This window comes from Rhinoraja longicauda, chromosome 17 (genome assembly GCF_053455715.1).
Source record: "Rhinoraja longicauda isolate Sanriku21f chromosome 17, sRhiLon1.1, whole genome shotgun sequence".
Taxonomy (NCBI): Eukaryota; Metazoa; Chordata; class Chondrichthyes; order Rajiformes; family Arhynchobatidae; genus Rhinoraja; species Rhinoraja longicauda.
The window spans coordinates 44,356,543-44,421,492 of NC_135969.1; the positions used below are offsets into that span (position 1 = coordinate 44,356,543).

Here is a 64,950-nt window from a genome sequence, read left to right on the forward strand (position 1 = left end):
ACTTGGTGTGGCCATGTGATAACTCGGATTCCCCTGTACCTCATGGTACATGTGACAATAAACCCCTCTTGAATCTTGAATGGCGGAGTAGACTCAAATGGCCAAATAGCCTCATTCTACTCCTGGAACGTGTGCACTTGTGAACTTGTCTCCCCTTCCTTTTCTCCACAGAAGCTGCCTGTCCCGCTGAGTTACTCCAGCATTTTGTGCCTGTCCTGTTGTAGTTGAAGCTGGGACTGTCCCAACGTTTAAGAAACGTTTAGCCAGGTACATGGATAGGACAGGTTTGGAGGGATATGAACCAAGTGCGGCCTGGTGGGACATTGTTGGCCGATGTGGGCAAGTTGGGCTGAAGGGCCTTTTTCCACGCTGTATCACTCTATGGCCTCTAATTTTTAATGGATTCCTTTGATGAAACTTTATACTATAAACCCTTGGTATAGCAGACCAGGGTGGGGGAATGGTGTCTGTTATTGCCGATTGCCCACTATAACCAAGTAATCAGTGTATGAATAGTATAAACAAACAATGGTGGTTGCTGGTTAATACACAAAAGGACAGAGTGCTGGAGTAACTCAGCGGGTCAGGCAGCATCTGTGGAGAACATGGATAGGTGACGTTTCACAGAGTGCTGGAGTAACTCAGTGGGTCAGGCAGCATCTCTGGAGGGAAGGAATAGGTGATGTTTCGGGTTGGAACCCTTCTTCGGAATGAAAGACAGAGAAGGCCAGAAGAAAACAGAGCCGGCAACAGGTCATCTGGACAACCAGGGGGGCTATGTGAGGATGCTGTTCATTGACATTAGTTCAGCATTCAACACAATAGTCCCCAGCAGACTGGTTGAGAAGCTGCTGGAACTGGGGCTTAGCACCCCTCTGTGTGCCTGGGTCCTGGACTTTCTCACCGCCAGGCCCCAAGTGGTCAGGATGGGGGAACACACATCTAGCTCCCTCACCCTGAACATAGGATCCCCCAGGGTTGCGTCCTTAGCCCCCTACTGTACTCCCTGTACACACATGACTGTGTGGCCAGGTTCAGCTCAAATTCCATCATCAAGTTTGCTGATGACACTGTGGTGGTGGGCCGGATCTCCAACAACGATGAGAAGGCCTACCGGGAGGAGGTGGCTGATCTGGCACTCTGGTGTCAGAACAATAGCCTCCTCTTGAATGTCACTAAAACGAAGGAGCTGATTGTGGACTTTAGAAGGGCTCAACATCCAAGGACGTACACACCATTGGAGATAAATGGGTCTACTGTGGATAGGGTGAGCAGTTTTAAATACTTGGGAGTCCGCATCACAGAGGATCTGACGTGGGCAACGCACATTGCCGCGCTGGTGGGTAAGACAAAGCAGCGCCTTTACCAACTTAGACAACTGAGGAAATTCAGAGTGTCTCTGAGGATCCTTCATTGCTTCTACTCTGGGGCTGTAGAGAGCATCCTGTCTGGCAACATTACAGTCTGGTTTGGGAACAGCTCTGCCCAGGACAGGAAGGCCCTGCAGAGAGTAGTGCGTTCGGCAGAACGCACCATGGGAACTACACTCGTCCCCCTGCAGGACCTATACATCAGGAGGTGCAGATCCAGAGCAAGCAAGATCACGAGGGACCCCTGCCACCCCAGTAACGGACTGTTCCAGATGCTACTGTCTGGCAAACGCCTCCACTGTCACGCTGTGAAAACGGAGAGGATGAGACGGAGTTTCTTCCCACAGGCCATCAGGACTGTCAACTTTTATAACTTTATTTATATGCTGTAACTGTAATTCTTTTTTGTGCACAATCCGCAGGCATTGCCACTTTCATTTCACTGCACATCGTGTATGTGTATGTGACAAATAAACTTGACTTGACTTGAGGTGACATGAGGAAGGGTGGACATTTTAGGTGGGGATCCTTCTCCAGTCTGATCTAATCAAACTCAAGTCCAACAGGTGGAGGAGCAAAGGGGAAGATACAGAGTGCAGAATATCGTTCTCAGCATTGTAGCGCATCAGTTCCACACCATGATCCCACCTTGTTGGCTGAGCCCCAGCATGTTTCTGGCGATATCTAATGTTTCATCTTGTGGCTGGATGGAGGAGCGGTAAACTAAAGGACAAGAGCTGTGTGGAGGGGGTGGGCTGGACTGGACTGGGCTGACCTGTGCTGTGTGGAGGGGGTGGGAGTTGTGTGGAGGGGGGTGGGCTGGGCTGGGCTGAGCTGAGCTGACCTGTGCTGTGTGGAGGACCTGTGCTGTGTTGGGGGTGGGAGCTGTGTGGAGGGGGTGGGCTGGGCTGGGCTGAGCTGAGCTGACCTGTGCTGTGTTGGGGGTGGGAGCTGTGTGGAGGGGGTGGGCTGGGCTGGGCTGAGCTGAGCTGACCTGTGCTGTGTTGGGGGTGGGAGCTGTGTGGAGGGGGTGGGCTGGGCTGGGCTGAGCTGAGCTGACCTGTGCTGTGTTGGGGGTGGGAGCTGTGTGGAGGGGGTGGGCTGGGCTGGACTGAGCTGAGCTGACCTGTGCTGTGTTGGGGGTGGGAGCTGTGTGGAGGGGGTGGGCTGGGCTGGACTGAGCTGAGCTGACCTGTGCTGTGTTGGGGGTGGGAGCTGTGTGGAGGGGGTGGGCTGGGCTGGGCTGAGCTGAGCTGTGCTGTGTGGAGGACCTGTGCTGTGTTGGGGGTGGGAGCTGTGTGGAGGGGGGTGGGCTGGACTGGGCTGGGCTGAGCTGTGCTGTGTGGAAGACCTGTGCTGTGTTGGGGGTGGGAGCTGTGTGGAGGGGGGTGGGCTGGGCTGGGCTGAGCTGAGCTGACCTGTGCTGTGTGGAGGACCTGTGCTGTGTTGGGGGTGGGAGCTGTGTGGAGGGGGGTGGGCTGGGCTGGGCTGGGCTGAGCTGACCTGTGCTGTGTGGAGGACCTGTGCTGTGTGGAGGGGGTGGGAGCTGTGTGGAGGGGGGTGGGCTGGGCTGGGCTGAGCTGAGCTGAGCTGAGCTGTGTGGAGGACCTGTGCTGTGTTGGGGGTGGGAGCTGTGTGGAGGGGGGTGGGCTGGGCTGGGCTGAGCTGTGCTGTGTGGAAGACCTGTGCTGTGTTGGGGGTGGGAGCTGTGTGGAGGGGGGTGGGCTGGGCTGGGCTGAGCTGAGCTGACCTGTGCTGTGTTGGGGGTGGGAGCTGTGTGGAGGGGGTGGGCTGGAGTGCTGAGCTGTGCTGTGTGGAGTCTCAGTCCCCGCGGGGGAGCGCAGGGCAGGGCAGGGTGAGAGGCGGCGGCGGCGGCGGCGTTGCTGTGGAGCCGGGACCGTCCATGGCGGGCAGTGGAGCGGCGGCCTGTGCCCTGTTGGTGCTGGTGACCGCGGGCGCGGTGTGGGAACGGCGGGCAGTGGGGACCGGGGCCGGACAGCGACGCTCACTGCTCTGCCCCAGCAAGGTAAGCCCCGGGCACACTCACACACACTCACCCCCGGGCACACTCACACACACTCACCCCGGGCACACTCACACACACTCACACCCGGGCACACACACTCACCCCCGGGCACACACACTCACTCACCCCGGGCACACACACTCACTCACCCCGGGCACACTCACACACACTCACCCCCGGGCACACTCACACACACTCACCCCCGGCCACACTCACCCCCTGCCCCTGGACCCAGGCAGGCACATTCCCCGCACCCGACCACACTCTCTCTCTCTCCCCTCACTATCTCCCCCCCTCTCTCACCTTTCCCCCTCTCTCTCCTCCTTCCCCCCTCTCCTCTTTCCCCCCTCTCCTCTTTCCCCCTCTCCTCTTTCCCCCCTCTCCTCTTTCCCCCCTCTCCTCTTTCCCCCCTCTCTCTCTCCCCTTTCCCCCTCTTTCTCTCATTCTTTCTCCCTCCTTCCCCCTCTCTACCTACTCTCCCCCCCCCCCCCTCTCCTCTCTCCCTCTCTCCGGTGCAGGTCAGGGAGCTGGAGGTCGGCTGCCAACACACTGTCTCTGGGCGTTATAGTAGCTGCTATCGTGGGCTGCCGGCGCTGGCTTGTCCGCTCATTGCCAGTGTTTAGGGTCCAAGCTCCAACCCCCAGCCCCCTCTCTGCGCCCACCGCCCCAGCCCCAGCCCCCTCTCTGCGCCCAGCCCCAGCCCCCTCTCTGCGCCCAGTCCCAGCCCCCTCTCTGCGCCCACCGCCCCAGTCCCAGCCCCCTCTCTGCGCCCACCGCCCCAGCCCCAGCCCCCTCTCTGCGCCCACCGCCCCAGCCCCAACCCCCTCTCTGCGCCCACCGCCCCAGCCCCAGCCCCCTCTCTGCGCCCACCGCCCCAGTCCCAGCCCCCTCTCTGCGCCCACCGCCCCAGCCCCCTCTCTGCGCCCACCGCCCCAGTCCCAGCCCCCTCTCTGCGCCCACCGCCCCAGCCCCCTCTCTGCGCCCACCGCCCCAGTCCCAGCCCCCTCTCTGCGCCCACCGCCCCAGCCCCCTCTCTGCGCCCACCGCCCCAGCCCCAGCCCCCTCTCTGCGCCCACCGCCCCAGTCCCAGCCCCCTCTCTGCGCCCACCGCCCCAGCCCCCTCTCTGCGCCCACCGCCCCAGCCCCAGCCCCCTCTCTGCGCCCACCGCCCCAGTCCCAGCCCCCTCTCTGCGCCCACCGCCCCAGCCCCAGCCCCCTCTCTGCGCCCACCGCCCCAGTCCCAGCCCCCTCTCTGCGCCCACCGCCCCAGCCCCAACCCCCTCTCTGCGCCCACCGCCCCAGCCCCCTCTCTGCGCCCACCGCCCCAGCCCCAGCCCCCTCTCTGCGCCCACCGCCCCAGTCCCAGCCCCCTCTCTGCGCCCACCGCCCCAGCCCCAACCCCCTCTCTGCGCCCACCGCCCCAGCCCCCTCTCTGCGCCCACCGCCCCAGCCCCAGCCCCCTCTCTGCGCCCACCGCCCCAGTCCCAGCCCCCTCTCTGCGCCCACCGCCCCAGCCCCCTCTCTGCGCCCACCGCCCCAGTCCCAGCCCCCTCTCTGCGCCCACCGCCCCAGTCCCAGCCCCCTCTCTGCGCCCACCGCCGAATCCCAGGGCTGGTTTTCAACCACCGAGCCTCGTGTATCCAACTCGCCAACAATCAAAACTTTAAAGAGAGCCGAGAGCGTTTAACAAACAGTCCCACACATGAAACACGTGGAACAATAAAACTCTTCTCGCAGCAGCACAACATGTCTGTAAACTGTAGGGGGGGAAACCCTGCTGATGCTGGTTAAAATCAAAGGTAGACACACAATGCTGGAGTAACTCAGCGGGTCAGGAGAGAAGGAATGGGTGAGCTTTCTCTCCTGAGATGCTGAGTTACTCCAGTATTTTGTGTCTACTACCTTCGTGGTGGATGTTGCTGTTATAATGTATTGTGTGTGTGTCCTGTTGGTTTTTTATTGTTGTGATGGCTGGGTGGCAAATGGAGTTCCTCCTACGTTTGCAAAGCATACTCTGCTAATAAAGTCTGATCGTGTTTGTGATCGTGAATGTTTACCATCAGCACTGGGTTGTGTGATGGTGATGTACGGACAAGCCTTGCTGCCAGTTCCTGGGTCAGTGGGTCAGTCAATGGACAATAGGTGCAGGAGGAGGCCATTCGGCCCTTCGAGCCAGCACCGCCATTCAATGTGATCACGGCTGATCATTCTCAATCAGTACCCCGTTCCTGCCTTCTCCCCATACCCCCTGACTCCGCTATCCTTAAGAGCTCTATCCAGCTCTCTCTTGAATGCATTCAGAGAATTGGCCTCCACTGCCTTCTGAGGCAGAGAATTCCACAGATTTACAACTCTCTCATCTCTCATCTCAGTTCTAAATGGCCTACCCCTTATTCTTAAACTGTGGCCCCTTGTTCTGAACTCCCCCAACATTGGGAACATGTTTCCTGCCTCTAACGTGTCCAACCCCTTAATAATCTTATACGTTTCGATAAGATCTCCTCTCATCCTTCTAAATTCCAGTGTATACAAGCATAGTCGCTCCAGTCTTTCAACATATGACAGTCCCGCAATTCCGTAGATTAACCTAGTAAACCTATAAGACAATAACTGCAGATGCTGGTACAAATCGAAGATATTTATTCACAAAATGCTGGAGTAACTCAGCAGATCAGGCAGCATCTCAGGAGAGAAGGAATGGGTGACGTTTCGGGTCGAGACCCTTCTTCAGACCTAGTGAACCTACGCTGCACCCTCTCAATAGCAAGAATATCCTGACTCAGAATTCCACAGATTCACAACTCTCTGACTGAATGAGTTTTTCCTCATCTCAGTTCTAAAGTCAGCAGTAGATTTCCTTCATCACCATTGAGCTACTTAACCTGCCCCGGTGAATCAATCACACGCTGCCTTTTGTTATTGTAATGAACAAAAAACCTCGACCTTTCTCGCCTGCGATTGATCAAAGTGTATTTGCCTCCCTTCGCCAGTTTCATTTCCACGCCACCTCCTGTAGTCTTGAAGGGGGGGATCTCGGGGCAGGGTTTACTTGTGTGTGTGTTTTAACAAGATGCAAACTGCGGGGAGTCTTTATTGAGCCGGTGTAACGATGAGTTTTGAACCGAGCCTCTGGTCGGAAGTGAACCGGCCCATCTGTGAGTGCGTTCAATCCCTTGGCATTTCCTCTCTTTAATTTACCACAGGCCACTTCACACACGGACCCAGCCGGCTGCTTGTAACCTTGCAGCTTGACGCCCACAACACAACCCTTTAATCACGGCCTTTGTTAGGTGGGCTGATTTCATCAGCATTCCTTTGGAAAGAAAATACCACTCCAAATCCTTGCAAAGTTCCTGCAACTTAATCCCACGCTGCAGAATTAAGAAGTGGGATGTTTACTGGTGTTTAATTTTTTGTTGTTGGTTCCAATATCTTTTATTCTGCACTTGTGGCTGCATTGTGTCTGGGGGGGGGGGGGGGGGGGGTTGTGGGGAGAAGGCAGGAGAATGGGGTTGAGTAGGAGAGACCCTCTGAGGAGGCGCTGTAAACTGTTTATGTCTGTTGTTAGCTTTGTGTGTTAGGTTGTTATGTTCTTTTTTTAGTACCTGCACTGATGTACAGCACTTTGGTCAACGTGGGTTGTGTTTAAATGTGGTATATAAATAAAATTGACTTGACTTGACTTCCTTTAAACTCAGAAAACATAGACAATAGGTGCAGGAGGAGGCCATTTGGCCCTTCGAGCCTGTACGCGCCGCCATTCATTGTGATCACGGCTGATCATCCACAATCAGTAACCCGTGCCTGCCTTCACCCCATATCCCTTGATTCCGCTAGCCCCTAGAGCACCATTTACAGAATAGTGAAAGGCTTGGATAGAGTGGATGTGGAGAGAATGTTTCCACTAGTGGGAGAGTCTAGGACCAGAGGTCACAGCCTCAGAATTAAAGGACGTTCCTTTAGGAAGGAGATGAGGAGGAATTTCTTCAGTCAGAGGGCGGTGAATCTGTGGAATTCTTTGCCACAGAAGGCTGTGGAGGCCACAAGTCAGTGGATATTTTTAAGACAGAGATAGATAGATTCTTGATTAATGCGGGTGTCAGAGGTTATGGGGAGAAGGCAGGAGAATGGGGTGAGGAGGGAGAGATAGATCAGCCATGATTGAATGGCAGAGTGGGCTCGATGGGCCGAATGGCCTTTTTCTGCTCTTATCACATGAATTTTTGAATACTTTTAAAATGCTCTTACTAGGGTTTTATGTAAATTTAATATAACAGATATATTTGTTCTAATGACAAGTTGGATCAGTGTAAAGGGATCTGCTCCTCGCGATGGATCATAGTGATACAGCGTGGAAACAGGCCCTTCGGCCCAACTTGCCCACACCGGCCAACATGTCCCAGCTACCCTAGTCCCACCTGCCCGCGTTTGGCCCATAGCCCTCCAAACCTGTCCTATCCATGTACCTGTCTAACAGTTTCTTAAACGTTTTTTGGTTTAGTTTAGTTTAGAGATACAGTGTGGAAACAGGCCCTTCGACCCACCGAATCCGCGCCGACCAGCGATCCCCGCACACTAACACCATCTTACACTAGGGCCAATTTTTACATTTATACCAGTTCAATTAACCTACAAACCTGCACGTCCTTGGAGTGTGGGAGGAAACCGAAGATCTCGGAGAAAACCCACGCAGGTCATGGGGAGAACGTACAAACTCCGTGCAGACAGCGCCCATAGTCGGGATTGAACCCGGGTCTCTGGCGCTGTGAGGCAGCAACTCTACCGCTGTGCCACCGTGCTGACCTGGTTGGGTAGTCCCTGCCTCAACTACCTCCTCTGAAGAAGGGTCTCGACCCGAAACGTCACCCATTCCTTCTCTCCCGAGATGCTGCCTGACCTGCTGAGTTACTCCAGCATTTTGTGAATAAATCGATTTGTACCAACATCTGCAGTTATTTTCTTATACCTCCTCTGGCAGCTCGTTCCATACACCCACCACCTTTTGTGTGAAAACGTTACCCCTCAGATTCCTATTAAATCTTTTCCTCTTCACCTTTAAACCTATGTCCTCTGGTCCTCGATTCCCCTACTCTGGGCAAGAGACTTTGTGCGTCTACCCGATCTCTTCCTCTCGTGACGGAGTAAGAAAAAACAAAAGGTCGATTGCAAGATCAAAGAGCAGCATGGTGGCGCAGCGCTAGAGTTGCTGCCTAACAGCGAATGCAGCGCCGGAGACCCGGGTTCGATCCCGACTACGGGCGCCGTCTGTACAGAGTTTGTACGTTCTCCCGTGACCCGCGTGGGTTTTCTCCGAGATCTTCTGTTTCCTTCCACGCTCCAAAGACTTTCAGGTTTGTATGTTTGTAATTGGCTGGGCAAATGTAAAAATTGTCCCTAGTGGGTGTAGGATAGTGTTAGTGTGCGTGGATCGCTGGGCGGCGCGGACCCGGTGGGCCGAAAGGGCCTGTTTCCGCGCTGTATCTCTAAACTAAACTAAGACATTGAGAAGTGAGAGTGCGCGTTTAAACTGTGTTAAACGTGCCTCTGCTCAGATCACTAAACAGAAGCTGTGCCACACTGCAGTGTTGCATGTTCTTTAACAGTATTCTACACATGGTCCCCATCCAGCCCCACTGGTGGAAGAGCAAATGGTTAATGAGCCCTGGTCCCCAGATGGCTTTTGATCGCGTTTATCCGTTGGGCTATTTGCTGTCTTCCCTCCACAAGCCCCCCTGCTTCTCTTAAATGAGCCTCGTTACCTTCCTCTAATCTTTGGAGGTTATTAGAGTGCTGACTTGCCCAGAGCACTTTGATTGTAGTTTATTCAAAGTTTGATGTGGTTGGCTGCTTTTGGCAGATTTCCACGTCTCAGGAACGAGATGTGAGAGGGGATCTTGTAGAAACACATAAAATTCTTAGAGGATTGGACAGGTTACATGCAGGAAAAATGTTCCCGATGTTGGGGGAAGTCCAGAACCAGGGTCACACAATTTAAGAATAAGGGGTCGGCCAGTTAGGACTGAGACGAGGAAAAGCTTTTTCACCCAGAGAGTTGTGGATCCGTGGAATTCTCTGCCACAGAAGGCAGTGGAGGCCAATTCACTGGATGTTTTCAAGAGAGAGTTAGATTTAGCTCTTAGGGCTAACGGAATCAAGGGATAGGGGGAGAAAGCAGGAACGGGGTACTGATTGTGGATGATCAGCCATGATCATATTAAATGGCTCGAAGGGCTGAATGGCCTCCTCCTGCACCTATTTTCTGTTTTTATGAGATCTGATCAATATCTCATTTGATGCAATGAATGAATGAATGAATATAAGTTTATTGTCATTCAAAACTACAGAGACGAGTGCATATTTGAACAAAATTCAGTTGCAACTGGCTCACAATGCAACACCAAATAATGAAAATTGATTGAAGAAAAATAAATAAATAATTAACTCGCACATAAAACAATGGTGGTGGATCATTGTGAATTCAAGAGTCTGATGGCTCGGGGGAAGAAGCTATTGCAGAACCTGGCTGTTGTGCTCCGTGTGCTGCAGTACCTCTGACCAGAGGGCAGCAGGGTGAACAGTCCGTGATGGAGATGGGTGGGGTCTTTGGAATGGCAGGACTATCATATGTTGAAAGACTGGAGCGACTAGGCTTGTATACACTGGAATTTAGAAGGATGAGAGGAGATCTTATCGAAACGTATAAGATTATTAAGGGGTTGGACATGTTAGAGGCAGGAAACATGTTCCCAATGTTGGGGGAGTCCAGAACCAGGGGCCACAGTTTAAGAATAAGGGGTAGGCCATTTAGAACGGAGATGAGGAAAAACTTTTTCACTCAGAGAGTTGTGAATCTGTGGAATTCTCTGCCTCAGAAGGCAGTGGAGGCCAATTCTCTGAATGCATTCAAGAGAGAGTTAGATAGAACTCTTAAGGATAGCGGAGTTAGGGGGTATGGGGAGAAGGCAGGAACGGGGTACTGATTGAGAATGATCAGCCATGATCACATTGAATGGCGGTGCTGGCTCGAAGGGCCGAATGGCCTCCCCCTGCACCTATTGTCTATTGTTGTTTCCAACCCGCACAGACTGGGGTTTGTCAGTAAGGAAGTCCAGTAGCCAGTTACACAAGGGGGTGCTAAGGCCCAGTGGACCCAATTTGCTTACCAAGTGCTGAGGGATGATCGTGTTGAATGCTGAACTGAAGTCCAAGAACAGCATTCGCACATGTGTGTTGTTCTCCAGATGTGCCAGGCTCAGGTGGAGTGCAGAGGGTATGGCATCCTCTGTGGAGCGATTTGGCCGGGAAGCAAATTGCAACGGGTCAAGTGTGGGGGGGGGGGGTCTGGAGATGATATGGTCCTTGACCAGCCTCTCAAAGCACTTCCTCATTATGGGAGTGAGTGCTACCGGGCGGTTATCGTTCAGACATGTGATTGGGGATTTTTTCAAATATAAAAAGTATATATATTTACAGATTGGCCGAGTTGCATTGATTTTGGGTTTCATGGGGAAACCCCTGTCACTTTACTCTGAAATATCAAGGAGGTGTGAAGAAGTTAAGAGTTCCCACTCCAAAATGGTTGAGGGCTTTGCAAGTGTCTGCTTGATGTGAACCAGTCAGGGGCTGAGTGACGCCCCTCCTCACTGCCGCGTGAAGATGCTGGCGGTTTACATGCCTTTATACCATGCCAAGAGGAAATCAAGTGTGGATGAATGAGTGTGTGTGTGCCTGAGTGTGTGTGTGAGTCTTGCGTGCGCGTGTGTGTCGTTGTGTTGTGTGTGTGTCGTGTGTGTGTCTTGAGTGCGCATGTGTGTTGTGTGTGTGTGTCGTCGTGTGTCGTGCGTGTGTGGTGTGGTGTGTGTGGTGTGTGTCGTGCGTGTGTGGTGTGGTGTGTGTGTGGTGTGTGTGTGTGTGTGTGGTGTGTGTGTGGTGTGTGTCGTGCGTGTGTGGTGTGGTGTGTGTGTGGTGTGTGTGTGTGTGTGTGGTGTGTGTGTGGTGTGTGTGTGGTGTGGTGTGTGTGTGGTGTGTGTGGTGTGTGTGTGTGTGTGTGGTGTGTGTGTGTGTGTGGTGTGTGTGTGGTGTGTGTGTGTGTGTGTGGTGTGTGTGTGTGTGTGTGGTGTGTATCGCGTGGGTGTGCGTGTGCGTGTGTGCAATCCTATCCCACCATGAACATTTCCCAACGCAGTAAACATTTTGGCAAACTTTTTACGCCCTTTCTCTAAATCCTATATAGGTTTCCTGAACTGTCACCCAGTGCTGGACAGAGAGTTCCAGTTGTGGTCACACCAGTGCCTTCCAATAATTCCTCAAGGGTTCCATGTGGTATTCTGTGCAACCATCAGGCCCTTGAACATCACGCAACACTGACCTCAACAGCTCTGAGCTTCCATCAACTGTGTCTTTGGTTGCACAATGGACTTTAGTTTAGTTTAGAGATACATCGTGGAAACAGGCCCTTTAGCCCACCGAGTCCGCACCGACCAGCGATCCCCGCACACTAACACTATCCTACAAACACTAGGGACAATTTACACTTATACCATAGAAACATAGAAACAAATAGGTGCAGGAGTAGGCCATTCGGCCCTACGAGCCAGCCCTGCCATTCAATATGATCATGGCTGATCATCTAAAATCAGTACCCCGTTCCTGATTTTTCCCCATATCCCTTGATTCTGTTAGCCCTAAGAGCTACCAAGCCATTTAACCTACAAACCTGCACGTCTCTGGAGTGTGGGAGGAAACCGAAGATCTCGGAGAAAACCCAAGCCTGCGTTTTGCGAGTCTTTTTGGTCATTTAGACAATAGACAATAGGTGCAGGAGGAGGCCATTCGGCCCTTCGAGCCAACACCGCCATTCAATGTGATCATGGCTGATCATTCACAATCAGTACCCCGTTCCTGCCCTCTACCCAGACCCCATTTGATGCCATGTTTTAAGTTCAAAAGGGTCAGGAGCAGAATTGGGCCATTCGGCCCATCTGGTCTACTCCGGCAATTCAGTCATGGCTGATCTATCTCTCCCCCCTCAACCCCATTCTCTCGCCTTCTCCCCTGACCCCTGTACACTATGGACAATTTACATTTTTTATAGTTCTTGTGTTTCCAGGCTCGTTAAGTTCCTGCAAGTCAGAGTGTAATTATTCCATTGTCGGAGCCTGCTTTTACCAACCACGGCATTTCGCCATGCCCCGCAAAAATGTAAAGATGATATTTTTTATACACAGTGTACACTGGAATTTAGATGAATGAGAGGGGATCTTATTGAAACATATAAGATTATTCAGGGATTGGACACACTAGAGGCAGGAAACATGTTCCCAATGTTGGGGGAGTCCAGAACCAGGGGCCACGGTTTAAGAATAAGGGGTAGGTCATTTAGAACGGAGATGAGGAAAAACCTTTTCACCCAGAGAGTTGTGAATCTGTGGAATTCTCTGCCTCAGAAGGTAATTCTCTGGATGCTTTCAAGAGAGAGTTAGATAGAGCTCTTAATGATGGTGGAGTCAGGGGGTATGGGGAGAGGGCAGGAACGGGGTACTGATTGTGAATGATCAGCCATGATCACATTGAATGGCGGTGCTGGCTCAAACCTATTATTTATTGTCTATTGTACATTTGAAACCTTTAACTGCTCAATCACCTGTTTTCACAATGTGTCTATTCCATTGGAGTTGACACTCGACACTAGTCTGGAGAAGGGTCTCGACCTGAAACGTCACCCGAAATGAACCTTCTCTCCAGAGATGCTGCCTGTCCTGCTCAGTTACTCCAGCTTTTTGTGTCATTCTTCAGTTGAAACCAGCATCTGCAGCTCCTTCCTACACTAGAAAATATGCATTCTGTTTGGGATTTTGGATAGAATTAAGTCTGAAGAAGTCCCGACATGAAACGTCACCTATCCATGTTCTCCACAGATGCTGCCTGACCCGCTAAGATACTCCAGCACTCTGCAAAACGTCACCTATCCATGTTCTCCACAGATGCTGCCTGACCCGCTGAGTTACTCCAGCATTCTGTCTTGCTCATTCTGTCTTGCTCATCGTCTTAGTGTCCACCAAAAATCTCCCTCAGGATCTTGTGTGTCAACAAGATCATCCCATTGCTCTCTGTGCCAATGAGTGTAAACTCATCCTTCTCAACGTGTTCCTTCATACCAGGAAACAACCTTTGTAGCACACCAGTTCCAGAGACACAATCCAATGTTCACAGTAGGGTAGAGGTGAGTTGGGCAGTACCCCAGCTCATAAATTCATAAGTTCCTCGGGCAGAATTAGGCCATTCGGCCCATCAAGTCTACTCCACCATTCAATCATGGCTGGTCCATCCCTCCCTCCTCACCCCCATTGTCCTGCCTTCTCCCTGTAACCCCTGACACCCGGATTGATCAACATTATGCTGATGGATGGATTGTTCTGTTGCCAGAGGGGTGGTGGCTGTTGCTGGTGTGTGCTTTCAAGCTTCTTGTATCTCTCCAGTGCCCGCCTCTCTGGCACCCCACTACTTGTTTGAGGGCAAAACAAAACGATGAGTCGCCATCTTTGCTAATACTTGAGCAAATTGCGGGTCTAATCTCGGAATCTCTCAGAACCGAGCAATCTAATGCACTTATCAACTGCATCCATCAGAAGACTGCCCTGAAGCACTTTGCTCTTAATCATCTCAGCATCTCTGATTTTATACAGAATTACAGCCTTAACCATTTACTGGCATGTAGCAAAAACTAGTACCATATATAGTACCATATACTAGTACCATAGTACTATATAAGGCGGCACGGTGGCGCAGCGGTAGAGTTGCTGCCTTACAGCGAATGCAGCGCCGGAGACTCAGGTTCGATCCTGACTACGGGCGCCGTATGTACGGAGTTTGTACGTTCTCCCCGTGACCTGCGTGGGTCTTCTCCGAGATCTTCGGTTTCCTCCCACACTCCAAAGACATGCAGGTTTGGCCTCCTCCTGCACCTATTGTCTATTGTCTATTGTTTCGTGTATCTTGTGTTTTATGACTGTTGGCAGATCGATTGCCCTCCTGGGATAAATAAAGTTCTGTCCTGTTGTACCGTATCGTAAACACCAATATTTAGAACTTCATCGGCAAATGCAGGACAGGTCTTAATCATGTTTTAATGCAAAATGTGTGATTAGTTGTGGAATGTGTTTGAAATTGCCCACATCTATCAGTTGTAGGCTTTAGTAGCAGGAGACTAAACGAAAGAAGTAACTCGTGGAAAGGAGCAGCGGGATAATTACGGACGCTCTCTGTTTCCCATTAAAATCCACGTGAAGCTGGGTCTGATTAGTTGAAGCCTGTTGATAACATCACTGAAGGAAGTGGTGGGGAAGGGGGGGGGGGAGAGAGGAAATTCCTTCTTTAGTTTAGTTTAGAGATACAGCACGGAAACAGGCCCTTCGGCCCACCGAGTCTGGAGAGTGTATGGGACAAGCTGCCAGAGGAAGTAGTTGAGGCTGGGACAATCCAATCGTCTAAGAAACAGTTGGACAAGTACATGGATAGGACAGGTTTGAAGGGATATGGACCAAACTCAAAACAGGTGGGACTGGTGTAGCTGGGACATTGTGGGCGAGTTGGGCCGAAGGGCCTGTTTCCACACTGTATCACTCTGTGACTCTATGAAGGGCCTGTTTCCACACTGTATCACTCTGTGACTCTATGAAGGGCCTGTTTCCACACTGTATCACTCTGTGACTCTATGAAGGCCTTGTTTCCACACTGTATCACTCTGTGACTATATGAAGGGCCTGTTTCCACACTGTATCACTCTGTGACTCTATGAAGGGCCTGTTTCCACACTGTATCACTCTGTGACTCTATGAAGGGCCTGTTTCCACACTGTATCACTCTGTGACTCTATGAAGGGCCTGTTTCCACACTGTATCACTCTGTGACTCTATGAAGGGCATGTTTCCACACTGTATCACTCTGTGACTCTATGAAGGGCCTGTTTCCACACTGTATCACTCTGTGACTCTATGAAGGCCCTGTTTCCACACTGTATCACTCTGTGACTCTATGAAGGGCCTGTTTCCACACTGTATCACTCTGTGACTCTATGAAGGGCCTGTTTCCACACTGTATCACTCTGTGACTCTATGAAGGGCCTGTTTCCACACTGTATCACTCTGTGACTCTATGAAGGCCCTGTTTCCACACTGTATCACTCTGTGACTCTATGAAGGCCCTGTTTCCACACTGTATCACTCTGTGACTCTATGAAGGGCCTGTTTCCACACTGTATCACTCTGTGACTCTATGAAGGCCCTGTTTCCACACTGTATCACTCTGTGACTCTATGAAGGGCCTGTTTCCACACTGTATCACTCTGTGACTCTATCGCTGTACGACCTATCACATTAATGGGGGGTGATGGGAGTTATTTACGTTGTGGATGTGGCTCACTGCTGTACACGGATGTGCAAAGTGGCTTTCTCATCTCAGAGCAGCGTCTGAGATTTCTCGCAGAGGCCCTGTCCTTTGAGGATTAAGTGTCTTGCCTTTGCCCGGTGAATGTTGTCTTTGTTCACACCTGGCGGTGATTGTCCTTGCAGTGTTGGAGCGGGGATCTGAAGCCATAGTTCCCCAGGCACTGTGAGGCAGGTTGTGTGTGTTGTCTGGGCTGGGTGGGGAATAATGGAACGTATTGTGCTGGTCGGCATCTGTTCCATCACTCGGGGCTGCCGAGTCTGGCACAGACAGAGCAGGAAATAGTTCCACATAAAATCAGCTCAGGCTCGTGCAAAGGCCCTGTCTGATTTGCTGCACAAATTGCTGGCAGCTGGTCCTTCCCTCCTCCGGCTTTGCAAGCAGCGTGCCGGGACGCCACCCCTCCACCGGCTAACCCTCTCATTACCGGTGGTATCATCCCGCTGCTCTAGGTGTCAACTTCTTTACATCGGCGAAACCAAACGCAGGCTCGGCGATTGCTTCGCTCAACACCTTCACTCAGTCCGCCTTAACCAACCTGATCTCCAGGTGGCTGAGCACTTCAACTACCCCTCCCACTCCCAGTCTGATCTTTCTGTCATGGGCCTCCTCCAATGCCATAGAGGCCCACCTCAAATTGGAGGAACAGCACCTCATATTTCGCCTGGGCAGCTTGCAGCCCAGTGGTATGAACATCGACTTCTCCAACTTTACATAGTTCCTCTGTCCCTCTCTTCCCCTCCCCTTCCCAGTTCTCCCTCTATCTTCCTGTCTCCACCTATATCCTTCCTTTGTCCTGCCCCCCTGACATCAGTCTGAAGAAGGGTCTCGACCCGAAACGTCACCCATTCCTTCTCTCCTGAGATGCTGCCTGACCTGCTGAGTTACTCCAGCATTTTGTGAATAAATACCTTCGATTTGTACCAGCATCTGCAATTATTTTCTTACCCTCTCTTTACCGGCAATCACCATGCAACACCAGTTCAGTTCAGTTTATTTGTTTATTGTCACGCGAGCTTATGATACTGTGTGGCACCAGGGCCTGATCTTGAAGCTCCTCCGAACCATCCCTGACGGTCATTTAGTGCGGTTCCTTGCCAACATCCTTGCCAACCGCCGTTTTGTACTCAAGACCAGTGACGGACAATCTAGCCGACTGTGACGCCTAAGAAACGGAGTCCCCCAAGGCCCGGTACTGGCCCCCATGCTCTTCAACCTCTATATCAGCGATCTGCCACGCACGACCTCGCGCCAGTATGGATACGCAGATGACTTGGCCCTACTGCACTCGGACAGGAGCTGGTCAAATGTTGAGGATGTGCTCTCGGCGGATATGGAACTTGTCGCGGGCTACCTTAAGACCTGGAGACTAAAACTGAGTGTGGCAAAAAAACCCACACCGGCCTTTCACCTGAACAACAAGGAAGCTCAACGCCAGCTAACCGTCACCCTCAATGGGTCACCCCTACCCTACAACCCATTTCCTACATACCTCGGGGTGAAACTAGATCGGCAGCTGACCTACAAGCAACACCTTGAAGCTTTCCTTGTTAAAGTCTCGGCACGGAACAACCTCCTGCGTTGCTTGGCCGGATCGCCATGGGGAGCCAGGACATCTACTCTCGGAACCAGTGCTCTTGCACTCGTGTACAGCGCCGCTGAGTACGGCGCCCCAGCATGGTGCCGCAGCGCTCATACCAGCAAGCTAGACGCCACCCTCAACAACACCGTGCGGATCATCACTGGCTGCCTACGCCCTACTCCCACGGATCTCCTGCTGGTGCTCGCAGGTATCGCACCCGCCAAGCTTCGCAGAGAGTTCTTCACTCATAGGCTGGTGTGCAAGGCCCCATCGGACGCCAAACATCCTTTGCACCACCTCGCCCAGGATTCGCAGCAACTGGGACCTCAACGCCTGTCGTCCCGTCGCCCTTTCTCCCGTCATGCAGCGACCCTCTGTGGCTCCGGTTTCAACATACTAGGAGCATGGAGAACCAGCTGGGAACAGACATCACCACCTCCTCAATTCACTGTCGCACCGAACACCACAGCCCCACCCGGCTCGGACATGTCCCGCAAAGTGTGGGTCGCCCTGAACCGGCTCCGCACAGGGGTCGGCCGGTTCAACGCCAACATGCATCGTTGGGGGTAGCGTCCATCAGCGGCCTGCGTGTGTGGGATAGTGTTAGTGTGCGGGGATCGCTGGTCGGCGCGGACTCGGTCGGCCGAAGGGCGTGCATTCGTGCTGTGTCACTAAACTAAACTAAACTAAACTAAAATCTATTGGTAAAATATACTTTCGTTGGTAATTAAAGTAGATTATAAAGTATTTGTGCCAGATTATGACTTGTGACCTGCATGTAATGAGGGTCAGGCGGGCTGTGGTGAGCGCATGTGGCTGCAACGGTCTGACGGTCCACAATAGGGGGCTGGCGTTAATTAAACCCCCCCTCCCCTCCCCTCCCCCAGACAGGGGTTCCACTGCGTGAACTCACACAAAGCCAGGACAGAATTATCCTCCGGAATGTCAACCAAATGCAAGCGTTTGCACCTCAGTAAAACTGCACAATAAGCAGAAACAAAACCAGCAACAGTTGGAGATTCACTCGGTTGCCTCGTGTAGAGGAAAGCTGGAAGCATTTCATCAAGCAGACTTTTATATTTTACCTGTTTACTATTGCAGTCAGTAAAATACTGCCCACTGTCTTATTCCCCTCTCTACTCTGTTCCCCATCTGGATGCAAACCTGTCTCCCACAATCCCACCCCTTTCTCCCCCCTTTCTCCCCCCCCCCTTTCTCCCCTCTTTCTCCCCCGCCCCCCCTTTCTGTAGGATTCTGCAGGATTCTTTGCTGGAGGCCAAGTCAGTGGATATATTTAAGGCAGAGATAGATAGATTCTTGATTAGTGCGGGTGTCAGGGGTGATGGGGAGAAGGCAGGAGAATGGGGTTAGGAGGGAGAGATAGATCAGCCATGGTTGAATGGCGGTATCACAGAGTGCTGAAGTAACAGCGGGACAGGCAGCATCTTGGAGAGAGGGAATGGGTGACGTTTCGGGTCGAGAGCCTTCTTCAGACTGATGTCAGGGGGGTGGGACAAAGAAAGGATATAGATGGAGACAGGAAGACAGTGGGAGAACTGGGAAGGGGGAGAATCCAAGAAGCAGCCTGACCCGCTGAGTTACTCAAGAGAGAGCTAGATAGAGCTCTTAAGGATAGCGGAGTCAGGGGGTATGGGGAGAAGGCAGGAACGGGGTACTGATTGAGAATGATCAGCCATGATCGCATTGAATTGCGGTGCTGGCTCGAAGGGCTGAATGGCCTACTCCTGCACCTATTGTCTATTGACTCCAGCATTTTGTGATACCTTCGATTTGTACCGGCATCTGCAGTTATTTTCCTACGTGATTGAATGGCGGAGTGGACTCGATGGGCCGAATGGCTTAATTCTGCTCCTGTCACTTGTGATCATATGAGTGAAAAATATTAATGAGTACTTTTGGCAATTTGCCACTATGTTTAGCTTAGTTTATTGTCACGTGGATCGAGGTACAGTGAAAAGCTTTATGTTGTGTGCTAACCAGTCAATGGAGACTATAGATGATTGCAATCGAACCGCCCGCAGCTCGATCGTTGGTACATCGGATGCGTGGTTTAGCTTTACCATTCGAAGGGCCGAATGGCCTACTCCTGCACCTATTTTCTATTTTTCTATTGTCAAGTGTACCAAGTCAGAACAGATGCAAAGATTTGCTCCTGAATATTTTGAGTTAGGGTTAAGTTCATTGTTGTTGCGTGTACTGAGTTAGAGTGAAAAACATTTGTTTGCATGCGATCCAATTAAATCAGCTAATGCCATTCATGAATACAATGAAGGCAAGCGCAGGCAGGTGGGACTAGTGTAGATGGGACATGTTGGTCGGTACGGGCAAATTGGGCCGAAGGGCCTGTTTCCACGCTCTATCACTATGACTCTAGGAAGAGCAAAGAGAAAGGTATCAGAGGGGTAGGTTGGAAGATCAGCAATAGTTGGGGTCCAAAGATATCAAGGTTAATTGGCCACTGTAAGTTGCCCTTGGTGTGAGGATCAGTGGTAAAATCTAATATAGGGGATGGGTATTGAGGGGAAGGGAGTTTGGGGTAGGATTAGTGTTGTTGTTGTTCGTCCTTCGGGTTGGAAGATGACCATGACTTCACTTTCAGTTGGGGGATTGGTGACTGTGGGTCTGGAAGTGACTGGTGAGGCCAATCCGGGCCCGGAAGGCAGGCCCACACGTAGGACACAAGTGGATGGGTGCTGTAGTGGGTCCTTGATGGTCAGCATGGGCTTGATGGGCCAAAGGACCTATTTCTATTCTGTGTAGCAGTATTTGGATAGATATTACTGAAATTAAATTGAATCTAAGACACCAAGTGCTGGAGTAACTCAGTGGGTCAGTCAGCATCTGTGGAGAACATGGATAGGTGACGTTTCACAGAGTGCTGGAGTAACTCAGCGGGTCAGGCAGCATCTGTGAAGAACACGGATAGGTGTCATTTCGAGTCAAGACCTTTCACTGGAGATGCTGCCTGACCTGCTGAATTAGTCCAGCATTTTAGTTTAGTTTTTGTCACGTGTACCGAGGTACAGTGAAAAGCTTTTGTTGCATCTAACCAGTCAGTGGAAAGACTATACATGATAACAATCAAGCCATTTATAGTGTACAGATACATGATAAAGGAATAACGTTTAGTGCAAGATTTTGTGACTTTTTTGTAAACTAGCATCTGCAGTTCCTTGTGTTACATTGAATCTAACCTGATACCAAAATCAAAATGTCAGCAGGTATCAAAAACACAGAACGGGCTTCATATTAAACTTTTAAAGATGTACAGTTTTATTGATTCTCAGGGTAACTTTGTTTCTCATGTTGCAGGATAATGGAAGAACGGTTTCAGGCTTCCGATATGGAGGTAAGGATGCTGACAGCTAAAATTCAAGTTATTAAATAGCATTTTGAAAAATAAACCCTCTTACCTGCCACCACTGTAGGAAAACAACTGCAGATGCTGGTACAAATCGAAGGTATCACAAAACGCTGCAGTAACTCAGCGGGTCAGGCAGCATCTTGGAGAGAAGGAATGGGTGACGTTTCAGGTCGAGACCCTTCTTCAGACTGATGTCAGGGGAGGGGGTGGGACTTTGTCCCAAAACGTCACCCATCCCTTCTCTCCAAGATGCTGCCTGACCCGCTGAGTTACTCCAGCGTTTTGTGATGTCTTCGAGTTGTGCCACCATTGTCCTCACTGCTTCCTGCCTTGATGCTGTCATTCTGCACGCACCTGACAGTGGGAGTACCGTCATCTCTAGAAACGTATAAAATCATGAAAGGACTGGACAAGCTCGATGCAGGAAAAATGTTCCCAGTGTTGGGGGAGTCTTGAACCAGGGGCCACACAGTCTAAGAGTAAAGGGAAGGCCATTTAGAACTGAAGTGAGAAAGAACGTTTTCACCCAGAGAGTTGTGAATTTGTGGAATTCTCTGCCACAGAAGGCAGTGGAGGCCGATTCACTGGATCTTCTTGAGTTTGAGGCAGCAGAAGTTATGAAGCTGCTTCTGCTTCTGCTATCTCTGTTTGTTGTCGTTCACCTGACTGAGGTCCGTTGACAGGGCTCACCACGGGCAGGTCAACAACACGAGCCCCATTTCACTGGATGAATTTAAAAGAGAGTTAGATAGAGCTCTAGGGGCTAGAAAAAGTCCCTGACATCAGTCTGAAGAAGGGTCTCGACCCAAAACGTCACCCATTCCTTCTCTCCAAGATGCTGCCTGACCTGCTGAGTTTCTGACCAGCATTTAAACCAGCATCTGCAGTTTTTTTCCTACACAGGTGATCCATAGTGTTCCGTTGCGGAGTTAGAATTAGAATAGGTTCAAGGTTCTGATGTATGTAGGAAAGTATCTGTTCTTGAACCTGGTGGTGTGGGACGTCAGGCCTCTGTACCTCCTGCCCGGTGGTGGCAGAGAGACGTGGGCACGGCCCGGATGGTGGGCATTCTTGATGATGGATGCCGCCTTCTTGAGGCAGTGCCCGCTGTCGATACCCTCGATGGTGGGGAGGGCTGTGGCCGTGATGGGCTGGGTTGAGTCCACCGCTCCCTGCAGCCTCTTGTGTTCCTGTGCGGTGGCATTACCAGGCCGTGATGCAACCAGTCTACATGGATAAAAGGTAGACACAAAATGCTGGAGTAACTCAACGGGTCAGGCAGCATCTATGGAAAACATGGATAGGTGACGTTTCACAGAGTGCTGGAGTAACTCAGCGGGTCAGGCAGCATCTCTGGAGAACATGGATAGGTGACGTTTCCCAGAGTGCTGGAGTAACTCAGCGGGTCAGGCAGCATCTGTGGAGAACATGGGTAGGTGACGTTTCCCAGAGTGCTGGAGTAACTCAGCGGGTCAGGCAGCATCTGTGGAGAACATGGATAGGTGACGTTTCACAGAGTGCTGGAGTAACTCAGCGGGTCAGGCAGCATTTCGGGAGAGAAGGATTGGGTGTCGTTTTGCGTCGAGACCCCTCTTCAGACTGAAGAAGGGTCTCGACCTGAAATGTCACCCGTTCCTTCTCTCCAGAGATGCTGCCTGACCCGCTGAGTTACTCCAGCATTTTGTGTCTATCTTCGATTTAAACCAGCGTGTGCAGTTTTTTTTCTTACTTCATAGATGGGACAGGTTTGGAGGGATGTGGGCCAAACGCAGGCAGGTGGGGCTAGCGTAGCTGGGACATGTTGGCCGGTGTGGGCAAGTTGGGCCGAAGGGCTTGTTTCCACACTGTATCACTCTATGACTTCCTATAGTACAGCCCATTTGCCCGCAGTTGACCCATATCCCTCTCAACCTTTCCTATTCACGTACCTGTCCGAGTGTCTCTTAAATGCTGTTCTGTCCCTGCCTCAATGACCTCCTCCGGCAGCCCCTGCCAGATACACCCACTGCCCTCTGTGTGAAAAACCTTGCCACTCGGGTTCCTGTTAAACCTTTCTCCTCTCACCTCCAACTCCCGTTGGATAGAAAGGCCTGGGAACTCGGCTATCCTGTAATTTAAAAGTTTGTTCTTTTTATAGCCGGTCAACTTCAAATAAAAGCAGACTATAAATTCTGACTAAACTAACCACAGGATCTACAGACAGGATTTGCCTGAAGGGATCCCTCTGTTTCCGATTGCACTCTGCAGGAATCAGGAAAATCCACTCCCAGCTTAACTAAAGCCACACTCTGTGGAGTTACCCTTAAGCTCCCTCCCATTTGATGTTCCTTAGCTTGCAGTAAGTCCACTTACTCCCAAAGCTAGCAGTGGACCCAGCGCTCACTTGGGTCGCCAACCGTCCCGTGACATCCCGGGATATTTTGGGCTAAATTAGTTTGTCCCGTACGGGACCGCCATTGCCCCGTATTAGTAGGGTTGCCAACTTTCTCGCTCCCATATAAGGGACAAAGGGTGACGTCATCGCCCCGCGCCCCACGTGACCTCACCCAGCCAGCGGCCACGTGCTCCCGCTCCACCAATGGCTGCTGCCATTGGTGGAGCGGGAGCGCGTGGCCGCTGGCTGGGCGAGGTCACGTGGGGCGCGGGACGGTGACGTCACCTTGTCCCACCTTTGGGAGCGAGGAAGTTGGCGACCCTCCTACCCAGCACTGACTCCCCATCCCAGCCCAGATTGATAGACACATTCCACAGGGCGGAATTATAACTTTTAGTGACACGATGCAAAGTTGATATTGGTTTGTCGGAAGCAGGAGTTGGTGATTTTCTTGTGGCTGGGGACGAGCCTATATCTGTTTGAAGGGCGCTGCATTTAACTGTGTTCACCCACTCAGAAGCAGAGTTAAGGCATGTGTTCTCAAGGTACCTGCTGTTTCACATCTTGAGAAAGCAAACGAGATTATCAATAGACAATAGACAATAGGTGCAGGAGGAGGCCATTCGGCCCTTCGAGCCAGCACCGCCATTCAATGTGATCATGGCTGATCATTCTCAATCAGTACCCCGTTCCTGCCTTCTCCCCATACCCACTGACTCCGCTATCCTTAAGAGCTCTATCCAGCTCTCTCTTGAATGCATTCAGAGAATTGGCCTCCACTGCCTTCTGAGGCAGAGAATTCCACAGATTCACAACTCTGACTGAAAAAGTTTTTCCTCATCTCCGTTCTAAATGGCCTACCCCTTATTCTTAAACTGTGGCCCCTTGTTCTGGACTCCCCCAACATTGGGAACATGCTTCCTGCCTCTAACGTGTCCAACCCCTTAATAATCTTATACGTTTCGATAAGATCCCCTCTCATCCTTCTAAATTCCAGTGCATACAAGCCCAGACGAGATGCCTTTGATGGTGGGGAGGTCGGTGCCTGTGATGGACCGGGCAGTTGCCAACCACTTTGCTGTATATTTTAACAGAACATGTGCATCGATGTAAGTGGTTGCGAGATCTTCTTCTTACCACGTCCACATCGCAAGATTAGAAATTGCTCAGCCAGACCTTAACACACGTCTGGGCACCTGCACACTGTGGCGTCTTGTGTTTCTTGTGCTTGTGTGTGGTGGTGGAAACGGGTGAATGCTCTTTCCTTGGCCCCAAATTGTGAGATGACGATAACTAATTGTCACGGTGGCACAGCGGTAGAGTTGCTAACTTGCAGCGAATGCAGCGCCGGAGACCCGGGTTCCATCCCGACTACGGGTGCCGTCTGTACGGAGTTTGTACGTTCTCCCCGTGACCGCGTGGGTTTTCCCCGAGATCTTCAGTTTCCTCCCACACTCCAAAGGCGTGTGGGTTAATTGGCTTGATATAAATGTAAAAATTGTCCCTATTTGGGTGTAGGATAGTGTTAGTGTGCGGGGATCGCTGGTCGGCGCGGACCCGGTGGGCCGAAAGGGCCTGTTTCCACGCTGTATCTCTAAACTAATCTAAACGGATTCTGTTCACAAAATGCTGGAGTAACTCAGCAGGTCAGGCAGCATCTCAGGAGAGAAGGAATGGGTGACGTTTCGGGTCGAGACCCTTCTTCAGACTGAAGAAGGGTCTCGACCCGAAACGTCACCCATTCCTTCTCTCCTGAGATGCTGCCTGACCTGCTGAGTTACTCCTGCATTTTGTGAATAAATACCTTCGATTTGTACCAGCATCTGCAGTTATTTTCTTACACTAAACGGATTCTGTTGTATTTTCTCCAGACTGTTCATCACTTGGCGTCGTGAGAGGCGAGCACCCTATTGATCGGGTGGGTGGTTTCTGCTTCACCCAGTTTCTACAGGGAGATCAGCTGGCTGTGCGGTTTCAATGGACTGCCGGACCCTTGGGTAAGCAAAGAGGAAGATGCTTGAACTTTGTTACCTTCCATCACAGTGAGGAATGTGCAATCCGCTGTGGTGGATGGTCATGTTAAATTGTATTTCATGTGGCTGTGTGTCTTGTTGCTTTTTACTTAGTGTGGCTGTCTGGTAACTCAAATTTCACTGTACCTTAATTGGTACATGTGACAATAAATTGATCTTGAAATCTTGCTCCTCATGTAGGTGACGCACAGGAAATGTTTCAAATAGCCAGGGTGTGAAATGAGCCATTTGAGATTTTCACAACCACTAATCCCCAAAACATCATAAGAAACATAGGTCACACCTGTAGGTTTAAAGTGAGTGGGGATAGGAGATGGAACTGTGGGATGGCACGGTGGCGCAGCGGTAGAGATACGTCCTCGCAGCGCCAGAGACCCGGGTTCCATCCTGACTACCGGTGCTGTCTGTACGGAGTTTGCACTTTCTCCCCATGACCTGTGTTGGTTTCCTCCCACACTCCAAAGTCGTACGGCTTTGTAGGTTAATTGGCTGGGTATAATTGTAAATTGTCTCCAGTGTGTGTAGGATAGTGTTAGTGTACAGGGGTGATCGCTGGTCTGCACGGACTCAGTGGGCTGAAGGGCCTGTTTCCGTGCTGTATTTCTAAACTAAACTAAACTAAACTAAAGCTAAGACAGTCAAGTTGTCTGTGCCAAGGCCATCTGAAGAAAGGTCTCGACCCAAAACGTCACCTATCCATGTTCTCCACAGATGCTGCCTGACCCGCTGAGTTACTCCAGCACTCTGTGAAACGTCACCTATCCATGTTCTCCACAGATGCTGCCTGACCCGCTGAGTTACTCCAGCATTTTGTCCCCTCTTGTCTACCTACACGTAATCCAGACCCTTCCATTCCCTGCGTATCTATGTGCCTATCCAAAAGTCTCTTAAAAGCCACTATCGTATTTCAATGCTGCTTTTATTGCCACATGTGTAAACATGCAGTGAAATTCTTTTTCCAACTGTCCAGTAGGGTCAGGTAGACACAAAATGCTGGAGTAACTCAGCGGGTCAGGCAGCATCTCTGGAGAGAAGGAATGGGTGACGTTTTGGGTCGAGACCCTTCTTCAGACTGAGAGTCGGGGGGGGGGGGGGGGGGGGGGGAAGGAGAGATACGCAGAGATAAGGAAGGGTAAGGTGTGAAAACAGGACATAAAAAGGAGATGGTCAAGGAAAACGTGGAATAGCTGAGAGAAGGTAACAATAAACTTTGATCAGGAAGCATTAGGACAGGCGATGAAAGGTTTGCTGACACGTCTTGAGGAGGTTCCTGATGATGGAAGCCACGAAGGACTTTGGGTGTTTTTGAACCAGTATTGGGGTTATTAATTGATTTTGTGGTTTATTTTTCTATTATCACTGAGCACTGCGTCTACAGGCCTGCTGTGCTGCTGCAAGAATGAATTTCATTGTTCTTGTGTTGGTATTTATGACAAGTAAATGCTCTTGGCCCTTGACCCTTGCCACCTTGACCCTTGCCCCTTGACCCCTGCCTAGGGTTGCCAACTTTCTCACTCCCAAATACGGGACGAGGTGACGTCACCGCCCCGCTCCCCACGTGACCTCACCCAGCCAGTGGCCACATGCTCCCGCTCCACCAATGGCGGCCGCCCGGGCCGGGAGGCAGGTTGCTACGTAACCTCCATTAGGCAGCGCCCGGGCCTACAGTGTCCGGGCCTACAGCAGCACCCAGGCTACAGTGTCCGGGCCTACAGTGTCCGGGCCTACAGTGTCCGGGCCTACAGCGCCGTCCAGGCTGAATACGGGACAAGGGTGGTCCCGTACAGGGCAAACCAATTTAACCCCAAATATGGGATATCCCGGCTAATACGGGACAGTTGGCAACCCTACACCTGCCCCTTTGACCCTTGCCCCACGACCCCTGCCACCTTGACCCCTGCCACCTTGACCCCTGCCTCTTTAACCCTTGCCCCATGACCCCTGCCCATTTGACCCTTTGACCCCTGCCCCTTTGACCCCTGCCCCTTGCCCCTTGCCTTGAAGAATGGGAGGAACAGATTGGAGAATTCCTTGTTTTTGTTTCATTGTTTTTCTTGAAATCTCCAAATCGGGGTTAAGTGGATAAAGGATTACTGAGCAGCGTTACAAAATGTATTTAAATCGCAGCTAGCATCAAAAGAAGAGTGTAATCAACTTTAAATATAGTGTGTGCATAGCAAAATATCAGTCTTTAATCAACAATAATCACAGCATTCGTTAAATCAATCCATCCTCTCAGTCAGATCCCACAGCTTGATCTTTATTGTGATTGGGCTGAAGTTTAATTGAAGGTAATGTTGGGACTGCGGTCTTGTGTTTTTAAAGCACTTTCTATTTACGATGTAAAATGAAAGAATGTGGAATGGGTCTACTGCGTTTCTTTTGATATTGGTAATGTGATGGTTCAGGGAATGAGAGCAAAGCTGCAGGTAATAAATGAGACGGTGTTGAGGCATGCAGTGTACGTTCACCTGACAGCCTGGCACGTAGGAATGTAGGGGGGGACGGGGTTAATCACTCGCTCTCCAACCCCCTCCTTCTCACCTTCATCTCACCCAAAGATACTAGAGGAACAAGATGGACCACTCCATTGAAATCGCCTACACTGAAGTGTGTTACGCAAAGGAGCTTAACGTCCGCCATTTTAGTTCGCTCTGCCTCTCGCAGTGTAATCAGTGTTGTGGGGGAACAGTACGTGTGATGACACCATTAAAATGCAGAATATATCTCATCTATCAATTCACAGATTTTTGTTATTTTTCTTTAAAAGTGTTTCTGCAAGTTTCTGCCTACTAAAATGGCCGCCGTGACATACTACGGTGTTTAGGGTCGAGTGGTCTATCTTGCTCCTCTAGTGTCTTTGATCTCACCCCATCACACATGAAGTTTGATGTTGTGTATCATGCAAGACTGGTAGGTCTGGCAACCTGTGCCCGGCCCGCCAGGTGTGCCCGGCCCGCCAGGTGTGCTGGATCTCCCGCTCGCCAAACGCTTTAACCCCCCTCCTCATTCCCACACTCAACTATTTTTTTATATTGTCAAAAAATGTATTCAATTATTAAAAATAATATTTACAATACAATAAAACAAAACAGGACCCACCACCATAATACAAGACAAACGATTGAACTAAGTAAACTACTGTACAACTATCTTACACTCCTTGTCAAGGATGCATTCCAACCCCCAGCGGTCCCGGAAATCCCCCAGGGTGCCCATGGACAGCGCGTGGTCCCGCTCTAACACCAGCCGGGCGCGGACGTAACCCCGGAAAAGGGGCAGGCAGCCGGCTCTGGCAGAGCCCTCTTCCGCCTGGCGCCGTGACTCGCGGATGGCTAGCTTAGCCAGGCCCAACGCTGACCTCTCTGTCCTGGGCCTCCTCCACTGCCAGAGTGAGGCCGCACGCAAACTGGACGAATCCCACTTGTGCAGCTCACAACCCAACGGTGTGAACATTGAGTGTAGAAAAGAACTGCAGATGCTGGTTTACACCGAAGTTAGACACAAAATTCTGGAGTAACTCAACGGGTCAGGCAGCATCTCTGAAGAACATGGATAGGTGACGTTTCACAGAGTGCTGGAGTAACTCAGCGGGTCAGGCAGCATCTGTGGAGAACATGGATAGGTGACGTTTCACAGAGTGCTGGAGTAACTCAGCGGGTCAGGCAGCATCTCTGGAGAGAAGGAATGGGTGACGTTTCAGGTCTAGACCTTTCTTCAGACTGAGTTAGTGAGTCTGAAGAAGGGTCTCGACCCAAAACATCACCCATTCCTTCTCTCCAGAGATGCTGCCTGACCCGCTGAGTTACTCCAGTATTTTGTGTCTATCTTCGGTATGAACATTGAATTCTCCAATTTTAGGTAATTATAATATACTCCCCCCTCCCCCCCCCCCCCCCCCACCCTGTGTCCCACCTGCACTACATACTTTCCACTATTATAGTCTGATTACCAAGTATACTGATTATTAATTTTTTAGTTTAGAGATACAGCGCGGAAACAGGCCCTTCGGCCCACCGAGTCCACGCCGACCAGCGATCCCCACACACTAACACATATCCTACACACACTAGCGACAGTTTTTACATTTATACCAAGTCAATTAACCTACAACCCTGTACGTCTGTGGAGTGTGGGAGAAAACCCGGTCACGAGGAGAAGGTACAAACTCCGTACAGACAGCAGCCGTAGTCAGGATCGAACCCGGGTCTCTGGCGCTGTGAGGCAGCAACTCTACCTGCTGAGCCACCGTGCCGCTTAATTTTAATTATGTAAAAATTCTCGCTGTAGAATGGGCAAGATATAGGTAGCAAACGGAAAGAGTGACATCCAGTTGTCGTGTTGGGGTACTTTGAGAGAGCAGTTTGTCTTTGTGAGGGTGACGTCACCACCCCACGCCCCACGTAGCCTCACCCAGCCAGCGGCCACGTGCTCCTGCTCCACCAATGGCGGCCGCCATTGGTGGAGCGGGAGTACGTGGCCGCTGGCTGGGTGAGGTCACGTGGGGCACGGGGCGGCGACGTCACCTTTTGTCCCTTATTTGGGAGCGAGGAAGTTGGCAACCCTACTAATACGGGACAAGGGCGGTCCCGTACGGGACAAACCAATTTAGCCCAAAATATGGGATGTCCCGGCTAATACGGGACAGTTGGCAACCCCTAGTGGGAATTCGATGCTACAAGGATGGAGCTAACCACAGCAGAGGGAGCAAAGACGCCAGCACGCACGCACACAACAAAGGCAGCTTGTGGTAACAAGCCCATCCGAGAGTTGGCAGAGGCACAATCAGCTTTTACATATGTACTTTCTGAACAGACCCCCTGCTGGAATCAATGATCACAACAAGAAAAGAAAACTCTTGTTCTCAGGGCAACACGGTAGAGTTGCTGCCTTACAGTGCTTACAGCGCCAGAGACCCGGGTTCCATCTCGACTACGGGTGCGTCTGTACGGTGTTTGTACGTTCTCCCTGTGACCTGCATGTGTTTTCTCCGAGATCTTTAGTTTCTTCCCACACTCCAAAGACGTGCAGGTTTGTAGGTTAATTGGCTTGGTGTGATTGTAAATTGCCCCTGGTGTGTGTAGGATAGTGTTAGTGTGCGGGGATCGCTGGTCGGCGCGGACCCGGTGGGCCGAAGGGCCTGTTTCCGCACTGTATCTCTAAACTAAAACTAAACAGAATACTATATGAAATAAATTGTTTGGGGTATTACGTTCAGTTTTGGTCGTGAAGCTGGGAATAGTGCAGAGAAGATTGTCAAGGATGTTGCTAGGACTCGTGGGTCTGAGTTACAGGGAGAGCTTGGGCAGGATTGGACTTTATTCTGGTGAATTGAGTGGTTTATTGTTAACCTTTGTATGTGGTATGTACAGTAGTTCCTATGTAAATATGACAAAGGCGACCCATTCCTTCTCTCCAGAGATGTTGCCTGCCCCAGTTGAGTTACTCCAGCATTTTGTGTCTATCTTTGGTGTAAGCCAGCATCTGCTGCTCTTTCCCACACATTTTTATACATTGTCCTGTGTTCTCTTTTTTTTTTGACCCAGGTATTGAATACATCAGAGGCTTCAAAATAATTCTTCAAGAAGCTAAATCGATTGGGGCTGAGAAAACATGTCAGGTATTGGTTTTAGAAGAAAAAAATCAACTCAAATACATCAATAAAAGTCTGGTAAGTGTGCTTGCCTTCATCTGAAGCAAATGCTTTCCAGTTTGTGGGTCAAATATTTACCTGTAGCTTTAGATATTAGTTTAGTTTAGTTTAGTTTAGAGATACAGCACGGAAACACGAGGCCACGCTGTCTAGCGATCCCCACACACCAACGCTATCCTACACACATGGGGCCATGGTTTATAATTTTACCAAGCCAATTAACCTACAAACATGTACGTCTTTGGAGTGCGGGAGGAAACCAAAGATCCCGGGGAAAACCCACGCAGGTCACAGGGAGAACGTACAAACTCCGTACAGACAGCACCCGTAGTCAGGATGGAACCCGGGTGTCCGGCGCTACATTCGCTGTAAGGCGGCAACTCTACCGCTGTGCCACCATGTTTAGCAAATGCACTGAACTCATCTGATTAGGGTTTGATGGTTCCCAATTTTGGACCACCTTAAAAATTAGGTTAATATTTCCAATTTCTATTTGGATCGGTTGTGTTTGCTATAAAAATCTTCTGCTTTCTCACAGGCAAAATCTGAGAGGTTTATTACAGCTTTCTGAACCCTTGAATGGATAAAGCTGTAGATTAGCCCGTGATATTTGTTAGGTTGTTGTGAGCAGCTGTGGGTGCGACAACATAGGACCGTAAAACTCTTGAATCTCTTGATCTGAGCAGGTTTCCAATTTGCACTGTTAGTTTAACCCATGCAACAGTAGGCATCTGCACTCCTCATCTTTACTGTAGAACGATAGTGTGGAAGGCCTGGATAGAGTGGATGTGGAGAGGATGTTTCCACCAGTGGGAGAGTCCAGGACCAGAGTAGGATTGTCTCCTCCTACATCCCAAAGATGTGCAGGTTTGTAGGTTATTTGGCTTCTGTAAACTGCCCCTTCAGTCTGAAGAAGGGTCTCGACCCGAAACGTCTCCCCAGAGATGCTGCCTGACCCGCTGAGTTACTCCAGCATTTTGTGCCCACCTTCGTTTAGACCAGCATCTGCAGTTTTTTTTCCTTGTGTGTGTAGGATGGAACTAAGGCAGGGGTGATTGTTGGTCAGCATGGCTCCAGTGGGCCGAAGGGCCTTTTATCCACGCTGCATCTCGAAACGAAACTAAACGTGTGAGATTGTCCACTTTGATGGGCGAAGAAAATGAGAATATGGTTGAACAGCGGCTCATCAGTGTTGTTATGCTGACCTCATCTACTGTACCCGCTGTTACAGATGTGCTGTACATCGGCGAGACCACGCGCAGGCTCGGCGATCGTTTTGCTGAACACCTCCGCTCAGTCTGCCTTAACCTACCTGATCTCCCGGTGGCTCAGCACTTCAACTCCCCCTCCCATTCCCACACTGACCTTTCTGTCCTGGGCCTCCTCCATTGTCAGAGTGAGGCCCAGCGCAAATTGGAGGAACAGCACCTCATATTTTGCTTGGGTAGCTTCCACCCCAGTGGTATGAACATTGAACTTCAAGTAGCCCTTGCTTTCCCTCTATCTCAATCCCCTCCCCTTCCCAGTTCTCCCACTAGTCTTCCTGTCTCCGACTACATTCTATCTTTGTCCCCTCCCCTGACATCAGTCTGAAGAAGGGTCTCGACCCAAAACGTCACCCATTCCTTCTCCAGAGATGCTGCCTGACCCGCTGAGTTACTCCAGCACTCTGTGAAACGTCACCTATCCATGTTCTCCAGAAGAGCACGTGACCTACCGAGTTACTCCAGCACTCTGTATCCACCTTGTTATGCCGACAGGTCCAGTGGCCACACAGTTGGAACTGCACGTTTGCGCACAGCTGTGGCGTGCAGATGGTGACGTGAGGATGTGGAGAGATTGAACGAGGAAAACACATTTTTCCCTTTTCTTTGTTGTGAACTTCGAGTAAACCAGGTTCTCTCTCCAGGTTCTGAAGTCGCATCCGTTCCGAAGTTTGAAGTTTAAAACGCAATACAACGTGACCATTCTGCCGTTTCCCAATCTCCTGGATGGAAATAACACGTTTCAGTTTGAGGTTGAATGTAAGTACTGGGCTTGACGCCACTGCGTTGACTTGCGAAGAGAATATCATTGAGTACAGAGCCTGGAACCAAGCCACTGGTTACGATTAACTAGGGTTGCCAACTTCCTCACTCCCAAATAAGGGACAAAGGGTGACGTCACCGCCCCGCGCCCCACGTGACCTCACCCAGCCAGCGGCCACGTGCTCCTGCTCCACCAATGGCGTAGGTTTAGTTTAGAGATACAGCCCAGCGATCCCCGCACATTAACACTACCCTGTGCACACCACTAGGGACACATTAACACTACCCTGTACACACCACTAGGGACACATTAACACTACCCTGTACACACCACTAGGGACACATTAACACTACCCTGTACACACCACTAGGGACAATATTTACACTTACACCAAGCCAATTGACCTGCAAACCTGTACGTCCGAAGATCTCGGAGAAAACCCATGCAGGTCACGGGGAGAACGTACAAACTCCGTGCAGACAGCACCCGTAGTGGGGATCGAACCTGGGTCTCTGGTGCTGTGAGGCAGCAGCTCTACCACTGCACCACCATGCCGCCCAACTGTTCTATGTCGAAGAGAATTTCACACGTTGCCATTTGTGGCTTTCCTTTTGCATTTGATGACAAAGGTTGGTGACATGCCTCTCAGGGGCGGTCTCGACTAGACTGAGTAATATTGGACTGAGTAATATTGGACTGAGTAATATTGGACTGAGTAATATTGGACTGAGTAATATTGGACTGAGTAATATTGGACTGGGTAATATTGGACTGGGTAATATTGGACTGAGTAATATTGGACTGAGTAATATTGGACTGAGCAATATTGGGCTGAGCAATTTTGGACTGAGCAATATTGGGCTGAGCAATATTGTGCTGAGTAATATTGGGCTGAGTAATATTGGGCTGAGTAATATTGGGCTGAGTAATATTGGACTGAGCAATATTGGACTGAGTAATATTGGTCCAGGCTTCTGGCGCTCAATTCATAAGTTTTAGGAGCAGAATTAGGCCATTCGGCCCATCGAGTCTACTCCACCGTTTAATCATGGCTGATCTATCTCTTCCTCCTAACCCCTCTAAACCTTCCCCATCCATGTACCTGTCCAAGCGTCTTATAAAGGAATCAATATTTACACCTCAGCGCTATGAATATTGACTTCTCGAACTTCTAGTAACCCTTGCTTTCCCTCTCTCTCCATCCCTCCGCCCTTCCCAGTTCTCCGACCAGTCTGACTGTCCTGGACAATAGACAATAGGTGCAGGAGTAGGCCTGATAAAATTTTATCTGTTTGCTTCGAAGTTCCCTCTGAGCTAACAATGAACTATTCTACATTTTCCTTGATCTCATCTCTTTTGATGTCTTGTTTTCACAACTTACCCTTCCTTATCTCTGCGTTTCCCTCTCCCCTGACTCTCAGCCTGAAGAAGGGTCTCGACCCGAAACGTCGGCCATTCCTTCTCTCCAGAGATGCCGCCTGTCCCGCTGAGTTACTCCGGCATTTTGTTACTGCCTTCGGTGTAAACCAGCATCTGCAGTTCCTTCCCACACATGTGCCTTTTAAATGCTGTCATAGCCCATGCCTCAACTACCTCCTCCGGCAGCTCGTTCCATACACCCACCACCCACTGAGTGGAAAAGTTGCCCCTCAGGTTCCTATTAAATCTCGCCATTCTTTTCATTAAAACAAAGATGTTTGAATGAAAGCTATCTGTGGCTTGACTTTAACCATTTCAGGGTGAGGCGATTGACTTTCTAATCTAATGCTCTCTTGCTGTGTTTTAAAATGTGCTTTGCATTAGTCCATCAATTAAAGAGACGTTAGTTGGTTGCAAGAAAGAGCAACACTCTATAAAAACAGGAGTATCTGCAAGATTTGAAAAGCATTTCCTTCTGTTCAAACACAACTTGTAAAAATGTATTAAAATAAGAAACCGTTTGTGGTTGTTTAGTTTAATTTAGAGATGCAACTCGGAAACAGACCCTTCGGCCCACCGAGTCCACGCCGACCAGCGATCCCCGCACACTAACACTATCCTACACCCACTAGGGCCAATTTTACATTTTATACCAAGCCAATTAACCTACAAACCTGCACGTCTTTCGGAGTGTGGGAGGAAACCGAAGATCTCGGGGAAAATACCACGCAGGTCACGGGGAGAACGTGCAAACTCCGTACAGGCAGCACCCGTGGTCAGAATCGATGTGAGGCCGTGGCTCTACGCTGCACCACCTGGCACAGTTTATTGTCACATGTACCGAGGTACAGTGAAAAGCTTTTGTTGCATGCTATCCAGACAGCACATCGACAAATGATGATTACAATCGAGCCACACAGTGTATTGCATTTACAGTACAGGGGAATAACATTTAGTGCAAGGCAAAGCCAGCAAAGTCCGATCAAGGAAAGTCTGACCAAAGAGGTAGATAGTGGTTCAGTCTGAGTCTGAGGGTAAAACATGCCCCTCGGCCCACCAAGTCCGCACCGACCAGCGATCCCCGCACATTAACGCTATCCTACATTAGGGCCAATTTACACATACACCAAGCCAATGAACCTACAAACCCATACGTCTTTGGAGTGTGGGAGGAAACCGAAGATCTCGGAGAAAACCCACGCAGGTCACGGGGAGAACGTGCAAACTCCTTACGGACAGCGCCCGTAGTCGGGATGGAACCCGGGTCTCTGGCGCTGTGAGGCAGCAGCTCTACCCGCTGTGCCACTGTGGCCAGAAACTGATTTCAAATCCAGGCAGAGGGGAAAGCGTGGTTAAACTTTTTTCTTTCATGGAATTTAAAATAGAGCTAACGAGAGTACATAACAGGTTAGTAATCCTGGCTCTTGGTGTTTTTACCACAGGCTGGTCTCCAAAGAACCTCGACGTCAATCAGCCGTACCTGTCCTCACCCGGCAACGTGACCTTCGACCTGGCCCCTTCTATTTTTGGGTTCAAAGCCTATCATATACGCTGCAAGATGAACAGCGGCCTCCAGAAGGAGAAGAATATCTTCGTGGTAAACACCCCTCATATCTGAAGCAAAGTAGTGGGACTTTATAATGCCAAACTGATTGTCAACGTCACGGAACACAAGAGTCTGAAGAAGCATCTCATCCTGAAACGTCACCTATCCATGTTCTCCACAGATGCTGCCTGACCCGCTGAGTTACTCCAGCACTCTGTGAAACGTCACTTATCCATGTTCTCCACAGATGCTGCCTGACCCACTGAGTTACTCCAGCACTTTGTGTCATTTTTTAATAGAACAGTACAAGATGGGAACAGGCCCTTCGGCCCACAATGTCTGTGCTGAACATGATGCCAAGACCAACTCTTATCTGCCTGCACGTGATCCACATCCCTCCATTCCCTGCATATTTACGCACCGATCTAAAAGTCTCTTAATCACCACTATCGTATCTGCCTCCACCACCAGCCCTGGCAGCGCGTTCCAGGCCCCCACCACCCTCTGTGTAACAAACACGTCCAACACATTGGGCCCAGACTTCTACTGTTCATGACAGATACAGAATGTGACTTCCCAAAGTGCCAGTAGTGCCTCATTTGTCTCAGTGAAAGTCACTTTGCATTTATTACACATGCAGGGGTACCATCATGGCTGCCGTTATTCACCGGCCAAAGTACGATCGGCCCACACGCTCGATGTGCTGAAGCAGTTCCCTTGAACTGACGTCCCTCTCCCTCTCCCTCTCCCTCTCCCTCTCCCTCTCCCCTCTCCCCTCTCCCCTCTCCCCTCTCCCCTCTCCCCTCTCCCTCTCCCCCTTCCCTCATGGATCTGCCCTGTCCATGTACCCATCTAAATGTCATTTAAATGTTGTGATAGCACCTCCAGCAGCTCGTTCCATACACCCACCACCATTTGTAGAAAGAAAGTTGCCCTTCCAGTTCCTATTAAATATTTTCCCCCTCACCTTAAACCTATGTCCCCTGGGTAGCAGGGATTTAGATTTCTGGACCACTGGGATCTCTTCTGGGCTAGGGGTGACTTGTACAAAAGGGACGGGTTGCATCTTAACAGCAGGGGGACAAACATTCTGGCAGGCAGGTTTGCTAGTGTGACACCTGTGGCTTTAAACTAAGTAGTGGGGGGGAGGGGTTAACAAATTGTGAATATGAAGATGAGGTAAAAGGGAATACAGGAGATATTGCAAAAGACTCTCGGAAGAATGGGAACAGAAGTTCTAGAGCGGAAAAGAAATTAAGGGCAGGGCCAATTGTGAACGATGTGAGAGGGGAGGTAAATACAGAAGTTAAAGTGTTGTACTTAAATGCGCGTAGTATAAAAAATAAAGTGGATGAGCTTGAGGCTCAGTTAGTCATGGGCAAGTATGATGTTGTAGGGATCACTGAGACATGGCTACAAGAGGACCAGGGCTGGGAACTGAATATTCAGGGGTACACAACGTATAGAAAAGACAGACAGGTGGGCAGAGGGGGTGGGGTTGCTCTGATGGTAAGGAATGATATTCATTCCCTTGCAAGGGGTGACATAGAATCAGGAGATGTTGAATCAGTATGGATAGAAATGAGAAATTGTAAGGGTAAAAAGACCCTAATGGGAGTTATCTATAGGCCCCCAAACAGTAGCCTCGACATAGGGTGCAAGTTGAATCAGGAGATAAAATTGGCGTGTCAAAAATGTAATGCTACGGTGGTTATGGGAGATTTCAACATGCAGGTAGACTGGGAAAATCAGGTTGGAAATGGACCCCAGGAAAGAGAGTTTGTAGAGTGCCTTCGAGATGGATTCTTAGAACAGCTTGTACTGGAGCCTACCAGGGAGAAGGCAATTCTGGATTTAGTGTTGTGTAATGATCCTGATCTGATAAGGGGACTAGAGGTAAAAGAGCCATTAGGAGGCAGTGATCACAACATGATAAGTTTTACTCTGCAAATGGAAAGGCAGAAGGGAAAATCGGAAGTGTCGGTATTACAGTATAGCAAAGGGGATTACAGAGGCATGAGGCGGGAGCTGGCCAAAATTGATTGGAAGGAGGCCCTAGCAGGGAAGACGGTAGAACAGCAATGGCAGGTATTCCTGGGAATAATGCAGAGGTTGCAGGATCAATTTATTCCAAAGAGGTGGAAAGACTCTAAGGGGAGTAAGAGACACCTGTGGCTGACAAGGGAAGTCAGGGACAGCATAAAAATTAAGGAGAGGAAGTATAACATAGCGAAGAAGAGTGGGAAGACAGAGGATTGGGACTCTTTTAAAGAGCAACAAAAGTTAACTAAAAAGGCAATACGGGGAGAAAAGATGAGGTACGAGGGTAAACTAGCCAATAATATAAAGGAGGATAGCAAAAGTTTTTTTAGGTACGTGAAGAGGAAAAAAATAGTCAAGGCAAATGTGGGTCCCTTGAAGACAGAAGCAGGGGAATTTATTATGGGGAACAAAGAAATGGCAGACGAGTTAAACCGTTACTTTGGATCTGTCTTCACTGAGGAAGATACACACAATCTCCCAAATGTTCTAGGGGCCGGAGAACCTAGGGTGATGGAGGAACTGAAGGAAATCCACATTAGGCAGGAAATGGTTTTGGGTAGACTGATGGGACTGAAGGCTGATAAATCCCCAGGGCCTGATGGTCTGCATCCCAGAGTACTTAAGGAGGTGGCTCTAGAAATAGTGGAAGCATTGGAGATCATTTTTCAATGTTCTATAGATTCAGGATCAGTTCCTGTGGATTGGAGGATAGCAAATGTTATCCCACTTTTTAAGAAAGGAGGGAGAGAGAAAACGGGTAATTATAGACCAGTTAGTCTGACATCAGTGGTGGGGAAGATGCTGGAGTCAATTATAAAAGACGAAATTGCTGAGCATTTGGATAGCAGTAACGGGATCATTCCGAGTCAGCATGGATTTACGAAGGGGAAATCATGCTTGACAAATCTACTGGAATTTTTTGAGGATGTAACTAGGAAAATTGACAAGGGAGAGTCAGTGGATGTGGTGTACCTCGACTTTCAGAAAGCCTTCGACAAGGTCCCACATAGGAGATTAGTGGGCAAAATTAGGGCACATGGTATTGGGGGTAGGGTACTGACATGGATAGAAAATTGGTTGACAGACAGAAAGCAAAGAGTGGGGATAAATGGGTCCCTTTCGGAATGGCAGGCAGTGACCAGTGGGGTACCGCAAGGTTCGGTGCTGGGACCCCAGCTATTTACGATATACATTAATGACTTAGACGAAGGGATTAAAAGTACCATTAGCAAATTTGCAGATGATACTAAGTTGGGGGGTAGTGTGAATTGTGAGGAAGATGCAATAAGGCTGCAGGGTGACTTGGACAGGTTGTGTGAGTGGGCGGATACATGGCAGATGCAGTTTAATGTAGATAAGTGTGAGGTTATTCACTTTGGAAGTAAGAATAGAAAGGCAGATTATTATCTGAATGGTGTCAAGTTAGGAGGAGGGGGAGTTCAACGAGATCTGGGTGTCCTAGTGCATCAGTCAATGAAAGGAAGCATGCAGGTTCAGCAGGCAGTGAAGAAAGCCAATGGAATGTTGGCCTTCGTAACAAGAGGAGTTGAGTATAGGAGCAAAGAGGTCCTTCTACAGTTGTACCGGGCCCTGGTGAGACCGCGCCTGGAGTACTGTGTGCAGTTTTGGTCTCCAAATTTGAGGAAGGATGTTCTTGCTATGGAGGGCGTGCAGCGTAGGTTCACTAGGTTAATTCCCGGAATGGCGGGACTGTCGTATGTTGAAAGGCTGGAGCGATTGGGCTTGTATACACTGGAATTTAGAAGGATGAGGGGGGATCTTATTGAAACATATAAGATAATTAGGGGATTGGACACATTAGAGGCAGATAACATGTTCCCAATGTTGGGGGAGTCCAGAACAAGGGGCCACAGTTTGAGAATAAGGGGTAGGCCATTTAGAACGGAGATGAGGAAGAACTTTTTCAGTCAGAGGGTGGTGAAGGTGTGGAATTCTCTGCCTCAGAAGGCAGTGGAGGCCAGTTCGTTGGATGCTTTCAAGAGAGAGCTGGATAGAGCTCTTAAGGATAGCGGAGTGAGGGGGTATGGGGAGAAGGCAGGAACGGGGTACTGATTGAGAGTGATCAGCCATGATCGCATTGAATGGCGGTGCTGGCTCGAAGGGCTGAATGGCCTACTCCTGCACCTATTGTCTATTGTCTATTGTCTAAAAGTCTGTGCATTTACCCTGTTAAACCGCCCAAAGTGCATGAACACAGGATAAAGGAGACAATGTTTAGCGCAAGATAACGTCCAGTAAAATCCCATACCACAGTCTGAGGTCTCCAATGAGGTAGATGGGAGGTTAGGACCGCTCTCTAGTTGGTGAGAGGATGGTTCAGTTGCCTGATAACAGCCGGGAAGAAACTGTCCCTGAATCTGGAGGTGTGCGTTTTCACACTTCTGTACCTCTTGCCTGATGGGAGAGGGGGGAAGAGGCCGGGGTGAGACTGGTCCTTGATTATGCTGGTGGACACACAATGCTGGAGTAACTCAACGGGTCAGGCAGCATCTCGGGAGAGAAGGAATGGGTGACGTTTCGGATCGAGACCCTTTCTGATGATGCTGCTGGTGTAGATAGAGTCGGAGGCAGGGAGGCTGGGGTTTCTGCGATGGGCGATCTCACAACTTCCATAGTGGGGGGGTTGCTGATATACCTCTGTGAATGACAATAGACAACAGGTGCAGGAGGAGGCCATTCGGCCCTTCGAGCCAGCACCACCATTCAATGTGATCATGGCTGATCATTCTCAATCAGTACCCCGTTCCTGCCTTCTCCCCATACCCCCTGACTCCGTTATCCTTAAGAGCTCTCTCTAGTAGGGCGGAGGGATGGGGTTATTTCAGGGGCGTGGGAGTGGATGCTTTAATGGTTTCATGCTTCAGCTGCTGGCGTTAACTATTTCTCTGTTAAATCCATTTTCTGTCGTCTAAGATTCCGCCTGGTAAACGGCATTGTTTCGGGTTTCACTGCTGTGAGTGAGACTTTGATTCCTGCACTAACCGCCCGCTACAGTCGGCTCACATCTGCACGCAAGTCACAGCTGTGGCTCGGCATTATCAATAACCAGATTATCTTCCCACGTCTTAGTAGCTGTGCCGTGAGACACTCCCTGCAACTCCACACAGCAGTCCGATCAACCACCTCCCCTCACAAGCTCATGAGGAATCGGAGCAGAATTGGGCCATTCGGCCCATCAACTCTACTCTGCCACTCAATCACGGCTGATCTATCTCTGCCTCTCAACCCCATTCTCCTGCCCTCTCCCCATAACCTCTGACACCCGCACTAATCAAGAATCTGTCTATCTCTGCCTTAAATATATCCATTGACTTGGCCTCCACAGCCGTCTGTGGCAAAGAATTCCACAGATTCACCACACTCTGGCTAAAGAAATTCCTCCTCATCTCCTTCATAAAGGAACGTCCTTTAATTCTGAGGCTGTGACCTCTAGTCCTAGACTCTCCCACTAGTGGAAACATCCTCTCCACATCCACTCTATCCAGGCCTTTCACTATTCTGTGCGTTTCAATGAGGTCCCCCCTCATGTTTCTAAACTCCAGCGAGTACAGGCCCAGTGCCAACAAACGCTAATCTTGGGTTAACCCCCTCATTGCTGGGATCGTTCTTGTAAACCTCCTCTGAACCCTCTCTTCTCTACTGGTAATTATGAATGGGCGTCACGGTGGCGCAGCGGGTAGAGCCGTTGCCTCACAGCTCCAGAGACCCGGGTTCCATCCTGACCTCGGGTGCTGTTTGTGTAGAGTTTGCACGTTCTCCCCGTGACTTGCGTGGGTTTCCTCCGGGTGCTCCGGTTTCCTCCCACACTCCTAAAGGCGTGCGGGTCTGTTGGTTAATTTCCCGCTGGTGTGTAGATAGGGGAGGAGAAAATGGGATAACCTCGAACTAATGTGAACGGGTGATCAATGGTCGGCATGGACTCGGTGGGCCGAAGGGCCTGTTTCCATGCTGTAAATTGTAATCAATCAATAATGAATAGATTTCCTGGAGATGTACATCTTGATGGGACTAAACTAAATGATGTGGGACAAAGTGCAGTCTGAGCAATGTTTCAATATTAACTTTAATTTAGTTTAGAGACACAGTGCGGAAACAGGCCCCTTCGGCCCACCGGGTCCGCATCGACCAGCGATCCCCACACATTAACACTACCCTACACCCACTAGGGACAATTTTTACATTTACCAAGCCAATTAACCTGCAAACCTGCACGTCTTTGGAGTGTGGGAGGAAACCGAAGATCTCAGAGAAAACCCACGCAGGTCACGGGGAGAACGTACAAACTCCGTACAGACAGCGCCCGTAGTCGGGATGGAACCCGAGTCTCCGGCGCTGCATTCACTGTAAGGCAGCAACTCTACCGCTGCGCCACCGTGCCGCGCAATGTATGGATATACAGTAGAGCTTTGTAAACGATGTAATCTAGCATCATATTGTGTTTTATCTGCAGGTGACGGACTCCAGTAATGCCACGGGGAAACAGGTCAACTTTACCATCAGGCCAGGTAAGGACAATCCCAGGGTGCATCGCGGTGAGAGTCCAGCACCTCCATGGCCAATCTCAGCTACTCCTTGGGTTGACCAGTTGACCAGTAATTTAAGCGATGGCCACGGTGGCACAGCGGTAGAGTTGCTGCCTCACAGCGCCGGAGACCCGGGTTCAATCCTGACTATGGGTGCTGTCTGTATGGAGTTTGTACGTGCGTGGGTTTTCTCTGAGATCTTCGGTTTCCACTCACACTCCAAAGATGTACAGGTATGTAGGTTAATTGGCTTGGTGTATGTGTAAATTGGCCCCAGTATGTGTAGGATAGTGTTAGTGTGCAGGGATTGCTGGTCGGCGCGGACTCGGTGGGCCGAAGGGCCTGTTTCTGCGCTGCATCTCTAAAACTAAAACTAGACACAAGGAACTAACCTGCATTGCCCAAAGAAATTAGGTTGGGAAAGAATAGTGAAAGGCTTGGATAGAGTGGATGTGGAGACGATGTTTCCACCAGTGGGAGAGTCTAGGACTAGAGGTCACAGCCTCAGAATGAAAGGACGTTCTTTTAGGAAGGAGAGGAGGAGGAATTTCTTTAGTCAGAGGGTGGTGAATCTGTGGAATTCTTTGCCACAGAAGGCTGTGGAGGCCAAGTCAGTGTATAGTTTTATGGCAGAAATAGATAGACTTGATTAGTGCGGATGTCAGGGGTGATGGGGAGAAGGCAGGAGAATGGGGTTAGGATGGGGGGGGGGGTCAGTCTCAGTCTCAGTCTACCCCACGACAGAAGGGGGAGGAGTTGTACAGTTTGATAGCCACAGGGAAGAAGGATCTCCTGTGGCGTTCTGTGCTGCATCTTGGTGGGACCAGTCTGTTGCTGAAGGTGCTCCTCAGGTTGACCAGTGTGTCACGGAGGGGGTGGGCTGTATTGTAAAGGTACCATTTCAACATTTCTAAGGTAACTAAAAGTGAATATTGAATTTAGCAACAATGCCACAGCTTCTGATAAACTAGTGTCTCCTGCTCTTGCTCCACAGTGCTGTTCCCCTGGGCGGGACCTCTCCGCGCCATGGCGATCACTGTGCCACTGGTGGTGGTGTCCGCAATCATCACCCTCTTCACCGTCGTCTGCTGCAAGAAACAGCAAAGTAAGTAACGTCTGAAGAAGGGTCGTATTTTGGGTACATTCCGTATTTTGGGCTGAATTGGTTTGTCCCGTACGGGACCGCCCTTGTCTCGTATTAGGCCCGGGGGGCGCTGTAGGCCCGGACGCTGTAGGCTCGGGCGCAGTAGGCCCGGGCGCTGTAGGCCCGGACGCTGTAAGCCCAGACGCTGTAGGCCCGGACAGTGTAGGCCCAGACAGTGTAGACCTGGGGGCCGCTGTAGGTCCAGACAGTGTAGGCCCGGAGGCCTGGGTGCCACCTAACGGAGGTTGCGTAGCGACCCGCCTCCCGGCCCGGGCGGCCACCATTGGTGGAGCGGGAGCACATGGCCGCTGGCTGGGTGAGGTCACGTGTGGCGCGGGGCGGTGACGTCACCTTGTCCCTTATTTGGGAGTGAGATAGTTGTCATTCCTAGTCTCAATCCAAAACGTCACCCATTCCTTCTCTCCGCCTGTCCTGCTGAGTTACTCCAGCACTTTGTGTCTATCTTTGGTTTAAACCAGCATCTGCACTTTCTTCCTACACATTAAGAAATGTTTAGTTTAGTTTATTGGCACATGCAATGAAAAGCTTTTGTTGCGTGCAATCCTATTGATAGAAGCGATCCATTTACAGCGTTCAGGTACATGGTAAGGGAATACCGTTCAGTGCAAGGTAAAGCCAGCAAAGTCCCATCAAGGATAGTCCAAGGGTAAAGTAAGAAATGGTGCCGTAGGAGTAGAGATTTAAGAGGGTAGAGCGATTGTAATGTCATAAGTGATAGGAGCAGAATTAGGCCTTTCGGCCCATCAAGTCTACTCCACCATTCAATCATGGCTGATCTATTTCTCCCTCCTAACCCCATTCTCCTGCCTTCTCCCCATAACCCCTGACACCCGCACTAATCAATAATTTGTAATACGTGATTGTAGATCTGCCTCTGTGGCTGGCACATAGACAGTCACCTGGGTTGATGATAGAGCCAACAACAACTTTGTGTGGTGATGTAGAGATTTAAACACATCTGTCCTCCTGCTGTTAATTTGAACTTTCCTCGTCTGCTTTCTGGATTTGTGTGGGTTTGTTGGGGGTTGGGGTGGTGGGGGAGTGGGGTGGGGGGGGGTGGGGGAGTGAGTGGGGGAGTGAGTGGGGGGGTGGGGTGGTGGGGGAGTGGAGTTGGGGGGTGGGGTGTAGTGGGTGGGGGAGTGATTGGGGTGGTGGGGGGTGGGTGTGGTAGTGGGGCAGTGGGGTAGGGGACTGAATGGGGGGTGGGGGTGGGGGAGTGGGGTGGGGAGGAGTGGGTGGGGGAGTGAGTGGGGGGAGGTAGGGGTGGGGGAGGTAGGGGTGGTGGGGGAGGTGGGGGGGGGTTGGGGGGTGGTCAGGTTGTTCCTGTATGTGGGGTTAGGAGGCATCGGACAGCCATTGGATGAATTTCCCCACTGCCCAGTTGCCGGGCAGTGGTCCTGAACTCAGCCCCAGATTCCTGTTGGGAAACCTCTCCTCCAGCTTCCTCTTCTCCCCCCCCCCCCCCCACTACAATCAGCCTGACGATGGGTCCCGACCCAAAACGTCACCTATCGGTGTTCTCCAGAGATGCTGCCTGACCCGCTGAGTTACTCCAGCACTCTGTGTCATAAGGTCATATGTGATAGGAGTAGAATTAGGCCATTCGGCCCATCAATTCTCCTCTGCCATTCCATCATGGCTGATCTATCTCTCCCTCCTAACCCCATTCTCTTGCCTTCTCCCCATAACCTCTGACACCCGTACTAATCAAGAATCTATATATATCTCTGCCTTAAAAATATCCACTGACTTGGCCTCCACAGCCTTCTGTGGTGATGTCCTTGTAGTAGATTGTATTGTTGCCTTCACATACATGTGATCCTGGGTGTGTGTGCGTGTGATCCTGGGCGTGTGTGCGTGTGATCCTGGGCGTGCATGCGTGTGATCCTGGGCGTGCGTGCGTGTGATGCTGGGCGTGCGTTTGATGCTGGGCGTGCGTGTGATCCTGGGCTTGCGTGAGATCCTGGGCGTGTGTGCGTGTGATGCTGGGCGTGTGTGCGTGTGATCCTGGCGTGCGTGTGATCCTGGGCATGTGTGCGTGTGATGCTGGGCTTGTGTGCGTGTGATGCTGGGCATGCGTGTGATCCTGGGCATGTGTCAGTGTGATCCTGGGCGTGTGTGCGTGTGATCCTGGGCGTGCGTGCGTGTGATCCTGGGCATGCGTGCGTGAGATCCTGGGCGTGCGTGCGTGTGATCCTGGGCATGCGTGCGTGAGATCCTGGGCGTGCGTGTGATGCTGGGCGTGCGTGTGATCCTGGGCGTGCGTGTGATCCTGGGAGTGCGTGTGATCCTGGGCGTGCGTGTGATGCTGGGCGTGCGTGTGATCCTGGGCGTGCGTGTGATCCTGGGCGTGCGTGTGATCTGGGCGTGCGTGTGATGCTGGGCGTGCGTGCGTGTAATGCTGGGCTTGTGTGCGTGCGATCCTGGGCGTGCGTGTGATGCTGGGCTTGCGTGCGTGTGATCCTGGGCGTGCGTGTGATCCTGGGCATGTGTGCGTGTGATCCTGGGTGTGTGTGCGTGTGATGCGGGGCTTGTGTGCGTGTGATGCTGGGCGTGTGTGCGTGTGATCCTGGGCGTGTGGGCGTGTGATTGTGTGCGTGTGATGCTGGGCGTGTGTGCGTGTGATGCTGGGCCTTTGTGCGTGTGATTGTGTGCGTGTGATCCTGGGCGTGTGTGCGTGTGATCCTGTGCGTGCGTGTGTTCCTGGGCGTGTGTGCGTGTGATCCTGGGCGTGTGTGCGTGTGATCGTGGGCGTGCGTGTGATCGTGGGCGTGCGTGTGATCGTGGGCGTGCCTGCGTGGAGCTGCTCAGGTGGTAACGTTATCTTGTTCTGTTCACAGACCCGGTGTATTCGGAACTGGACGAGGAGAATTCCGAGTCGTGTCCCTCTCCGCGGACCAGAGCCAAGGTGTTCCTCTGTTACTGCAGCAAAGACTGTCAGAAGCACCTGGCTGTGGTTCAGTGCTTTGCTGCCTTCCTGCAGGACTTCTGTGGTTGTGAGGTAACTATGCTGTCTTTGTGAAAACTACTTGCAAACATTTCAGGGGCGCAGCGGTAGAGTTGCTGCCTCACAGCGCCAGAGACCCGGGTTCCATCCTGACCATGGGTGCTGTCTGTGCGGAGTTTGTACGTTCTCCCCGTGACCTGCGTGGGTTTTCTCCGGGTGCTCCGGTTTCCTCCCACACTCGAACAACGTACAGGTTTGTAGGTTAATTGGCTTCTGTAAATTGTCTCCAGCGTGTTGGATAGAACTAGTGTGAATGGTGGGATCGCTGGTCGGCACGGACTCGGTGGGCCGAAGGGCCTGTTTCTACGCTGTATCACTGAACTAAACTAAACAAATCTAATTTTGGGCAAGAGTTTTAGTGTGTAAAACATAGACTACAGAACAGCACAAGACAGCAACAGGTCCATAAGTTCCTTTTCACCACCTTCCCTGCATTCATTGACCTACTTTGACTATTTGTCTTGAGTAAAGTCCTGGATGATTACATTTCTGTGAAAGATCTTTGGCCATTTTAAATGTAAATATGTAAATAGAAGTTTGATATCTGCACAACTCCTGTATTAATTTAACACCATACTCGTACTTTCACAAGTGAATTTACAGTAAGTTATTCCAATGGTGACCTTGAGTTCAACACATCAGCAGTTTCTTCCACCGTTTAATGATTCCCAACCAGAGTTGGGGCAGGTACCACAACAACATTTAATAGACACTTGAACAGGTACATGGATAGGAAAGGGTTAGGCATGGGCCAAACATGGGTAAATGGGACTAGAGTAGATGGGGCATTTGGGTCGGCATGGATGATTTGGGCCAAAGGGCCTGTTTCCGTGCCTGAGTTCAGTTCAATTTAGTCCATTGTCACGTGTACAGTGAAAAGCTTGTGTTGCACAGTTACACTTAGTCAAACAACATAAACCAGAACCTCTGCACAAATTAGTACCATTTTGTTCTGTCGAGCACAGTACAGCACAGGAACAGGCCATTTGGCCCACAATGCCTGTGCTGAACTTGATGCAAAGTTAAACTAATCTGTAAACCAGTATTTCCATTCCTTGTATCCACCTTAAAATGACCTCCTGTGCCTGCACGTGACCCATGTCCCCTCATTCCCTGCAGATCCATGTGTCTATCTAAAAGCCTCCTACACGCCACTATCGTACCTGCCTCCACCATCACCCCTGACATCACGTTCCAGGCCCCCACCACCCTCTGTGTAAGAACAAAAACTAGCCCCGCACGTCTCTTTTAAACTTTGCCCCTCTCACCTTAAACCTACGCCCTCGAGCCTTTGACATTTCCAATTTGGGGAAAAAGGTTCTGACAACGTTTAAGGAACAGTTAGACAGGTACAAGGATAGGACAGGTTTGGAGGGATATGGGCCAAACGCAGGCAGGTGGGACTGGTATAGCTGGGACATGTTGGCCGGTGTGGGCAAGTTGGGTCGAAGGGCCCATCTCCACACTGTATCACTCTGTGGATCTGTTGTAATAAAGTTATATCCTCAGATTGCACAGTTTGTGACAAATATTGTTGTGTTTAAGATATGTGCTTAAGATATAAAAGTGCACACCTGGAACGTTTCTAACTTATCTGCTAGTTTCAGTTTCAACCTTTGCAAGCCCAGACCATTACACAAACCAACCACCCTTCTGTGGACTCCATTAATACTTCACGCTGCCTCGGCAAGGCCAGCAGCATAATCAAGGACCAGTTTCACCCCGGCCACTCCCTCTTCTCCCCTCTCCCATCAGGCAAAAGGTACAGAAGTGTGAAAACGCACACCTCCAGATTCAGGGACAGTTTCAGGCAACTGAACCATCCTACCACAACCAGAGAGCAGTGCTGAACTACTATCTACCTCTTTGGTGACCCTCGGACTATCTTTGATCGGACTTTGCTGGCTTTACCTTGCACTAAACGTTATTCCCTTATCATGTATCTGTACACTGTGGACGGCTCGATTGTAATCATGTATTGTCTTTCCGCTGACAAAAGCTTTTCACGCAACAAAAGCTTTTCACTGTACCTCGGTACACGTGACAATAAACGAAACTAAAGGGACATACAGTATATGCAGCTCACTTCAAGGGGATTTACACACGGATTCAGTTTATTAATATTCCAATCTGTATAATGACCCCCAACTTTTTTTAGAGTTGAGTTTTTGAACCTTGTTTTTACAAGTACAGAAACGTTGTCGTTTCAACGAGATCTGAACAGCTGACGATTTTTCTCACAAGAAAACTGGGAACCACAAATCTCTGGCAGTGCAATGAGAGATTTTGCCTCCTTGTGTTTTTTCAATTTATATTCACTCTGGTGCTGGGTGTCCTGGTTTAATTGTAAGTTTGCAGCATCTGTGAGCCAGCTGTGACCTGTCAGTGTCTCCATTGTAATGGTGTAGCCTGGGGTGATGGTTTTATTGGTGAGCAGTTTAGTGTAGTTTTATTGGTGAGCAGCTCTAGTGTAGATTGATCGTGGCGTTTCAGGTCGGGACCCTTCTTCGGACTGAAAGTAAGAGGCGGGGGGGGTAAAAGCTGGAGGCGGGTGCAATAGGAGTTTAATTTAGTGATACATTGTGGAAACAGGCCCTTTGGCCCACCGAGTCCGCACCGACCAGCAATCCCCGCACACTGGCGGCACAGTGGCGCAGCGGTAGAGTTGCTGCCTTACAGCGAATGCAGCGCCGGAGACTCAGGTTCGATACTGAATACGGGCGCTGTCTGTACGGAGTTTGTACGTTCTCCCCGTGACCTGTGTGGGTTTTCTCCGAGATCTTCGGTTTCCTCCCACACTCCAAAGACGTGCAGGTTTGTAGGTTAATTATCATATCATATCATATCATATATATACAGCCGGAAACAGGCCTTTTCGGCCCTCCAAGTCCGTGCCGCCCAGTGATCCCCGCACATTAACACTATCCTACACCCACTAGGGACAATTTTCACATTTACCCAGCCAATTAACCTACATACCTGTACGTCTTTGGAGTGTGGGAGGAAACCGAAGATCTCGGAGAAAACCCACGCAGGTCACGGGGAGAACGTACAAACTCCTTACAGTGCAGCACCCGTAGTCAGGATCGAACCTGAGTCTCCGGCGCTGCATTCGCTGTAAAGCAGCAACTCTACCGCTGCGCTACCGTGCCGCCCTATTTGACTGGGTAAATGTAAAAATTGTCCCTAGTGTGTGTAGGATAGTGTTAATGTACAGGGATCGCTGGGCGGCGCGGACTCGGTGGGCCGAAGGGCCTGTTTCCGCACTGTATCTCTAAAGATCGAAAATCTAACACTATCCTACACACACACTAAGGACAATTGTACATTTGTACCAAGCCTGCACGTCTGTGGAGTGGATACTTAGCTGCATTCACACCTCAGGAGCTGAGGCAGGACTGATACCTGTGCCCCTATCAAAGCCGAAACCTCAATCCACACACTTGTGAACCTAACTTTTCCTAAGTGTTGATCTTTCAACATGAAGTTTGTGGGACCTGCAGTTTTCCAAGCTGCTGCCATCTGCAATGCACACCAGGGTTTGGTGAAGTCATCTTCGTGCCTAATCACTCCAATGTCTGGTTTTTATCCGTAAAACTGCAGATCCCACTGGTGGGAGAGTCTAGGACTAGAGGTCACAGCCTCAGAATTAAAGGACGTTCTTTTAGGAAGGAGATGAGGAGGAATTTCCTTAGTCAGGGGGTGGTGAATCTATGGAACTTATTGCCACAGAGGGCTGTGGAGGCCAAGTCAGTGAATATTTTTAAGGCGGAGATAGACAAGTTCTTGATTACAACGGGTGTCAAGGGTTATGGGGAGAAGGAAGGAGAATGGGGTTAGGAGGCAGGGATTAGCCATGATTGAATGGCGGAGTAGACTCAATGGGCCGAATGGCCTAATTCTACTCCTATAACTTGTGACCTTGTGAAGGTGACTGGATTGTAATGTTTGTTGTGGGTGTGTTTGCTTTTGAACAGGTTGCTTTGGACTTGTGGGAGCAGCTGGAGATTTGCAAGGAGGGGCGTGCGGCCTGGCTGAGCCAGAGGATCCTGGAGTCCCACTACATCATCGTCATCTGCTCCAAGGGCATGAAGTTCTTTGTTGAAAAGAAGCCGCACCGGCACGGGGGCAGCGGGCGTGACGGTGGGCAAGGAGAGCTCTTCCTCCTGGCCGTGTCCATGATCTCCGAGCGGCTGCGGCAGTCCCGGCTCCACCTGGGCAACCCCTCCAGGTTCATTGCCGTGTACTTTGACTACTCGTGCGAGGGGGATATCCCTGGTGTGCTGGACTTGGCGTGCAAGTACAAGCTGATGGACCACTTCCCTCAGTTGCACTCCCACCTGCACTCCCGGGACGCCGGGCAGCCCGAGGTCAACCCGCACCAGGTCAACATCCGCAAGAGCAACTACTTCCGCACTCCGGCCGGCCACTCGCTCTACCTCGCCATCTCCAACATGAAGCAGCTCATCGAGCTGGAGCCCAACTGGTTTGAGAAGCAGCTGGTGTCGGGTCTGGCCCCCCCGCCCCGTGGCCAGGCCCGGCTCAGGACAGACTCCGGCCTGGTCCTCCACGAGGTGGTCACCAAACGGCAGCTATCCCACCAGGACTTCCACGTGCAGACCACGGCGGACATTACCCCCGCCAACTCCGTGTCCTACTCCTTCATCCAGCACGTGGAGCTCGGGGAGGATGGGGACCGCTCTGAGCTGCGGGAAGCAGGCGCCCTGACTGGACCCACGGCCCGCATGGTGGCTGCGCTCACCCTCCCTGACATGCCCAGAGACTCCGGCATCTACGACTCCTCCATCCCCTCCTCAGAACTCTCACTGCCTCTGATGGAAGGCCTGTCCTCAGACCAGGCCGACACTGGCTCCATGGCAGATAGTGTCTCCTCATCCTCTGGCCTAGGTAAGATATCTCGCCGCTCACTCACGAGCACCGCTCCAGAGAGAACCACGCCCCAGTGGACCAAAAATAGACACAGAATGCTCATACGTTCATAAGAGCAGTATTAGGCCATTCGGCCCATCGAGTCTACTCCGCCATTCAATCACGGCTGATCTATCTCTCCCTCCTAATCCCATTCTCCTGCCTTCTCCCCATAAACCCTGACACCCACGTATCCTTCTGTTCCAACCTTTAGATTTTTAGATTTAGAGATACAGCGCGGAAACAGGCCCTTCGGCCCACCGGGTCCGCGCCGACCAGCGATCCCCGCACACTAACACTATCCTACACACACTAGGGACAATTTTTACATTTTACCCAGTCAATTAACCTACAAACCTGCACGTCTTTGGAGTGTGGGAGGAAACCGAAGACCTCGGAGAAAACCCACGCAGGTCACGGGGAGAACGTACAAACTCCGTACAGACGGCGCCCGTAGTCAGGATCGCACCTGAGTCTCCGGCGCTGCATTCGCTGTAAGGCAGCAACTCTACCGCTGCGCCACCGTGCGCCTTTGCTAAGGACCTATGCTGTAACCTGATCTATTTTCCCAAAAAATCGAGGTAAATTGAAGTATCACTAATTGAGACAGTGAATTTCCTTCACCTTCCTATCAACAATTAATTAATCAATTAATTAATGGATTTATTGATTAATTACATGATGATAGCAAGAAGGAAATTAAATGCTGGAGTAACTCTTTAGTCAGAGGGTGGTGAATCTGTGGAATTCTTTGCCATAGAGGGCTGTGGAGGCCAAGTCAGTGGATATTTTTAAGGCAGAGATAGGTTGATTAGTCTGAAGAAGGGTCTCGACCCGTAACGTCACCCATTCCTTCTCTCCAGAGATGCTGCCTGACCTGCTGAGTTACTCCAGTATTTTGTGATACCTTAGATTCTTGATTAATGTGGGTGTCAGAGGTTATGGGGAGAAGGCAGGAGAATGGGGTTAGGAGGGAGAGATAGATCAGCCATGATTGAATGGCGGAGTACACGATGGGCCGAATGGCCTAATTCTGCTCCTATCACTTATGAACTTCTGAACTCGGTGGGTCAGGCAGCATCTCTGGAGAACATGGATAGGCGACATTTTGGGTGGAGACCTTTCTTCAGACTGAAGGGTCTCGACCCGAAACGTCACCCATTCCTTCTCTCCAAAGATGCTGCCTGTCCCGCTGAGTTACTCCAGCATTTTGTGTCTATCTTCGGTTTAAACCAGCGTCTGCAGTTCCTTCCTACACCCTTCGGACTCTTATTCCTCCTTCTCTTCTTCGTCCCAATGTAGGTGTGTGTTGGGTTAGAAATGTGTCATCAAAATTGTTTTAGATATCCATTCAATGGGTTAAATGACCCTCTGTGCACGGCCCCTCGTGTGTGGAGAGTGAATGAGAAAGTGGGATAACTTAGAAACTAGTGTGAAGGGCAATCGATGGTCGGTGTGGACTCGGTGGGCCGAATGGCCTGCTTCCATGCTGTATCACTAAACTCAACTAAACTCCTCTAGCACTCGCCTCTAGTTCTTCACCCACCTTCCCCCCCCACGCCTTACTTTCAGTCTGAAGAAGGGTCCCGACCTGAAACGTCACCCATCCTTTTTCTCCAGAGATGCTGCCTGACTCCAGCAGTTTGAGTTTTGATGTATTCCAACTCATTGTTGATCTCCAGGTGAGGGCGTACAGCGTAGGTTCACTAGGTTAATTCCCGGAATGGCGGGACTGTCGTATGTTGAAAGGCTGGAGCAATTGGGCTTGTATACACTGGAATTTAGAAGGATGAGGGGGGACCTTATTGAAACATATAAGATAATTAGGGGATTGGACACATTAGAGGCAGGAAACATGTTCCCAATGTTGGGGGAGTCCAGAACAAGGGGCCACAGTTTAAGAATCAGGGGTAGGCCATTTAGAACGGAGATGAGGAAGAACATTTTCAGTCAGAGAGTGGTGAAGGTGTGGAATTCTCTGCCTCAGAAGGCAGTGGAGGCCAGTTCGTTGGATGCTTTCAAGAGAGAGCTGGATAGAGCTCTTAAGGATAGCGGAGTGAGGGGGTATGGGGAGAAGGCAGGAACGGGGTACTGATTGAGAGTGATCAGCCATGATCGCATTGAATGGCGGTGCTGGCTCGAAGGGCTGAATGGCCTACTCCTGCACCTATTGTCTATTGTAACAGATACACCTTGACCATCAGCAGCTGAGCAGGGCAAGGGCAGTGGGAATCTTTAGTGGTGTCAGGGGTTATGGGGAGAAGGCAGGAAAATGGGGTTGGGAGGGAGAGATAGATCAGCCACGATTGAATGGCGGAGTAGACTTGATGGGCCGAATGGCCTAACTCTGCTCCTGTCACTTATGATAGACACAAACTGCTGGAGTAACTCAGCGGGACAGGCAGCATCTGTGGAGTGAAGGAATGGGTGACGTTTCGGGTCGAGACCCTTCGTCAGACCTATCACTTGTTAACTTTATTAGACGAAGGCTTCCAAAGGTCTCTCTCCCCCTGCCCGGTGTGCAGCAACCTCATGCGGCCTGATGAGGGCGCAGCTGCACCAAGCGTTGGCAACTGAACCGGCTGGGAAATGAAAGACATTGACTGCCTCGTCCCAGAAGCACAATCGCAATCAGACTTCAATCTCCTCCCTTCTTTATCCTCCAGCGGTCGGGGGTCTCTAACCTTCCGTTGATGGGTCGTTCTTGATTCCCGTAGCCGGCGGTGGGCCTTCCTTGTCAGGGCGATCCAGCTCCAGCAGTCGGGGGGGGGGGGGGGGGGATGGGGATTTCAGCTCCCCCGTGCCGGGCGATCTACCCCCGCCCGGGTCGGGACTAGTCGAACCTCGTGCGGCTCTTGGAGCTTCCCGACTGCGAGCTCCGCGATATTAAAGTCCGCAGGCCGCTTCGAAGGTAGACAACTTAGAAACGTTTGCCCTTGTCGTGAATAAAATGAAAGAAAGACCTTTTTAAAAAAGCACTTTGAACTATTAGAAACATAAAAAAATAGGTGTAAGAAGGAACTGCAGATGTTGGTTCAAAACGAAGACAAAACGCACAAAGCTGGAGTAACCCAGCGGGTCAGGCAGCATCTCTGGAGAGAAGGAATGGGTGACGATTTGGTCGAGACACTTCTTTAGAAAAATAGGTGCAGGAGTAGGCCATTCGGCCCTTCGAGCCAGCACCGCCATTCAATATGATCATGGCTGATCATCCACAATAAGTACCCTGTTCCTGCTTTCTCCCCATACTCCTTGATTCCGTTAGCCCTAAGAGCTAAATCTAACTCTTTCTTGAAAACATCCAGTGAATTGGACCCCCTCTTTCTTCTAAACTCAATTATTTGGTTATTGTGTGATACAGGATAGTTAATCTGTAATATCTTAAATAACTCAGTTCAGTTCAGTTGAGTTTATTGTCACGTGTACCGAGGTACAGTGAATAGCTTTTGTTGAGTGCTAACCAGTCAGCGGAAAGACAACACATGAGGGGGGACCTCATTGAAACATACAGAATAGTGAAAGGCTTGGATAGAGTGGATGTGCAGAGGATGTTTCCACTCGTGGGAGAGTCTAGGACGAGAGGTTATAGTCTTAGAATTAAAGGACGTTCCTTTAGAAAGGAGATGAGGAGGAATTTCTTTAGTCGGAGGGTGGTGACTCTGTGGAATTCATTGGCACAGAAAGCTGTGGAGGCCAAGTCAATGGATATTTTTAAGGCGTAGATTGACAGATTCTTGATTAGTACAGGTGTCAGGGGTTATGAGGAGAATGGGGTTGAGATAGAAAGATAGATTATCCATGATTGAATGGCGGAGTTGACTTGGTGTGCCGAATGGCCTAATTCTGCTCCTAGAACTTATGAAGCCATTCGGCCCTTCTCACTCATGCTAGCCCACTAAGCGAGTTGTCAGCCTGGCTGCATCTCGATATAATTTCTCCTTGAATCTTCCGTGCTCTTGCACTCGGCATTATTGCATCTGCGGTACAACAAACGCAAATCCCTGAGAAAAACACAAGGTGCTGCAGGAAGGTGGTGGGTCAGGCAACGTCTGTGGGGGGAATGAACAGGCGGCGTTTCAGGTCGGGACACCTTGTCAGACACAATGCAAATTAGGACATGCTCATTTTTCCTCTTTAAAAGAAAAAAACAAAGTGGTGCTGCAGGTAGATGGGGCGGTCAAAAAGGCTTTTGGCACATTGGCCTTCATCAGCCAGAGTACTGAGTATAGAAGTTGGGAGGTCATGTTGCAGTTGTACAAGACGTTGGTGTGACCGCATTTAGAGGACTGTGCTCAGCTTTGGGCACCATGTTTAGATTTTTTAGATTTTCAGATTTAGAGATACAGCGCAGAAACAGGCCCTTCGGCCCACCGGGTCCGTGCCGACCAGCGATCCCCGCACACTAACACTATCCTACGCCCACTAGGGACAATTTTTACATTTGCCCAGCCAATTAACCTACAAACCTGTACGTCTTTGGAGTATGTTATAGGAAAGATGTTGTCCAGCTAGAAAGGGTGCAAGAAGATTTACGAGGATGTTGCCAGGACAAAGGGTGTGAGCTACAGGGAGAGGTTGAGCAGGCTGGGACTCTATTCCTTGGAGCACAGTACCTTCTCTCTGTGACCGCGTGGGTTTTCTCCAGGCGCTCCGGTTTCCCCCACACTTCAAAGACATACAGGTTTGTCAGTTAATTGGCTTCTGTAAATAATGATAATAATAATAATTTTTTATTTGTCATATGTAGGTTGGCACAGGGTCAACGGTACAATGAAATGTATTTGACAAGACGACAGGACACCTCAGCAGTAATATTCCAAGGATAAATAAGATAAAAAATGACATTAGACATTAAAATGACAAATTGTAATTTGTCCCTGTTGTGCGTAGGGCAGTGCTAGTGTACAGGGGGATCGCTGGTTTGCGCGGACTCAGTGGGCCGAAAGGCCTGTTTCTGCGCTGTATCTCTAAAGTCAGTTATGGGAACAGATCTGTCCGTTCCTAGTGTGTAGGATAGTGCTAGTGTAAATCTAACTGGCTTTACCTTGCACTAAACGTTGTTCCCTTATCATGTATCTAAACACTGTAAATGGCTCAATTGTAATCAAGTATTGTCTTTCCGCTAACTGGTTAGCGCGCAACAAAAGCTTTTCACTGTACCTCGGTAAACGTGACAATAAACTAAACTGAAACTAAAGTAAAGTCTAAAGTAGGACTTTAGCATCTCAGGAGAGAAGTAATGGGCGACGTTTCGGGTCGAGACCCTTCTTCAGACCCGACCCGAAATGTCTCCCGAGATGCTGCCTGACCTGCTGAGTTACTCCAGCATTTTGTGAATAAATACCTTTGATCTGTACCAGCATCTGCAGTTATTTTCGTACACTTAGATCCCCTCTCATCCTTCTAAATTCTAAATTTGATCTAATACTTCCGTTTCAATGACGTCATTAAACGCGTGCTTCGTTGAACGATGACTCCTGAGGTAAATGCTCCATTTTTCTTCAAGTTAAAGTTTGACTGCTCAATAATATTAAAATTGTCTGTCTTTTTCTACATCAACCGCTGTCACAACAAGAACCCACGGCTCGTCTAGTAAGGTATAAGAAGAATAGGAATGATAAGAACAACTACTACTTGAAGTCCATGTACAAGTGTGATGTTGCGATCTTGCACAGATGTTTGCTCAGTGCTTTGTTTAATTGTAGTTGTGATTTTTCTCTGTGCCCACAGGTGAAGATGACCCACCCGCTCTCCCAACAAAGGCAGCAGTTTCTGGACTGTGTAAGGTGGGAGCAGACAGCCATGTGCATGGTGCTGTAACCATATAAAGCTGCGTCACACAGGAGATGCATTGCCACTTTAGCTCTTGACTTTTGCAACCAAGGACCGTACCCTGTCTCAGCAACGTCGCAGGCACGCCCTTGCCCTGATGTCTAAGGAAGACGTCCTGTCTCCAGCTCACGACAATGGTCAAACATGTCTTATTGATGGGCAAACAAGGAACTGCAGGTGCTTGTTTACCAAGAAAAGACTCAAAGTGCTGGGGTCACTCAACCTCACCTATCAATGTTCCCCAGAGATGCTGCCTGACCCGCTGAGTTACTCCAGCACTCTGTGAAACGTCACCTATCCATGTTCTTCTGAGATGCTGCCTGACCCGCTGAGTTACTCCAGCACTCTGTGAAACGTCACCTATCCATGTTCTTCTGAGATGCTGCCTGACCCGCTGAGTTACTCCAGCACTTTGTGTCTCTTATTGACAGGCTTGGGACAAATGGAATTGTTTAAACACTCTGTCCTTTCAGCCTGAATGGGATTGCAAAATTGAAATATCATCTAATATGTTGATGCCTTTTAAATGCGTAAATAGTGATCTTTAGTTCTGTATATTGGTTTAGATCATTAAGTATCTTAATGAATATCATGAAACTTGGATTCAATGGAAATCCTTGTGCTCAGCTGCTGGATTTTATTGGCCATGATTTTCGCCTGCTTCTGAAGAGGAGACACATGACAATTTAGAGAATGGAACAATGACAAGTTTAGCAAAATCTGTAATCTTGATCGGACATTGCCCATGGGATGGAGGGTAGATTGAACAGATGGGTTTAGATCCAAATCGGACACGTACAACTTTGTGGCTAAAGTATTGCAGATAATTGCACTGCTGGAAAGCATGTCACTTTAATTGGAACAATCTCTATTTCAAATAAATAATCTCCTTTCATTCATCTAATGCTCAAACCTGTAGTTGGATTTGACATTTAAACATGCTACTTTTGGAAATCCACACCGTTTTACTTTTCCAATGTTTGATGTGGTTTACGGCTAAATAGAATGAAATTTAGATTTTAGCAAATGTTTATTGTTAGAATTTTAAGTCGAATGATTGTAAATAGTTTTCAGATGTGCCTTGTGTTGACTCTCAAAGCTCAGTTAAAGGAGCAGTTCTTTGTCGAGGGATGTCCACCATTCATTGCATTCTGAATCCCACCTCCAGTATAACCTGGCCCCCAAATATCACCCTTTCAAATCCTCTCTCCAGCGTACGTACCGAGAGTCTTGATTAGTGCGGGTGTCGGAGGTTACGGGGAGAAGGCAGGAGAATGGGGTTAGGAGGGAGAGATAGATCAGCCATGATCGAATGGCAGAATAGACTTGATGGGCTGAATGTCCTCATTCTACTCCAATTCCTTATGACCTGAAGACCTTAAGCCATGGGGATGGCAATGTGTATTCATTCACGGTGAAAGATGTGGAATCTTTTAGAGACCAGAGGAAAACAACATTGCCTTTGGCAACCCTGAAACTGCACGTCTTTAATTGAACTATCGCGATTCAAAAATGTGGAATTCCCTACCAACCTTTTGATATTTGTTTTCCAAGAAACGTTGTGTTTTATCATGTGATATGGTTTTATCAAATGCAGTTGCTGCCGTGTGGTTTATTTCCAACGCTGGCTGTCTTCCTATAAACTTTCAACGTCGTCCGAATAGAGTCATAGACACACAGCACGAAAACAGGCCCTTTAGCCCAGTGGGCCCATGTTGATCAAGATGCCCCTTCTACACTAGTCCCACCTGCCCGAGTTTGGCCCACATCCCTCTAAACCTTTCCTATTCATGTATCTGTCCAAATGTCGTTTAAATGGCGTTATAGTACCTGCCTCAACTACTGGACCTCCTCTGGCAGCTCGTTCCATATACCCACAACCTAGGCTCGCCAACTGTCCCGCATTAGCCGGGACATCCCGTGTATTGGGCTAAATTGGTTTATCCTGTACGGGACCGCCCTTGTCCCGTATTAGGCCCGGACGGCACTGTAGGCCCTGGCAGTGTAGGCCCGGACACTATAGGCCCTGGCAGTGTAGGCCTGGACACTGTATGCCTGGACACGGTAGGCCCGGACGGCACTGTAGGCCCTGGCAGTGTAGGCCCGGACACTGTAGGCCCTGGCAGTGTAGGCCCAGACACTGTAGGCTGTGGCAGTTAAGGCCCGGACACTGTAGCCCGGGGGACGCTGTCGTCCTGGACAGTGTAGGTCCGGGCGCCACCTAGCGGAGCTTGCGTAGCAACGCGCCTCCCGGCCCGGGCGGCCGCCATTGGTGGAGCGGGAGCACGTGGCCGCTGGCTGGGTGAGGTCACGTGGGGCGCGGGGCGGTGACGTCACCCTTTGTCCCTTATTTGTGAGCGAGGAAGTTGGCAACCCGACCACCACCCCCTAGGTGGAAAAAACTGCCCCTCCGCTTCCTATTAAATCTTTCCCCTCTCACCTTAAACCTGTGTCCTCCGGTTCATGATTCTCCTACTCTGGGTAAAAGACTCTGCATTCACCCCATCTATCCCCCATGATTTTATACACTAGTTTTATAAGAATAACTACAAATTTGGAGACCCATTTTAATCGTGAGTGGTCAGATAATGTACATTCCTGTTTATCCATATCCTGATATCTGAGGTGCATTTGTGGTGTTTACCGGGCACTGATCCCCACTCTGGCCCAGAGCAGATGAGCCTCCGTTCAGTTCAGTTCAGTTTAGTTTATTGTCATGAGTACTGAGGTTAGGGTCGCCAACTGTCCCGTATTAGCCGGGACATCCTTTATTTGTCCCGTACGGGACCGCCCTTGTCCCGTATTAGGCCCGCGGGCCACTGTCGGCCGTGACAGTGTAGGCTAACGGAGTGCGTTTGCCTAACGGAGGTTGCGTAGCAACCCGCCTCCCGGCCTGGGTCGGCCGCCATTGGTGGAGCGGGAACACGCTGGCTGGGTGAGGTCACGTGGGGCGCAGGGGCGGTGACGTCACCTTGTCCCGTATTTGGGAGTGAGATTGTTGGCAACTCTAACCGAGGTACAGTGAAAAGCTTCAGCGAAAAGTTTAGCCTAAAGTTACCCTTGCCCTCACCTGCCGTGCCAAAGTTACCACTGCAAGCACAAGCAGTGGCTACGAGACGTTGCAAGTGTTTATTTTCTCTCTGATCCTTCTGTGTCCTGTCCACCAGCCACTTTGTACAGACTTGCTGATTGAGTCTGGTCCTGGCCACGTTGAGATATTGCAACGCCACGCTTGGTAAAGAAATGACATAGCTCAACATTTAAGTATCTTTCAGATACATTTAAGGGCGGCACGGTGGCGCAGCAGTAGTAGAGTTGCTGCCTCACAGCGCCAGAGACCCGGGTTCAATCCTGACTACGGGTGCTGTCTGTACGGAGTTTGTACGTTCTCCCCGTGACTTGCGTGGGTTTTCTCCGGGTGCTCCGGTTTCCTCCCACACTCCAGAGACGTACAGGTTTGTAGGTTAATTGGCTTCAGTAAAATAGTAATATTGTCCCTCGTGTAGAATAGTGTTAGTGTGCGGTGATCACTGGTCAGCACGGACTCGGTGGGCCGAAGGGCCTGTTTCCTCGCTGTGTCTCTAAAGTGTAAAATAGAGAAGGGACCCAGGTTGCTGGGGTACGTCTGTGGTGGGGATTTTGTACAGGCTGGGGTTTATTTTGTCTTTGTTCTGTGGTGTTAGGCCCGTACGCTGTCGGCCCGGGGGGCACCGTAGGCCCGGGGGCCGTAGGTCAGGACATTGTAGGTTCGGACGGTGTAGGTCTGGAGGCCCGGGTGCCGCCTGACGGAGGTTGCTTAGCAACCTGCCTCCCGGCCCAGGCGGCCGCCATTGGTGGAGCGGGAGCACGCGGCCACTGGTTGGGTGAGGTCACGTGGAGCGCGGGGCGGTGACGTCACCTTGTCCCTTATTTGGGCTTGAGATAGTTGGCAACCCCTAGTTGTATTACAGCAATTCTGAATACTGCTCAGCCATTGGTTTCTATAAATCAATAAGCTGATGTCTTCTGAGGTTCTGCGTGATGTTAATATGTCTTCAGACTTGGTTTCTGCAGACCACCTACACCAAGCTCACCTTGGTCATTATGAACATCTCCAGAGTGCCTTTTATAAACGTCTAATTATCCAACGCATCCTGTGTTTTTATGTGCTAAAAGTTAAGCTGAGAGAATTTTCTTACTTTGTCTTTTTGTACTGAATTCTTAAGAAAAATAAAAATAATAAAAACGGAAACAGATTGAACCATGCTTTCATATAATCAATCATTCTTACAGTGGCCTTTTTTTGGTGATCTGTTAGTTGTTATATACAGAATAACTGAATGCATTGTTATACCAGTGCGATCAACTTGAGCAGACACAAAATGCTGGAGTAACTCAGCAGGTCAGGCAGCATCTCGGGAGAGAAGGAATGGGTGACGTTTCGGGGCGAGACTGCCCCCTTCCCTGACATCAGTCTGAAGAAGGGTCTCGACCCGAAACGTCACCCATTCCTTCTCTCCCGAGATGCTGTCTACCTTCGATTTTGACCAGCATCTGCAGTTATTGTTCCTACACATGATCAACTTGAGTCTTGTGTTGCAAACATCTGTGGTTTTTCAGACTTCATTGAAACAGTTCGGAGCCCAATTGTTCAAACTGACTGCGTCACACTCTACCAGAACCGTCATGAGTTTAATATCAAAGTGTTGGCATGGTTTTGATTCTAGCTGTGGAATGCGTTACTTATGGTTGTCCCAACAAAATTGGAACCGAAGACAGACGCAAAATGCTGGAGTAACTCAGATGTGGGGCCGAAAATTGCTCGCGATAAATAATAAAGCTTGTCATAAATCGTAGGGGTTTCCCAACCAGGGAAGAGATAACACATGGTGTCCACTGGGACTCTGGAGACCTTCCGTGAACGCTGGTCGCCGCTGTGGGCCTCGTGGATACGTACGGCCGACAACGTTGTAAACTCATGGTCAATGTTTGCAAACTGCATGGTTAGCAGGTCTGATTTATGCAGCACGGTGGCGCAGCGGTAGAGTTGCTGCCTCACAGCGTCAGAGACCCAGGTTCGATCCCGACTACGGGTGCTGTTTGTACGGAGTTTGTACCTTCTCCCCGTGACCGGGTTTTCTCCCACACTCCACAGACGTACAGGGTTGTAGGTTAATTGACTTGGTATAAATGTAAAAATTGTCTCCAGTGTGTGTAGGATATGTGTTAGTGTGTGGGGATCGCTGGTCGGCGTGGACTCGGTGGGCCGAAGGGCCTGTTTCCGCGCTGTATCTCTAAACTAAAAAATTAATAATCAGTATACTTGGTAATCAGACTATTATAGTGCAAAGTATGTAGTGCAGGTGGGACACAGGGTGGGGGGGAGGGAGTATATTACAGGTACCTAAAATTGGAGAATTCGATGGACACAAAATGCTGGAGTAATTCAGCGGGACAGGCAGCATCTCTGGAGAGAAGGAATGGGTGATGTTTCCTCCCTCACTCCATAGTCGTACCGGTTTGTAGGTAAATTGGCTTTGGTATAATTGTAAAATTGTCCCTAGTGTGTGTAGGATAGTGCTAATGTGCGTAGATCGCTGGTCCGCACGGACTCGGTGGGCCGAAGGGCCTGTTTCTGCGCTACACTAAACTAAACTAGGATAGGCACAAAAGCTGGAGTAACTCAGCAGGTCAGGCAGCATCTCCGGAGAGAAGGAATGGGTGACATTTCGGGGTCGAGACCCTTCCTCAGACCCGACCCGAAACGTCTCCCATTTGTTCTCTCCAGAGATGCTGCCTGTCCCGCTGAGTTACTCCAGTTTTGAGTGTCTATCTTCGGTTTAAACCAGTATCTGCAGTTGCTTCCTAAACTAAACTGTAAATTTGTAATAAAAACTGCTTGTTCAGGAGAGAAAAATGGGGACAAAGATGCTGAGAGAGTGCCCAGTTCTGGGCAGCTCATGACCAGAGGCCTGAGACAACTGGAAAAGACACACCACGCCCAATGTACTTGGAACAACATTGCACTCAGTTCAAAACTCTGGGGAATCTGCAAAAAAATCCATGAACATGACTACACAGCACATGAACAGGCCCTTTGGCCCACTGTGTCCGTGCCAAATATGGTGCCAAGAGAAACTAATCTTCTCTGTCTGCACATGACCCATTCCCTGCATATCATTGAAACATGGAAAATAGGTGCAGGAGTAGGCCATTCGGCCCTTTGAGCCCGCACCGCCATTCAATATGATCATGGCTGATCCAAAATCAGTACCCCGTTCCTGCTTCTCCCCATACCCCTTGATTCCCTAAGCCTAAGAGCTAAATCTAACTCTCTCTGAAAACATCCTGTGAATCCAGAACCAGGGGCCACAGTTTAAGAATAAGGGGTTAGGCCATTTAGAACGGAGATGAGGAAAAGCTTTTTCAGTCAGCGAGTTGTAAATCTGTGGAATTCTCTGCCTCAGAAGGCAGTGGAGGCCAATTCTCTGAATGCATTCAAGAGAGAGCTAGATAGAGCTCTTAAGGATAGCAGAATCAGGGGGTATGGGGAGAAGGCAGGAACGGGTACTGATTGAGAATGATCAGCCATGATCACATTGAATGGCGGTGCTGGCTCGAAGGGCCGAATGGCCTCCTCTTGCACCTATTGTCTAATCGGCCTCCACTGCCTTCTGTGGCAGAGAATTCCACAGATTCACTACAATCTGAGTGAAAAAAAAATTCCTCATCTCAGTCCGAAATGGTCTACCCCTTATTCTTAAACTGTGGCCCCTGGTTCTGGACTCCCCCCAACATCGGGAACATTTTTACTGCATCTAGGCTGCCCAATCCTTTGAGGATTGTATATGTTTCTACAAGATCCAATCTCATCCTTCAAAATTTCAGTGAATATAAGCCCATTCGATCCAAGTGCCTATTTAAAAATCTCTTAAATGCCACTATCGTATCTGCCTCCACCACCATACCAGCAGGTGCCAGGCCCCCACCACCCTCTGTGTAAAATATAAGTTGCTCTGCACATCTCCTTTAAACTTTGCCCCTCTCAGCTCCAAACTATGCCCTCTAGTCTTTGAAATTTCCATCCTGAGAAAAAGGTTCTGACTGTCTACTCTATCTATACCTCTCATAGTTTTATACACTTCTGTCAGGTCTCGCCTCAACCTGTGGCCTTCCAGAGAAGACGATCCAAGTTTGTAAAACCTCTCTTTGTACTAAGTGCTGGAGTAACTCAGCGGGTCAGGCAGCATCTGTGGAGAACATGGACAGGTGACGTTTCACAGAGTGCTGGAGTAACTCAGCGGGTCAGGCAGCATCTGTGGAGAACACGGATAGGTGACGTTTCAAGGTTGTAACCCTTCTTCAGAAAGGCTCTTTGTTCCGACATGAAACGTCACCTATCCAAGTTCTCCACAGATGCTGCCTGACCCGCTGAGTTACTCCAGCACTTTGTGTCTTTGTTTGTAAATCAGCATCTGCAGTTGCTTGTGTCTCCTTAAACCAAAACCCTCCAATCCAAACAGCTTTCAGGTGAACTATCTTCTGCACACTCCCCAAAGCATTTAGACACCAAATAAAAATAACCTCCTCT

The 64,950-nt window shown here is 50.0% G+C and overlaps 1 protein-coding gene across 1 annotated transcript; it reads left to right on the forward strand.

The window, feature by feature from the left end:
* Positions 1–3,269: 3,269 nt before the first annotated feature.
* il17rd (interleukin 17 receptor D) lies at positions 3,270–57,473 on the forward strand. Its single transcript, XM_078414606.1, has 11 exons — positions 3,270–3,396; positions 20,756–20,792; positions 25,053–25,178; positions 30,761–30,885; positions 32,777–32,891; positions 35,757–35,911; positions 42,375–42,429; positions 43,442–43,552; positions 46,453–46,613; positions 50,597–51,527; positions 57,279–57,473. Exons 1-11 carry the CDS (start codon positions 3,274–3,276, stop codon positions 57,374–57,376), a joined length of 2,037 nt encoding a protein of 678 aa, XP_078270732.1. The 5' UTR covers positions 3,270–3,273; the 3' UTR covers positions 57,377–57,473.
* The last annotated feature ends 7,477 nt before the right edge of the window (positions 57,474–64,950 follow it).

Excerpts from the sequence above, each read along its gene's own strand:
- il17rd (XM_078414606.1), top strand. The coding sequence starts at position 3,274 with ATGGCGGGCAGTGGAGCGGCGGCCTGTGCCCTGTTGGTGCTGGTGACC. Across the intron at positions 3,397-20,755 it reads CACTGCTCTGCCCCAGCAAG|GATAATGGAAGAACGGTTTC; the intron begins GTAAGCCCCGGG and ends CTCATGTTGCAG. Across the intron at positions 25,179-30,760 it reads ATGGACTGCCGGACCCTTGG|GTATTGAATACATCAGAGGC; the intron begins GTAAGCAAAGAG and ends TTTTTGACCCAG.